The sequence below is a fragment of the Octopus bimaculoides genome, chromosome 1 (assembly GCF_046866305.1).
Source record: "Octopus bimaculoides isolate indiv1 chromosome 1, ASM4686630v1, whole genome shotgun sequence".
Taxonomy (NCBI): domain Eukaryota; kingdom Metazoa; phylum Mollusca; class Cephalopoda; order Octopoda; family Octopodidae; genus Octopus; species Octopus bimaculoides.
The window spans coordinates 4,357,672-4,429,760 of record NC_142928.1 but is presented as its reverse complement, the minus strand read 5'-3'; the positions used below and the strand labels follow the sequence as shown (position 1 = coordinate 4,429,760).

At 39.1% G+C, this 72,089-nt stretch overlaps 3 protein-coding genes across 6 annotated transcripts in view; 2 read left to right on the top strand and 1 right to left on the bottom strand.

Annotated features, from left to right (window-relative positions):
* LOC106870635 (rab GDP dissociation inhibitor alpha) overlaps positions 1-5,596 on the top strand; it is a 50,674-nt gene extending 45,078 nt beyond the window's left edge. Inside the window, exons 8-11 of the mRNA XM_014916776.3 lie at positions 632-734; positions 2,393-2,537; positions 2,659-2,713; positions 4,326-5,596. Coding sequence (XP_014772262.1) covers positions 632-734; positions 2,393-2,537; positions 2,659-2,713; positions 4,326-4,466 — 444 coding nt within the window. The 3' untranslated portion in view covers positions 4,467-5,596. The remainder of the gene's footprint in view (positions 1-631; positions 735-2,392; positions 2,538-2,658; positions 2,714-4,325) is intronic.
* A 9,345-nt stretch (positions 5,597-14,941) lies between these two features.
* LOC106870637 (uncharacterized) lies at positions 14,942-27,567 on the bottom strand. 4 transcript variants are annotated; one of them, XM_014916777.3, is made up of 4 exons: positions 27,099-27,547; positions 26,242-26,507; positions 21,741-21,949; positions 14,942-18,234 (listed from the first exon to the last, which is right to left on the bottom strand). In XM_014916777.3, the coding sequence occupies exons 3-4, from the start codon at positions 21,904-21,906 to the stop codon at positions 17,486-17,488; spliced, it is 915 nt and encodes a 304-aa protein (XP_014772263.1). In that variant the 5' UTR covers positions 21,907-21,949; positions 26,242-26,507; positions 27,099-27,547; the 3' UTR covers positions 14,942-17,485. The 4 variants fall into 4 exon arrangements, with proteins under 4 accessions (XP_014772263.1, XP_014772264.1, XP_089204125.1 ...); XM_014916778.3 differs by lacking the exon at positions 26,242-26,507 and having other exon boundaries at positions 27,099-27,567; XM_089347999.1 differs by lacking the exon at positions 27,099-27,547 and having other exon boundaries at positions 26,134-26,254.
* A 17,173-nt stretch (positions 27,568-44,740) lies between these two features.
* On the top strand, positions 44,741-69,089 carry LOC106870634 (uncharacterized). Its single transcript, XM_014916775.3, has 8 exons — positions 44,741-45,062; positions 47,811-47,942; positions 49,912-50,040; positions 51,157-51,235; positions 55,753-55,893; positions 62,398-62,518; positions 65,652-65,764; positions 66,933-69,089. Exons 1-8 carry the CDS (start codon positions 45,013-45,015, stop codon positions 67,020-67,022), a joined length of 855 nt encoding a protein of 284 aa, XP_014772261.1. The 5' UTR covers positions 44,741-45,012; the 3' UTR covers positions 67,023-69,089.
* The last annotated feature ends 3,000 nt before the right edge of the window (positions 69,090-72,089 follow it).

Here is a 72,089-nt window from a genome sequence, read left to right as displayed (position 1 = left end):
TCTCAAAAATTAAGAAAAAAAAAACGGAAAATAATCCAGAATCCTTGTTCAGTACCTGATCGATTCCAAAGGTAGTCATGGAATGTGAAGGTAGCTGTAGAAAATTTAGTAACAGTTATAAATAGTTTATCCTTATCCAAGTCAAAGTTAACAAATTCACCATTCAAAATAGTTAACAGCCTAAAGGGAGACAATTGAGACACTTAAAAGTTAACGTAAGATCGTAATCATGTAAAGTAAAGTAATCGTCATCATCAGGATTAAAGAGAAATTGTTTCTCTTTTTTTAATGTTTTAGTTGAGACTGTCACATATTTTAGAATTATTGAAACAGAATTTCATGCTGGTACCATATAAAGAGTACTTGTGACGGTGCTACATAAAAAGCACCAGTGCTTGTGCCACATAAAAGGCGTTAGGAAGGGCATCCAGCCATAGAAACCAAAACAGACAAATGGAGCCTGGTGTAGATCTATAGCTTGCCAACTCCTATCAAGTTGTCCAACCCATGCCAGCATGGAAAACGGATGTTAAATGATGATGGTGATGATGACGAATTAAGAGAGGGACGGACTATATGTATCCCTGTTTGTTTATATATTACAATGTTGTCTTGTTTTTCTCTTGTCTAGGTTGTCCGAGCAATCTGCATTCTTGATCATTGTATTCCTGATACAGACAATAGTTTATCATGTCAGATAATCATTCCACAATCCCAGGTGAACAGGCAAAATGGTAAATATCTGTGTTTCACACACCCACACTTTGATTTTTCTTTGTTATTGTTTTGGGGGGGTCATATTATGCCAATTTAATAACACATTCACTGGTTCAGTATCAGTACAGTCTCAGTTCAGTGTAATGATCCTCCCAAGTTTTGTTTCAACTCACATCAAGAATCTTACAAACTAAATACAAAATTCATTGTTGTTGTTGTTGTTGAATCTTTGTTCCCAATGAAAATAATGGAACAAACAAATCTGTATTTTTTTCTTTTCTGTAAGCTATTGAAGCACCATATACGATGTAAATAACAACACAAATTAAAGCCTCAAACACCAGTTTAATAATGTTGCCGTATTAGCTTCTTTATTTCATTTAAAATCAATACAAAAGCTATGTATTTCAATTGAAACAAAACAGTTAAATATACAATAATCCCTCAACTATCGCAATGGTTGAAATTCCATGAAGTAGAAACAGTACTGTATATTTTTTCTTATTATTTTTACAATTTATATATATTTATTTTATTACAAATGCCAAACAACACCACACATTCGCCTCCCGAGTTTCATTTTCCATTCAGTATGTGTGATTCTTTGTTTACTCATCTACAATATACTCTTTTCCTTGTCTCAGTCATTTGACTGCGGCCATGCTGGAGCAGCGCCTTTAGTCGAGCAAATCTACCCCAGGACTTATTCTTTGTAAGCCTAGTACTTATTCTATCAGTTTCTTTTGCCAAACTGCTAAGTTACATGGACATAAACACATCAGCATCAGTTGTCAAGCAATGTTGAGGGGACAAACACGCATATATATATATATATATATATATATATATATACATATATACAACAGGCTTCTTTCAATTTCCGTCTACCAAATCCATTCACAAGGCTTTGGTTGGCCCAAGGCTATAGTAGAAAACACTGGCCCAAGGTGCCACACAGTGGGACTAAACCCAGAACCATGTGGTTGGGAAGCAAGCTACTTACCACACAGCCACTCCTGCGCCTATTTTCTTTTAATATATTTTAATTAATGTGTTATACAGTGTGGTACTGTGCTGTATTTTTATTCATTAATTGTAGGTGTGAAAATGCTTAATTTAATACAGAAATAATTAAAATCTAAAAAAATATAAATACCTATTGGCCACAGAATCCCGTAATATAAATTTACTGGCTTGCTTACCAACCACATGGTTCTGGGTTCAGTCCCACTATGTGGCACCTTGGGCTGACCAAAACCTTGTGAGTGGATTTGGTAGTTGGAAACTGAAAAGAAGCCCATTGTGTCTATATATATATATATATATATATATATATGTCTGCATTTATCCCCCTGCCGTTGCTTGACAACAGATGTTGGTGTGTTCAGGTCCCCGTAACTTAGCGGTTTGGCAAAAGAGACCGATAGAACAAGTACTAGGCTTACAAAGAATGTCCTAGAAGTTAATTTTCTCAACTAAAAGCGGTGCTCCAGCATGGCCGCAGTCAAATGACTGAAACAAGTAAAAGAATATATTAGCCAGGAAAATATTCAGTACAGTGAGTGATTACTGTATCTTTAAATTAAAGAATGGAATAAAATGTATTTTCTTTAACATCATTTTACTGCTTTGTCTTATAGTTTTTTTCTTTTTTTCTTTTCCTTTCCTTAAACAGATATTTATGTTTGTTGTGTCTCTTATGCACATAATGTCGCAGCGAAAAATTTCTATTTGGCCATTGTGAGCACCACTGCAGAGACTGACAATCCTGAAAATGAACTTAGTGCAGGTCTGAACCTCCTCGGCCCCATCAAACAAAAGTGAGTAGCATTTGTTTTCTCCTCTCACGTGTGTGAAAAAGATGGTCTTTAATTCCCACTTTGTCAGATGAAAATTCCTTAAACAGCATCCTCTATAATGAATTTCCTTTTCTTCACCTAGGTTTGTATCAATCAGTGATCTTTTAGAACCAATAGATGATGGTACAGACAGTCGGGTAAGCAAGACATTAATTTACCTTTTTTAATTTTTTGGCCAATGCCGTTGCCGTGTGACTGGCACGTAGAAAGCACCATTCATGCGTCGGGCCTCATGGAAGCAGTGACAGGTGGCCAAGAATTTTGGCAATATACTGTGCTTGTGTAGACTTGTCAAGCCAAGTGAGACCATAGTCATGGCCAATACTGGTGTCAGGTCTTTCGCACCTGTGCCAGTGGTGGCACATAAAAAACACCCGTTTGACTCTCAGAGAGGTTGGCATTAGGAAGGGCATCCAGCCGTAGAAACCTTGCCAAATCAGATTGGAACCTGGTGCAGCTCCCTGGTTTATCAGTTTTCAGTCAAACCATCCAACCCATGCCAGCATGGAAAGTGGATGTTAAATGAAATGATGATGGACAAGCTCCGAATACATCATCATTATCATCATTGTTTAACGTCCGCTTTCCATGCTGGCATGGGTTTGATTGAATATGATTGTGTGTGTTTGTATCGTTCATTTCTAATCTTCCATGGCTCTACGGATTATTGCCTTGTTTAGAAACAGTTGAAGGTTGGTGACAGGAAAAGCACCTGGAGGAATGATGATAATGATATTGAAAGTGTTTCCAATGCCATTAGTATTGTCTTACAGAGTTTATAGAATTTTGAGCATTTGATTGATCTGTATTCTAGCCATGACCATTCCATCAACAGTCATATTCAATATTGCTTTATCCTGTTTATTTAAGCATTTCTTTCTTTAAGATGGCAGGTTAGTACTTGAGGGTCATTTGGCTGCAGTTTCTTGCAGATAGATACATGATCACATTGAAACATTTGCAGAGATAACGTGATGTAGCGTATGTGTTGGTGTATGTATGTGCCCATCGTCATCATCCTTTATGCTGGCACAGGTTAAAAGAGAGAGAGAGAGGGGTACACTGTGAACCAGTCCTGATAGATAAACTCTCAGGACTGATAAATTGTGATATCATGTCACCTAGTGTATTATATTCCTAAAATATCTTCCCCCTTCATCTGCCCACACTGATATTTACATTGACCACACCTTCACCTTTATTCTCTCTCTTCACTTCTACCCTCATCTCTAACCATCTTTCCCTCTTCTTCAATACTTTAATGAACTTACCCACACCCTTTTTCCAATTCTTTGTCCAATAACTCAATGCTGTGACACTAGCATCTTCTTCCCACCCACCCTTATGTAGTGTGGGGTAGCCATGTATCTCCTCTACAGCAAGACACCTGTGCCTGTCCTATTATACTTTAGCCTTTCAACACTTATTATAAAACCACCTCCCCTTGTCTTGCGTGGTTGAGGGGCTGGGTCTTTTTCTTTGTTTCATGAGGTACGGGGTGATCTTATTTGTGCCAATGTCTCAGAAGAAGTGCACCCAGTATACACTGCAAAGTGGTTGGTATTAGGAAGGGCATCCAACCAAGACCACCATGTCAAAGCATACATTGAAGATTAAAGCAGTGCTTTTGCTCACTGGATTCCATCAAATCTACATACATATAGGTGTGTGTTATGTGTATATATGTATGTACATGTATTAATTGTGAAATATGGATGCTTATTGGGTTTTTTTGTTTGTTTTTTCCAGCTCTTTATCTCCAAGAATTATGATGCCACCACTCACTTTGAAACTACATGTAACGATGTTTTGGATATTTTCAAACGAGCCACTGGGGAAGATTTTGACTTTTCGAAAGTCACACATGCTGGAATGGAAGATAATTGCTGAGGCTGTATTTCACATAACTGGATTAATGTTGCTCCTGGCAAGATTCAGATGTTTCCCCTTTTAACACCAACATCTGCTCTGGATGCAAACATTCTCTTCCTGCTTTTCTCTCAGCAGCACACTATTACATCCCAACAGCTTCGAAGCTAGTTTGGATCATTAGGCTTTTGACATGCTTATTCATACTGATAGCTCGACTAGTCATTTCTGTGATGTTCTATTAATAATGTAGTTCACATTTGTCACAGATATCTAATGTCTAGACTACTTTTAGGCTTTGGCTCATTGGCATGAGACAAAAATTGTTCCATTGTTTTTTTTTTTCTTTTTGTTTTTTCTTTCTTTTCCTGATGAGTTCATAAATTTTGCAGAGCAGAGACAATCTTTTTCTCTTAGCTATGAAACAGTTACTACAATAAAATAAAATTCATATTTAGTAATCAATCCTGTATTTTTTAATTTTAATTTCTTGTTACATATTACTTCTTTTTATTAAATTATGGTATTCTTGTCAATGGAAATTATTAAATTTCTACATTATACATATATTTTCCTTTTTTTTTTTTCTGCTTATTTTCTTAGTTTCTTCTCACATAAAATAATATGAATTAGCTTATTTGTATCTTATCATTAATTTGTTACAATAATAACCCTGAAACCAAGAATTAACTGTTCAACTAATATAATAATAACGATGATGATGATGATGATAACAATAACAGCCTAGACTTCTCTGCACACTTGATTTCCCCCCTGTAGTAGTTAATCCGTTAATGTAAAATCTCTTCAAATAAGCCTTCATTAAAATTTTAGCTTTGTCTCAACATTTCTTCTTCAATCTATTCGATGTTTAGGTATTTAATGTGTTATCATCTTTTACCTTTTTTTTCTTTTCAAGTTTTCCATTACATTTTGAGTATTTTTTTTTTTTTTCTTTTGGAAAAAAATATGTAAAACTTTCTTATGCACCATTTTTTCTTTTCAATATTGTCATGTTTTGATTGACCAAAAAACAATTAGGAAAAAAAAATATTTTAAAAAAAAAGGCTTGATTGAAATTTTAAAAAAATACAATGGTATAAGTTCTTAAAATTAATTAAAAAAAAAAAATAAAAGCAATCTAATGATCATTGGCTAGTTCTGTGTTTTTCTGTTTTTTTTTGATTATCGAAGTGCCATCATTGCTCTCAATAATAATAATAATAATAATAATAATAAACTGTCTGTATCCACATCAATCAGATAATGTATGATAATGTCATGTCTTCAGTTTGAACAATAAATGTAGAGCACTTCTCTGTGTCTGTTGGTCTACTGCTCTCTTTCTCTCTCTCTCTTTCTCTCTCTCTCTCTCTCTCTCTCTCTCTCTCTCTTTCTATCTATCTATCTATCTATCTCTCTGTGTGTGTTTTATTGCCCATTTCATGCTTAGATACTAATGCTAACTTCTGGTTTCTCTTCCATAATAAATGATTAAAGATTATTTATCTTTCGATATTTTATTCAATAACTTCTTTCCTTTCCTTCTTTCTTTTCTTTAATTTCCTTTTCAAGTTTGTCTTAACCCTGTTTTTTTTTTCTGTTTTTGATTTTTTTTAAAATTCACATTTAGACAATAAATGTGAATCACTTTTAGTATGCCATCATATATACATATGTATACATACATATGTGTATGTATGTGTGTGTATATATATGTACATATATATGTATATATATGTATGTGTGTATATATATATATATATATATATATATATGTATGTGTATATATATATATATATATATATATATATATGTGTGATATGTATATGTACAGATAGATCTTGGCAATGAAAACAAATTGTTTGAAAGATGACAAATCAACTCCACTACATTGACTTGTGATTTTGTTTATCCTCTTTTAGGAAATTTCACCTCATTCCACCTGAGATGTATAAAAAAAAAACAGAACCAGTTATTATAAACGTAGCCTGGTTATGTTACATATTTGTGTACATTTAATTGTATGTATGCATGAATATAATTATGTGAAAATGCTAATCTTCTCAACATGGGCAAATAAAATTCATGTGGATATAATTGTTTTGTTTTTTTATTAAAAGCGTTTACTTAACCATTTTCTACCAAGAATAGGTTGTCATTGTCCCCACTTCTCCCTCCCTCCCTCCCTCCCTCTCTTCCTCCCCCACCTCTCTCCTATACTATAGGTTTTTGCCTGTTTCTTTATTTTTCAAGTGGAGAGCCTTCCTACTATGAACCAATCGTGAAATTTGCTTGCTATTATTAGCAAGCAGTTACTAAGACTACCAGTTATATTCTGAGTTCATTTATTTCATCACCCTCATCATCCATCTTTCATTTTGGATGGTTTGACAGGAGCTGGCATGGCTGGAGAGCTGCACCAGGCCCCAATTGTCTGTTTTGGCATGGTTTCTATGGCTTGATACTCTTCCTAACACTAACCAATTGACAGTGTACTGGGTGCTTTTTATGTGGCACCGGCACCAGTGGAGCTGACAAAGACCCTGCAGCTGAGAGAGGGAGATGGTTTTTGTGCCACTTGAGAGGTTAAAGTATAATAAAGGGAGAGAAATAGGTGTCTTACTATAGAGGAGATAACTTGGCAAACCCAGGAGAAAAGCAGACAGACAGAGACTGAGAGACAATGTTAAATACTTACTTTTTAGGATAAAAGCATCCAGCCATAGAAACCTTGCCAAATTAGACTGGAGTCTGGTGCAGCCCCTTGTCTTACCAGTCCAGGTCAAACCATCCAACCTATGCCAGCATGGACAATGGATGCTGAACGAAGTGCTTTCCAGTGCAGAAATAAGGCGCCCTCAATTGTACCCTTTTTCGCTGGTTATAATTAACAGGTATTTTTAAAAATACCCCTTTTCACTAGTTATGAACAAATGTTTTCCTATACAAAAATAAGGCATTCTTAATCATTCCCCCTTTTCACTAGGGTCTAAGAAACCCTAGATTCTGAATCCTTTTACTCGCCTTGCTGTAAAGTTCATAAGACATAAGTTATGATTTTGTTTCTTAGATGCAAGTCTTCGTCTTCAATGTATCTCAAAGAAAATTCACCTGTAAATGATACTTTACAATACATGAGTTTAAGTAAGGTGGCCAACTGGCAGAAACATTAACACATCGAGCAAAATGCTTAGTGATATTTCATGTCCATGTTCTGAGTTCAAATTCCGCTAAGGTCGACTTTGCCTTTCATCCTTTCAGGGGTCGATAAATTAAGTACCAGTTGCGTACTGAGGTCGATGAAATCGATTGCTCCCCCTCCCCTCTCCAAAATTTTCAGTCCTTGCGATTAGAGTAAAAAAGAATTATGTTTGGATAGCAAAACAGCCGAGAGCTGCCCATGGAGTTTAAACTCCGCATCTTCTGTTCCCTCAGATTAAATGAGTTAATCTTCATCTTACTAATGAGAACATCTCTTTATATTTATCACACAAATGTAGAAACATTGAGAAATATTTAAATAAGTCTTTATTAATGATGTATCTCGATTAAAGTTCAGCTATGAATAATGAGTTATATCACATTGGATGAAAAAATCCTTTGGATAGAAGGGCAAAAAGCTTCCTAAAGGACTTCTGTAACTCCATCAGATGTGCTACAAATTATAGAAAGTAATTTTTTCTGAATATCATCCATTCAGACTTTTTTGTTGGTACCAGCCCATCTGACACTGCCCTTGGTCCTGTGATAAAAATTTCTTACCTTAAATATATTCTAAATTAAAACCTTTCGCTATAATGTTTCAGACACCAGCTTAATAATTGGTTGTTTTACGAAACGGTTTATTTTCAAAGTTAATTGAAACAAAGGCCGTGTATTTCAACAGACATGGTAAAAAAAAGAGTTAAGGGGAGATAATTTGGATGGAAGATGAGTAATTGGTAGCATTTTCGTCTGAGTTACAAATGATAAATGGTTCAAATTCTTGTTAGCAGCTTTCTGTTGGGTTTTTTTTTTTCTTTTTTTTTTTTTACCATTAAAAGTGTTAATCCAAAGCATTATAAGCTATTATGTATAGTTGAATTAGCATCGAAATATATGATTATCATTTTATCATTCTTTTCCATGCTTGCATGTGAGTAGCTTTTTAGTTGATGGAAACTTGAGAGAAGCCTATAGATCTGGCCACTGAACCTTTGTTTTTTCTTCTCTCACAACCACATTTTCTCATTCATTCTTCTGATAAAGGACAGCCATCTGAAACATCAAAATTCTCTTCCTTCTTTTTAAGGATTACCCTTTAGTGTTCAGACCAGCCGAAAATAATTCCCCTTTATTTGTTTGAACCGGCCATATTTGATTCCTTTAAGAAATTGCTTAACAAATAAATCCCATTATTGAATTCTTGTAGCTTTTAGGTAAAACCTTTCCTGCCTTTATTCAAGTAAAAATACCGTGAAATTTTTGAGCCTTCTTGGTTTTTTCCAACATTTCAAGAGAAGTGTACATTCTTAGCTTTTAACAATATGGCGTTGGCAAGCATCGATTCCGACTCTGATGGTTTTACTCTTGATGATGTACAAAATATAAACAAAAAAAGAACAGTGATTTGTCTTCGGACAAATCCGAGATTGATATTTATGAATCTTCACCAGACAAAGATTTTGATAATGAAAGTAACGAAAATGATAATGAAAACATCACGGCAACATGGTCGAAGGTTACTACATCAACCACAATTCCTGATTTCATAGAAAAGACTGGTTCACAACACAGTCTACCTCCCGATGCTCAACCATTGGATTATTTATTTTCATTTTTACCAAAAAGGTTTTTTTGAAACTGTCGCAGACAAAACAAATACATATGTTCAACGCATGATTTCTATTTGTGGAAGACTCAATCCACTAAAGCAGCCGACTGATGCTGCGGAAATGTGAGCTTTATGTTTGGTATCAAGCAGCTTCCACAACTGTGGAACTACTGGAGTCCTGATATGAGGTATGCTGATCCATATGTCTCCAGCATTATGTCTAACTATAGTTAATTCAGATATTGTTTATGCTAAAAGCCACAAGGTAACTCTGCCACTGAAGAATTAAGACCATTCGAAATTTCAGGTTGACATCGCATTTCGATTATGTGAGGGCTTTTCTTCCAGAAAGCACAGAACTGGGAGAAAAGCAAAATTAACTGAGGTGGGTGTCAACAGAGAAAATATTGACTGCCATAAAGTGGAAAAAATAAATGGAAGGAAAAAAGTTTGCTGCGAAAGGATATCAGGTCGAGACCTCGTATATGTTTTCATTTTGCAAAGTGCCTCTGTGTAAAGGGTGCTTTGGACAGTTTCATGATAGAAATATGACATAACTATATTTTGTGGTTTGATAGTAATACTATCATATATTCCTCTCATTTTATTACAAATAATGTGAAAGTGAGAGATATTAATTTTCAGTATATTACACACCTGTATTCACCTTTGTCTCACCTGTTAATGAGCTTTTTTATTAGATGCATTTTGTTATGTAAATGTATTCATTAAATTGTATAAGAGTGCATAGCCAATCGTATATTGACTAATAAAAGAGTTTTGTACTTTATTTTGAATGAAATATAGAGAAAGAATAAAATCTTGTACTAATTATACCTGTATTTTAATTAATTCAAATTAATTTCCCTCATCTTGAAAAGTGGTAAAATTATTGGTAGTTGACATCTGGGATAGTTTTAGTAACAAATCAAACAGGTAAGATGCATTAAGAATTTCAATTTTAGTGTTAATCCATAATGTTATTGCTTTTACACCTGTTAATTAAATTTTCCTATCCATAAAAGGTAAATTTAATCAGAAAGGTCAGCTAAAATTACATAACTATAAACCACTGGTATATAAGCACCCACTGACAAAATTTCAAATCTGTATGTAAAAAATTAAAGTTACAAGCAAATATTGTGGACACCACTCTTGAATCTGAATAATTCAAAATAATTTGAACAAATAAGCATTACATTTGACAGATTAATCTGAACACTAACGGGTTAAACTAATATAAGTTTGTTAAAAAACCTATCTTTCTGTGTTGTTTTATTCTTTTTGTGTTCATTGCCTTCCTAATAGTGGCACTCTGTCAGTTACGACAACAAGGGTTCCAGTTGATCCGATCAACGGAACAGCCTGCTCGTAGAATTAGCATATATGCACTCTGCAGACACGTGTGCCCTTAACGTAGTTCTCGGGGAGATTCAGCATGACACAGAGTGTGATAAGGCTGGCCCCTTTGAAATACAGGTACAACAGAAACAGGAAGAAAGAGTGAGAGAAAGTTGTGGTGAAAGAGTACAGCAGGGTTCGCCACCATCCCCTGCCAGAGCCTCGTGGAGCTTTAGGTCTTTTTGCTCAATAAACACTCACAATGCCCGGTCTGGGAATTGAAACTGTGAGTCTGTTACCCTGACCACTGGACCATTGCACCTCCACACCTTCCTAATATATACATATATATATATACAAATGTATACTATTTCTAGCATGGAAAATGGACATTAAATGATGAGGCTATATGCATGTATATGTATCATCCTCATTATCCTTCAATGTCTGTTGTCCATGCTGTCATGGGTTGGACGGTTTGACCAGAGCTGGAGGACTGCACCATACTCCACTCTGATTTGGCCTGGTTTCTACAGTTGGATGCCCTTCCTAATGCCAACCACTTTACAGAGTGTACTGGGTGCTTTTACATGGCACCACCACAAGTGCTTTACACCATACATGTATGTATATATACATATATGGCTGTGTGGTAAGAAGCTTGCTTCCCAACCACATGGTTGCGGGTTCAGTCCCACTGCGTGGCACCTTGGGCAAGTGTCTTCTACTATAGCCTCAGGCCGACCAAAACCTTATGAGTGGATTTGGTGGACAGAAACTGAAACAAGCCCATCATGTATATATATATGTATGTGTGTATGTATGTGTATATATTTGCGTGTGTTTGTTCCCCCACCCCTGCCCCTGCCATCACCTGACAACTGATATTGGTGTGTTTACATCCCTGTAACTTAGCAGTTCGGCAAAAGAGTCCAGTAGACTATGTACAAGGCTTACAAAGAATAAGTCCTGGTGTCGATTTGTTCAACTGCATGGCTGCAGTCGAATGACTGAAACAAGTAAAAGAATATATACATATATATATATATATATATATATATATATATATGGACACGTGTCTGTTGCTATCTCCTTGTCTTGCCCCTGCATGGTTGTTGCAAATGGATATCGCCATCGTACAAGGAGTTGTCCTTCATTTGCAATCTTCCATGAAAACATGTGTCTGGGCATGGAGGAAATATCGCCTTGCTTGGCAACATGTGAAGGTTGTTGACAAGGACAAGTGTTTAGCTATAGAAAATCACCTTCAACGAATTCCGTCCGACCCATGCAAGCATGAAAAAGCGGATGTTAAAATGGTGACGTTGATGTTGATGATTATGATGAATCCAATAATAATTAAATTTTTTTTTAATTAATTCAAGGTGGTGAGCTGGCAGAAACGTGAAATGCTTAGTGGTATTTCATCTGTCTTTACGTTCTGAGTTCAAATTCCGCTGAAGTCGACTTTGCCTTTCATCCTTTCAGGGTCAATATATTAAGTACCAGTTACGTACTGGGGTCGATCTAATCGACTGGCTCCCTCCCCTAAATTTTTGGGCCTTGTACATAGAGTAGAAAGGAATACTTTTTTAAGTTTCAATTCTGTCATCTATCAGATTCTCCCACACCCCACTGCAGGCCCCTCCACTCTCCACTCTCCCTCATTTTCCACATACCAACCATACCCATCCTAACATCACTTGCTATTTCTAAACATCTCCCCCCCACACTCTTATGGAACACCCCACTCTGTCCCTCCTGTACTACTCATACAACCCCACATTGTTCCCTGGGGCCAGGCCCTCTCTCTCTCTCACTCCAACTCTCTCCCATCTTCCTCTGTTTCCTTGTCCTACTGAGGTAGCCAAGGTATCTTCTCAATAGTAAAAGGGCTACTTCTGTCCCTCTATCATGCTGTAATCTCTTGCTTCCACCCCTTGTCTTGTGAGCTCACAGGTGCTGATCCCACATAAGAAGCACTCAATACACGGTGAAGTGGTTGGCATTAAGAAAGGCATCCAGCCATAAAAGCCAGGCCAAAACAGACAATTAGAGCCTTACCAGCTTCTGTCAAACTGTCCAACCCATGATAGCATGGAAGATGGATGTTAAACAATGATGGTGAAATTTCTTTTTCTCCTATCATAGAGTTGATATTATTGTATAGACCGAAAAAGCATTCCCTTTTCAATAACTATGGGGAGGCAGAGCAAAGTCTGTGCAGACAGACTTTGCTCTTTTATCTGTTATCTTAGGAATCGGTTTTAAAATCTAGAATATCAGTCTGCCAAATGAATAAAAATGAATGTCAGTGCAGGTATGGCCATGTGGGTAAAGAAGAAGCTTGCTTTGCAACCACGTGGTTTCAGATTGTGCCACACCATGGGCAAATGTCTTCTTCCATAGTCCTGAGTCAACCAATGCTTTCCATGTGGATTTGATAGGTGGAAACTGTGGGGAAGCCCATTATGTATTTATCTATCTATATCTGTATGTATATATGTATTTATGCGTGTTGTTTTACTAGATCCTTCAAGACAGAAACCCCAGCATGGTCTTGGTCCAATAATTGAAACTAATAAAAGAACAAAAAAATGATATATGATAATTGGTATAAACATCATGTTCCAGCGACCTGATGAGCTAGCTTTCTTAATCTGCATCGGTTAATAAATACACAATTGTATTGTACAATGTGTGGCATTACATGTCACACATTGGTGCAGAGATGTAAAATAATATATTATACATTGAAATCATCATTACATGAAGTAGGCAGCAAAACGGCTGTTTATCCTAAATATGTCAAGTGGTTAAATAATATCTTCATGTCTCATCCCTGCTGACTTTTTATGGTTTATATATACATCATGCAATAATTTCAATGACTGGATCTCCAGGATTTCAGCTGCATTACACTATGGTTACTTTGTGGTCTGATAGCCATGTCTGTTGGAGGAGCTTTCTGTGATAACCCCGATTCTATGAATCCATACATTATACTACAAATACATAAGAAGCTTGCTTCCCAACTGCATGCTTCTGGGTTCAATCCCACTGCATGGCACCTTGGGCAAGTGTGTTCCACAATAGCCCTTGGTTGACCAAAGCCTTGTGAGTATATTTGGAGATGGAAACTGAAAGAAGCGCAACATATATATATATATCATCATCATTTAATGTCCGTTTTTCCATGCTGGCATGGGTTGGACGGTTAGACTGAGGTCTTGGAAGCCAGGAGGCTGCACCAGGCTCCAGTCTGATCTGGCAGTGTTTCTACAGCTGGATGCCCTTCCTAACACCAACCACTCCGAGAGTGTACTGGGTGCTTTTTACTTGCCACTGGCACAGGGGCGAGAGGAGGCTGGCAATGACCACATTCAGTTGGTGCTTTTTACATGCCACTGGTACGGAAGCCAGTCAAGTCGGCACTGGCATTAGTCACGTTCGGATGGTGCTTTTTACGTGCCATATATATAATATATATATATATATATATATATATATATATATGATGTACTTCTTTCATATATATATAAAAAGCACCATCTGAGCGTGGTCGATGCTAGTGCTGCCTGAATGGCTCCTGTGCCAGTGGCATGTAAAAAGCACTAACTACACTCTGTAAAGCGGTTGGCGTTAGGAAGGGCATCCAGCTGTAGAAATCTTGCCAAATCAGATTGGAGCCTAGTGCAGCCTTCTGGCTTGCCAGTCCTCAGACCATCCAACCCATGCCAGCATGGAAAGTGGACGTTAAATGATAATGATGATAATTCTGTCCAAATATTGGATTTCCATACACAAAATTGTACATTGTACTTACATGCAAAGAATTGTGTATTTTTCTCTTACACACACACATACATTTATTCTTCCATTGAACTGCAGAAAAAAAAAATTTAAAAAAAAAACAACACAAAAACTCAAATATCGTTGTGGATGTGGGTACAGGAGTGACTGTGTGGTAAGAAGGTTGCTTCCAACCACATGGTTCCAGGTTCAATTCCACTGTGTGGAACCTTGGGCAAGATTCTTCTATTATAGCCTTGGGCCAACCAAAACCTCATGAGTGGATTTGGCAGACGGAAACTGAAAGAAGCCCATTGTGTATTTATGCATGTGTGTATGTCTTTATATATGTGTTTATCCCTGCCACTGCTTGACACCTGGTGTTGGTGTGTTTACGTCCCTGTAACTTAGCAGTTTGGCAAGAGAGACTGATAGAATAAGTGCCAGGCTTAAAAATTTGACCAAAGTTCCTCAAGATGGTGCCCCAGCATGGCCACAGTCTAATGACTAAAATGATAAAAAAAGAAATAAAAATAAACCAAATATATTTCATTCAGAAATATTTTATATTTTCAGAAAATATAAGAAAGCAACATTTTTAAGACATGGCAGAGTTTTTTTTTTTTTTTTTTTTTTTTTTTCCCCCACAAACATTTTTAGTAATATTGTTTTTATTATAAAAATACACAAAATACTGAAGAAATTTAGCATCTCAAAAGTCACAGCAACATTTTGAGTCAAGCAATGATGTTTACAAAAATATCTCAAAATGAAATAGCTTTTGGATTGGTTTAATGGTTGTAGAAACTGGAAAACAATTTTCAAGCAAATAATATAAAAAACAAAAATATTGAGACAGAAAGTTTGGTTAAAAGGACACAATGGCAGTGAGTTGCTGCATTATGAAGTAAAGTGGGAACCATAAGTTAGATATAGTGAGTCAAAATATTTGGATTAACCTTAGTGGTAAGATCAAGGCATTATTGAAATGACTTATGGTCTAGAAAAGGAAGGAGAGACAACCTAGAATCTATGAATACGCTAAGGCCAAATGTGTGACACTGTCATGTAGTCAGTTGAAGGGAGAGATGGAAAGAGAGAAAAGAATGTTAGTGGTGAGAGCTAGGAGAAAGGGATTGCTATGTGTGTGTTTACTGAAGGGAGCACGAGTGGAAAACGATGCAACTGTCAACATACATCATGATACATCAGCTTATTTCAAATAACATGTCTGTACACTGACATGATTTAAAACATTCTAGAAAAGACTATTGTGACAGAAAATAAAACTAAAAGTTTGTTGTTAGAGGTTTTAATAGTCTAACATTTAAAAATCAAATGCTTCAGAAAAAAATACAATTCTATTTTACAATTTCACGTAAACTATGGAATTCCCATCGTTACAGCTAATAGTTAAATTATTTAAAAAGAATAGCCAAGGGCTTATATTTGAAGACTTCATAGAATTAAATATCGTTTAATGTCTGTCTTCCATACTAGCATAAGTTTGACAGGATCTGATGGGTCCAAGGACTACATCAAGCTTCACTGCCTATTTGGGGATGGTTTCTAAGGCTGCATGTTTTACAGGTGGGTGCTTTTTCTCATGTCACTAGCACGAGTGAGGTCATCATGTAGCCTGAAAGACTATGAACCTTGAGAGAGGCAGCTTCATGCGAGGAGAATAGGGGTTAAAGTATGAGAAATGGGGGTCAGAGTAGAACAGGTTTCTTGCTGTAGAAGGGGCCACATGACAGTTCCCAGTTTAGAAGAGAAGACTTTGTTGAAGAGAATTTTATTAAATTCTGAGAAAAATATATTTATTGTGAAAATTCTGAAGGGTTTCAGCCAGTCAAGTATGCAGATGTTTGCACAGCCAGAGGTAAGATTTGCAGATGTGTATGCAAGTGTCCCCTCTTCATATCCCAACTTGGGCTTATACAGACTGGCATCAATGTCATCACAGTTGTTACTGTCAGAACACAAAGAGTTGCAACAGATATTTCCAGGTATCTTTTCTAACCCTTTAACAAATCTGTTAATCCATTGCTCAAGAATGGTACTTTTTAATCCATAAATGACCTTGGCAGGATCTGAACTCAAAGTATAGCAAATTGGAACAAATACTGCAAGGCATTCTATCCAACATTCTAATTACTCTGCTAATTAACACCTTATTGTGAAAGTATAATTATAAATATTAAAATAAAAATATACAAAAATGTAAATTGATCTTTAAACCATTAGTTACCTCATTCATTGAAATATGCTTCCCTTCTTCCAACTAATTTTTAAAATATCATATCTGATGGTATATAAGATGCCTGTTTTCCCCGCCACCAAATTGTTTTTAAAAAAATCACCCAGGGTCCTATATGTGAAGTTAGGCCACCCAGAAGCTTTAATGCATAGAAATATTTTCCCCCTAAATATGTGTTGCTGAAATAGGGGTTAATCTATTATGGCAGTGTCTTTTATGTCATCCACTACGGCAATGAAGAATTGATTAAAATATCTTTGTCGTAATTAATTGGGAAAATAAATTAACATGGAATTTTGATGGAAAGTTTTAATTTACATCACTTTAAACAGGAAGTCGGAATCAAAGAAGGAAGGACAGTCACAGACTGGTTGGTATCAAAAGAGGTAATGAGTTTTAAAGAATATCAGAATAAATATAAAAATATAATCAACAAAAATACACTTGTTTCATGCATGCAAACACAGATTTAACACTTCCTGTAAAAGGTTACTCTTAAATGTCTCAAAAGTCACAGTTCCTAACCATGAAATAGAACATGAAATATCTCGGAACGAATACAATAACTCAATTTATGAAATCAGGTTCCAAAGAAGGATCCACCATTTTGTGTCAACATTAGCAAAATTGTTATCACAGAGAAACCAGTCATAGTTTCTTTGTTTTTGTTGTATTTTGCAGTAACTTTTCCATGGTATTTTTTGTTTTGTTTGTCTTTGATTTTTCCCTATATTTTAGTGGAGCAAGTGTTTCTGTACAGGAAATGCTTCTTTCTGAGACAAACGCAAATCCTGTAACAGACTTTGGCCTTATATATATGCAGGCATTCATTTAAGCCCGTTCTTCAAGAGCAGTACCCTCAGCAGCAGTTTCGGAAGCAGCTTTGGCAGATGCTTTTTCCAACCTTTCCAGTTGTTTTTTCTCATAAATATCATAAAATGTAACAAAGATTGAAAGGAAATTCTTAATCAGGAATATAGACATATTGTGCCCATAGAAATGGATCAAGCGTAAACGAATAACCAAATATGGAACATTGATAATCACTATCATTAAAATGCGGTAAAGGTTCATGAAAGAGTCTCTTAATTTGATTTTACCATAATGCGAGTGACTAACAAGAAATAGAGGAATTAAAGGCATAAATATATTAATCAAAGAGAAACCTAAGATGGTTTTAGTCATTGCAAATGTCAGAAGTACTTTGGACTGTTTAACAAAGAGGATGTCCAAAATGTCAACTGTGTCAAAAATGTCAAAGGTAACACCTGATGTTAATCTGTCAATATATCTCCTATTCTCATTGTTTGGAGTGGTGCTGATCTGACACAGCAAATAAATTAGAAAGAGCGGAGCAGAAAGTGCAAGCGTTAATTTTAGGGTATTTGGACCCCAATAATCCTGTATGCTTAGTTTGGCAGCAAAGTTCTCGAAGCAAAATAAAACTTTTAGAAAAAGTACAATGGAATAAACTCCCCAAGCAATATAAATAAGAGGAAGCTTTCCTGCTTTTGAAATTACTTGGAAGGAATGTGGTTCAAAGTTTTCTCTGTGACTGGAAATGTATGAAAAAACCAACACTGGAAAATAAAAGATAACACATTTAGAAGTAAAGCGAAATCTGTTTTATAAACGATACATTCTAAATGAAGGATTAATAGAAACACTAATACAAGAGATAAAGTAGTTTATTTGTGATGAGACTAATGAATATTGGCTAAAGATAGAACTAGCAACACTGCAATAAAGTCGGTATAAGTTATGGAATCTTTTATCATTGGTTTCAGATTTTTGGCATCACAAGGCCAGCAGTTTTGGGGAAAGGATCAAGACAATTACTTCAACCCCAGGGCTCAATGGGCACTTATTTTCTTGACCACAAAAGGATGAAAGACAAAGCCAACTCCAGCAGAATTTGAACTCAGAATGTAAAGATGAGCAAAATGCCACTAAGCATTTTGCTCACTGTACACAATTCAGCCAACTTGCCACCTCATGGAACCATTTAATGTTGCTTTTGGTCTTCCACGAGAGTAAATTATTTGAAATACAAAAAAGAAAGTTCTGGAGAAACTTTCTGCTGATCTTATGATATATTTATAAGGCATAGTTAAAGTCAATGTTAGCAGACAGTGTTCTTGTTAACCAGGAATGTTAACATACTGAGTTCACTCTGATCACAGAAGTGAATGTTAACAGACTGTGTTCACCGCAACAAAAAAGTATGGAACCTTGCAAGGGACATATTAAATGGAAAATAGCAAGATCTGTCTTAGAATTTTTAAAGTTAATTAACATTTCACATATTCATCATCATCATCATCATCCTTTAACATCCATTGTCCATGCTGGTATGGGTTGGACGGTTTGACCGGAGCTGGCCAGCTGGGGAGCTGCACCAGGCTCCAGTCTGGTTTGGTATGGTTGCTACAGCTGGATGCCCTTCCTAACACCAACCACTTTACAGTGTATCAGGTGCTTTTTGCGGGTAACCATCACCAGTGGCTTTAAATGTGGAACCATTATCAGTGCATTTTACATGGCATCTGCTCTGGTGCTTTTTATGTGGCACCAGCACTGACAGGGTTACCAAGTACCTTGCAAGACAAAAACCCTTTCATCATTATAATTTCAATGTCAACTTTTCCATGCTTACATGGGTCAGACAGCGTTTATCTATAGATGGATGCTCTTCCTGTTGCCTACCTACACCTGTTTCCAATCAAGGTAATATTTACACAAGGCCAGACATGTTTTTGTAGAATATTGGAAAGGAATGACACTCATTTACAACACTCACACAATGTTTAGACAAGGGGACACAAACACCCTCACATATGTACACACACATACATATATATATATATATATATATATATATATATATATATATATATATATATATATATATATATACACACACATATACAATGGGCTTCTTTCAGTTTCCATATTTCTGTTGAGATGCTCTGTGTTTCTTTCAATCAATTTTAAATATAACAAAGAATTTAGTAAAATAACTTAGTTATCATTAAGCTAGTGTTAGGAACATAAATTGTGACCAAAGTTTGGTGGAAGATTTTAATTTAGAACTTACGAAAACAAGATATTTGTACTCAGAACCAGAGCTAGTTTCATTCAGCCAGGTTGATATCGAAAGGGTTAAAGTGCAAATGGCCGAGCGCTCTAAAGACATGTGTACCCTTAATATAGTTCTTAGGAAGATTCAGCATGGCACACAGAATGTGACAAGGCTGACCCTTTGAAATACAGGTGCTACTCATTTTTGCCAGCTGAGTGGACTGGAGTAACATGAAATAAGTGTCTTGCTTAAGGATACAATGCTCTGCCAGGTATTAACTTATGATCACATGATCATAAGTCAAATACCCTACCCACTAAGCTATGTATCATCACACATGGATCCATATATATATTGGGTTGATGCATAATTATTGAGGCTTTTTTTCAACAAGTTTTATTCAACAAAAACAATAACAACATATAACAAAAACATCTTTCAATGATTATTCTGGGACATATTCACCATCTTCTTCAATAACTGCTTCCCATTTGCTTGGCAGACGGTCAGACCATCATTTAAAGATGTTTTGTTAAATATTGTTATTGTTTTTGTTGAATAAAATTTCTTGGAAAAAAGCTGTAATAATTATGCACCAACCCAATATTAGGAATAATTGAAGAGCATTTTTTTTTCAAATTTAAAAATGCCCACAGAAATAAAATGCATTGACAAAATGTTTTATTAGAAAATTACTATGTTTAAGTCTCACAACGAGAGATATTCAGCAACAGTACTTTGGAGTAAAGATTATTTGCCAACATAACATGGCAGTCCTGGTTTACAGCAGGATTCATCCTAAACTAGGACTGCCATGTTATGTTGATAAACAATATTTACTCCAAAATGTTTTATGTTATTTGAAAGAGAATTTTTTGCTCTACAAGACAGTGTGCTTTGATTTTTTAAAATTTTATTGATTTTTGTATATTTTCAGATTATTAAAATGGAATGTCAAGCAGACAAAACTGAGCGTTTTTGACACCATTTGCTTTTTGCATTTAATCAAGGTGTTAAAGATTACTGAAACTGCTCATGAGATTTGTGCTGTGTTATTTCTTTACTACCCACAAGGGGCTACACACAGAGGGGACAAACAAGGACAGACAAACGGATTAAGTCGATTATATCGACCCCAGTGCATAACTGGTACTTATTTAATCAACCCCGAAAGGATGAAAGGCAAAGTTGACCTCGGTGGAATTCGAACTCAGAACGTAGCGGCAGACGAGATACGGTTAGGTATTTCGCCCGGCGTGCTAACGTTTCTGCCAGCTCACCGCCTTATGTGCTGTGTATGGAGAAAGAGCAATGCCTCATAGTACTGTCTGTGCCATTGGTTTCCATGCTTCAAAAATGAGAATTTTGGCCTCAAGGCCAGATCACACACCAGTCAATCAATTGAGTTCAATGAACGTTGCCCATAGAGTGAAGGTGGTTCACCATAGTTTTTTGATCACAATCTATCTACTCCACCAATTCTCTGATCATTTGATGTGGATTTTTGTGAAGAAGTTGATTCAATGGCTCTTCATTGAACTCAATTGGCTGACCAGTGTGTGATCCATCCTTGAGGTCAAAATTCCCATCTTTGAAGCACGAAAACCAACAGCAGGCAGTACTTTGAGGTATTGCTCCTTCTCCATACACAGCACAAATCTCATGACCAACTTTGGCAGACTTAACACCTTGATTAAATGTGAAAAGAAAATGATGTCAAAAATGCTCAGTTTTGTCCACTTGACATTCTATTTTAACGATCTGAAAAAAAAAAAAAGCAAAATTCAAAATATGCTTTCTTGCAGAGCAAAACATTCTTTCAAATAACATAAAACATTTTGCCAATGCGTTGTATTTCTGCATGCATTTTTAAATTTGAGAAAAAAAACGCTCATGAATTATTCTTCAATACACATTTTTTATATGAAGCAGGATTAAAAAGATACGCAGCAATTTCAATGAAAAGAAATATAGTTTATTTAAAGCCACAAGAAGAATACAAACCTGTAATAAATAACACCACTGTAACAACGTCAGCGATAATCCATATCAACCATAGTTTGTTGATGTATGTAGACAAATAAACGTCTAGAAATCCCATTTGAATAATCAGCAAAATGACACACACAATACGCAATGGTATGGTGAAGAGTTTCTCACACAAACCCATCTTTGGAGGAGTGTTGTTGAATTTTCAATCGAGGAAATACAAACTGAAAACAAATGATATTAAGTGTAATTAAGCAATTGAATGAATATATTGTACATTTCTATAGTGAACATGTTTCATGATTGGATAAACACTACAAACTTGTTTAAATATTCAAAAGGAATACAGCAAGACACTAAGCATAAGAGGAAGAAAACCTAGTTTGAAACGGTGCAAGCTCAAGTGGTGATCTTTGTGGCCAACCGATAAGAATACCCAAAGTTTCTGAGTTTGGCATGCCTCCACAACTGTACCCCCACTGACTTGGTTTCCTCATAACCTCCAGAAAAATGAATTTCTTTTAATGAAATTTTCTACATATACCCTTCAGATGGTGTAGATTACTGTTAGATTTGAATTTGTTGTGTAAACTTTTTCTGGAAGTTATGAGGAAACAAAGTCAAGGGTGGGTACAGTTGTGTAGGTAAACTGAATTTCCATTAACAGATATCCATTTTCCTGAAAGTTATGAGGAAAAAAAGTTGGGTCAGATGAAGTTTCAGAAACTCCTTTCCCTGTTAAAAAGTAACCATGTTTTTGAAAATTATGATGGAAAAAATTTGGAGTGGGAAGATCACTTCTATAAGAAAGCCATGTATATATATATATATATATATATATATATATTATACATACACGCACGCAAACCTATCTATCTATGTGTGTGTGTATGGTGATCTTTTGGAGAAAGTATATGGAAAGTGAAAGTATTCAACAATTTACGTAAAAATTCTTAGGCAATCCAGTAGGATTTCAATTTAAAAAATTCAGACTGTACATATTCTAAACTCTGAGTAAGAAAAAATTCAAAAGAAAGTACAACTTTTAGGATTTATTGGGGGGAGGGGGGGCGTAAGAATTAAAAAAAATTTTTTTTTTCATAATCATATGAATTCCCGTGTATAGAACACAAGTTCGCAAAATCTTCTGAACATTCCAAAAAATAAAAAAAGTTATGAGGTCCTTAAACCAGAATTCAACTCAGTTTTTATATATATTACTTACATATGTAGATTTATTATTGCTTTTGTGTGTGTGTGTGTGTGTGTGTGTGTGTGTGTGTGTGTGTGTGTGTGTGTGTGTGTGTGTGTGTGTGTGTGTGGAGGCGCAATGGCCCAGTTTAGGGCAGCGGACTCGCGGTCATAGGATCGCAGTTTTGATTCCCAGACCGGGCGTTGTGAGTGTTTATTGAGCGAAAACACCTAAAGCTCCACCAGGCTCCGGCAGGGGGTGGTGGCGAACCCTGTTGTACTCTCTCACCACAACTTTCTCTCGCTCTTACTTCCTGTTTCTGTTGTGCCTGTAATTCAAAGGGTCAGCCTTGTCACACTGTGTCACGCTGAATATCCCCGAGAACTACATTAAGGGTACATGTGTCTGTGGAGTGCTCAGCCACTTGCACGTTAATTTCACGAGCAAGCTGTTCTGTTGATCAGATCAACTGGAACCCACGACGTCATAAGCGACGGAGTGCCAACAACAACAACACACACACATATATATATATATATGTATATATATATATATATAAGCAATAATAAATCTCTGAATGAGAAGTAAACAGTAGCAGCACCACCATTGTTTCCTGCATAAATGTCAGCTTGGAGATATTCATCAGGATGTAAACATTTACAAGGAAATTTAACTTTCAGTTTCAGTTTTATATAAACTCTCACTTAATGTCACATACATGGCTCTATACACACCCGCATTTTTAATATACAGGCACACATACATGCATCCACTGGTCCATTCATCCATCCATCTCAGTTTCACATGATTGACCAGACTATAGGATATTGTTATACATCACTGGTCACAATGCGCTTTGCATTGTTTTTTAACTTTCAAATGATGCCTCCACCCACCCCCACCGGAGGAGACCCCCTTCGGCTGACCCTTTGAAATACAGGTACAAAAGAAACAGGAAGAAAGAGTGAGAGAAAGTTGTGGTGAATGAGTACAGCAGGGTTCACCACCACCTACTTTCAAAGCATCGTGGAAATTTAGGTGTTTTCACTCAATAAACACTCATAACGCTTGGTCTGGGAATCGAAACCGCGATCCCATAACTGCGAGTCCGCTTCCCTAACCACTGGGCCATTGCGTCTCCACACACAGACACATGCATCGTATAAATTTCTGAAATAAAATTTAAATGTAATTGCAACGTGGAAGGGTGTTTATAAGCCATTAAAAAAAACACGCGAAGAATCTTTAAATTCACTTCAACATTTAAATTTAATTTGTGTCAAAATAATTTCGTCGCTTTGAAACCGCGACTTGTTCATTGACAAAATTTCGTGCTGCATCAGTGAAATTTTCAAAGCGACAAAAATATTTTGGCACAAAACTAAATTTAAATGTTGAAGTGAATCTAACGGTTCTTTGTGTTTTTTTAATGGCTTATAAACACTGAAATTGTTTTTGTTTCAGAACACGATCTCAGATCAAGTCACTTGCTATGCAAGTACATTTCCATATTTTAAAAGTATAGTTCACTAAAAATTTCTCGTTTTAAAAGCAATATTTTTTTTTCTGTCATTACTTTTTCATAAGTTTAAAGACATGAAAATACTTAACGAAATCAATAAAGACCTATAAAAATTCAGTCAAATTGGTAATATAGTCCGAATACGAAATATGTAGTAATATTAATCGCTGCTTCTATATTTAGCAGAAAAGCGGTGAGTTTTTAGCCTGAAATTACCGCGGATTTTTAGTTTCACTTCGCTTATAATTCAGTACCCTTAATGCTCAAAATCATTTCAGGTGTTAAATGACCCCCTTAAGGGATAGCCACATAGACCTGGCAAGAGTCGACATGGACTATTTTGCCAATCCGATGTTTAGAAGTACACAGTGAATATTTTTTTATGTATCAGAGATTGAACATCCACTACAGACATCTCACATTCAAGACTGCACTGAAAAAATAAAATTTAAATTGCCTGAATGGCATAAATTCGTCTATCGAAACTATGTCTTTTATGCCTTAAAAAAAAGGCTTTGGTTGACAAACCTTTGTTGAATAAATATAAAGCAAGGAGCAGAGCATCACCATTTCAAAGGTTACAGTTGTAAATGAGGAAGCTATTATACAATTTACTCACACATCTTTCGTCTCGCACTAGATTTACATCTCGTCATTATGTCACGATTTTCTAAAACCATCGCACCAACAACACTGCTTACATGACTCCACTAACCATTCACTTGTGAGATACACCACAAGATGCAAAGAAATTCACAAATAATTATATTTTTTAGTTACAATTTTCATGTTTCGTGCAAACAAATAATTTTAAGTCCACATCACATACACAATTCTCTGGTAATATCTTACGCACGGTATATAATCCCTCGTAATTCTTTTAATTTTTGCGAATTTGTATTCTACACACAGGAACTCATACGAGTATGCAAAAACAAATTGCTGATTTAAGGGGTATTTAGCTGTTATTTTTAGCACGTCTCACTACCTCCTCATATCGTCCTCGTTTGTCACTGTGACATCGATGTTTTTCAATATCTTTCTCCTTATTGCTAGGATTTAGGCAGGAAAATCGGACTGTCCGTATTTTAAACTGTGATTTTAAAAAATTCGAAAAATTAAAATATAAAATTAAGAACTCAACTTTCGCCTGGCAAACTAACTTTGGTTTGTGGATTCTGTTATAACTAATTAAAGAAACCCCCGATTTGTGGACCAGTTAACCCCTTTTATATCGCACTTTAATTGTTCATTTCTGCTATAATTAATTGTTTATAAATGAATGTTTAGTTAATTAATGTGTAACGGGTCGTGTCGGGGTTCCAGTTTCGAAATAGCTATTTGTAAACTGTCCGATTGACAAATTCCATCTTAATATATATGAAACTTGTAATTAAGCAAAGGATGCTAATTAAGTTTGGTATATTTTTATCATAGTATCTGTCTCCAAACTGTGATCGGCAGACTTTCAGAATATCTGTCACTACTTTATGACGAAGGAATTTCCTGTCCAAAAAATATTATCTTTTACTTTTTTATCGCCGATTTCGTGCCCTTTCCCGGTTAAATTACTAATTAGATCCACCTCATGAGACTGGTGTAAGTTCTAAGCGCGATGGAGAGAGTTTAAGCTGTTCATTTTAAAGCAATTATGTTGTTTTCAGTTTGTAAATGAAATGAGCAAGTATATTTACCTAAGATTAAACTACGTCAGTTGTTCATGTTTATAACAAAAGGACAAGTTACTACGTTTATGGTAGTGGAACAATGAAGTATTTTAACGAATATTAAGGACTACGTACCTCTTTACAATATAAACAATGGTAGTTGAGTGGCGAGGTGTTTTATATAAAACATTCAGTGTATTTGTAACACACGCAGTCAATGGCTGGTATTGGCAGTTTTTGATTAATAGCAAAACTTGTAGGAGGAAATCATGAAAGGCAAATACGAGCTTTGATGGGTGGAGTCGAGAAAGAACTACATTAGAATCGGAGGAAGCAGGGCTTGTTCAGATTTGGTTATAGACTCGAATGTTCTGTGAAGACTTATGTTTTACCCGGAATTGCTAGGTAACAAAAGAATTCGATGTGTAATCGATCATACGGGTTTATACAGACAAGAATTACGAACGTTGTAAGTACACAACACACCATAAAAACAACCATAAAACAGAATTTGTCTTTAAAAAAAAGGGAGGGGGATAAACCTCTAAACAAAATAACAAACTGCACAGAGCCTAAAAACAGACAGGAAGCTGCACACACCCCAAAAACAAAGGAGCAAATTGCACTTATTCTAAATCAAGACAGCAAAGTGCACAGATTAATAAAATAAAGTGTAGAAACATCAAAACTAACAGAAGTCTGAAAAGAACTAAAGAAAATGCTTGAAATATTGGCACTACTTAAATACAGACGTCCCGATGCATCTATGTAACGATATGAAGGGGAGGGTTAGTTTTTCGGGTTAAGGTTAGGGCCAGTTTTAGGGTTGGTTAGGGTTAAGGCCTACACAGCGCACATTTAAAATGCTTTGTATGTAACACCTGTATTTAAGTAGTACCGTTAAGGGACCTCTGTATTTAAATAATAGCAAGATATTTATATTTTGAAATATTATTTCGTTGCATTTTGTACAAAAATATTAAAATGCTTACTTTTTTTTTTAATGAATTTGTGTTGTAAGATTCCTGTTGCGAAACCGTGTGCTGAAACAGATATTGTTGTATTTCGGGATGGTTACTTTTTTTGCCAAATAAACACACGCCCTACATATTCGTTCTTCCCTCGTTTATTACTGTTCTTATTCTAACTCATGTCCATTGTCCAGAAATCTTTCGTCACACATCTGGGCACTGTAATGAACGAGTGAAGAACGAATGAAAAGTGCGTGTGTTTATTTGGCAAAAAAAAAACACCGTCCCGAAATACAACAATATTTTTTGAATATTTGTGATACTCCCGCCCAACTTAGTTCATGTCTATGAAAATATTGGTTTCAAATTTTGGCACAAGGCCAGCAATTTCGGGGGAGAAGCTAAATCGATTACATTGATCCCAGTGCTAAACGGCTACTTATTTTATCAAATCCAAAAAGACGAAAGGCAAAGTCAACCTCGCCCCACCGATCCACCCCAAAAAGAAAGAAAGAAGACGCTACATTGGATCGCAGATTCTATCAAACAACTTATTTGACTGACCGAATCATACACACGCACACGCATGCGCCTTTGATAATCTTTTTGTAAGATAAACTTATCGGTTAAACTTATCAAGTTCATAGATAATCGCACTTTGTTATTTTATGTTCATTATCATTGTTTAGTCAAAGGAAAACAGATTCCTCACATGGTTATTGTCTGAGGCTCCAAAACTGGTAGGAGACAGGTTGGAATTTTTCTGTAACTGGAGAATTGGCCTAAATATTTACTACTTGATCAGTTAAGTGGATTAAGTATATGAACAGATTACAAACATGACTCTCACATGACAAATAACATTGATAGAAAACTTTTGCCTTTCTGAGTAATATCAGGAAACCTGGCAGACATGCAACGGTTTAAATTCTATCAAATTCTTTTGTGCTCATTTCTAAATGGTGAAATCACTCCAAGAGTATAATCGGTGCTTTTATATGACACCAGCATAGATGCCATCTAAAGAGTGCTCCTAAAGTTTTGTCACCCACTACCGAAAAATAAGAATAAGAGCACTCAGAGAGCGCAAATCTCTGCCAAGGCAACACCAATGTCCTCTCAACGATTAGACAGAGATGATTTTTAAAATGTGAATTGCTGAAATCAACTCAACTGCTCTCACAAATGAGAATACTAAAAATGAGCCTGACTGCTCTCAAAAATTAAGTAAAAAAAGCAGGAAGAATAATCCGCTACTGGATTGATCCCAAAATCTAATCAGTTGATGCCAATCATGAGGTCAAACATCCCTGAAAGTTTCATCCAAATCCATCCAGCAGTTCTTGAGATATCTTGTCTATGGACAAACAAACAAACTAACAAACGCAATTGAAAACAATACTTTGCTAATGCTTTCTGAATACAAGGAATAGTTTTATTCATCAAAGCATGCACCCATATTGTCAATACACTTTTGCCATTTCAGCAGCAGCTTGTCCAGCCGAGAACTGTAGAAGCCTGGCAATCTGGAGTCAATAAAATCTTGGAAGACCTGTTTTACAGCATCATCGGAATTAAATTTTTTCCTATCAAAAAGTTATCCAAATTCTGGAAGTAGTAGTAGTAGTCAGTGGAGACAACATCAGATGAGGGAGAACTTTCAACTCCAACTCCAGTAGTTTCACCATTGTCATTTTTGTGATGTGTGGTCTGGCATTGTCTTGCAATAAAATAGGAATGAATCTGTTGACTAATCTAAGCTGTTTTTAGTAAGTTTCTGCATCATTCGGTCCAGTTGGCTGCAGTTGGTCAGGCACCCATGGCTCTATGGGTTTTCCCACAAGTAACCTTTAAAGCGCTCCCCCCCCCCCCTATTGGGGGATTTTTACTTGTTACATTGTTTTTTTATTGTTATCAAATGTTTACATGGATGTCTTTCTTTTTTCCAAAACCCTTTGTCTATCGTCTTGTGATGTCCTTTAATGCTTTGATTTATATTAGCCCTTGTGGACAATAAAAGACTTATCATTATTATTATTATTATTGACTTCTTCAAGTTTCACTTGCAAAGGAAATTGAGAGTGGAGAGGAAAGTGCTGTCCTCGAGTGAGTTTATTGAAAGGTGGATGAAAGTTGCGAAAATGGCAAGAGTGGATGGTACGTCTCTAAGTGTAGACCTGTGAGTTGGAGAGAAGGAATTGGAGAGGGCACTTGCTCCTAGGGTTTCAGGGAAATCTCGGACATTGGGGTTCCTCGATTATCCCCAGAGGTGTTCCTGTGTCAGAAGGGCCACATCTCTATCATCCTCCCTACCATTTTTTTTTTACCTATGTAGCTATGCATATGTCCCTTCTTTTTTGGTGTATACTTTCTTTCCTTCTTTCATTTCATTATTATATGGAAACCCCCACACTTTATGTCTCTTCGGATTGTCCCCCTCATCCTTCGCCCTTGCGGCAAATAAATGAAATCATAATCATCATCATCATCATCATCATCATCATTATTATTATTATTATTATTATTGAGTGAGAGAGCAGTGCATGCCATCAAAGTGACATTGGGGTAAAATATACGAAGCCCAATATACCCATCATGACTCCCCGTCTGATAAGGGTACACCAGGCACATGCATCACAACCATATATGTGCAATATGGTGATCTCATATCAAGATAAACAGTGCATGACCTCGCAGGTGGGGCCCAGTTAGAATTTTCTTCAGGTCGATTAGCCCACACCACTCAAAAGGTCTCCGAAAAATATTTGTTTAAGGATGTTGAGCAAAACACCCATGTTTCCAAAGGTGAATTATTCAAACCCCAAAGAATTCCTCTTAACACATGGCTATGATGCTCCCCCACTACTTCTGCTCATGATCAGAAATGCACATATCGTCAACCACCAAGGGACATGCTCAACTTGTTAGGGTCAAACAACTGACAAGCGAATCTGTGGTATTGAGCAGAATATTTGCTGTAGGCCATCTTTTATACCAAGACAGAACAATGTACATGATAACACTTCCAATCAATTAAGATCAGAAGCCATGGGAGCCACTGCCTGGTACTGCATCCGGGCATTTATTATTATTATTATTATTATTATTATTATTATTATTATTATTATGGCCAGGTTGCAACGCAGGCCACAACAAAGTCCACCCGTCACACTTCTCAGCCCATCATCCATGCCTTGAGGTCTTGGATTCATTCCAAGCCAGTGTCTGCAATCAAGTTGTCGATAAATGATGACTATTTCTTCTTCTTACATCACCATAAAGTGAGTTCCACAAGACTAATTTGGATACTTCCAGTTCAGGGTGGCACATACAGTGACCAGATAGTTGCAACCATCTTTGCCTGATCTTCTCGCTAACTTTTGGCAGGGCAGCTTGTCACAAACTGAAGAAGGTCTGGAATTCCAAATTGTCCAGGCAAACTAAAATTAAGCTGTTTATTGCAACTGTCGAACCAATGCTATTATATGTCTGCTAGCTGTCTGTGTTTATGTGAGAGCCAGCTAGGTCACGTCTATACAGTCTGGCATCATGACAAGAAAGAGGGAGTGCAAGGGCTTAGTGTCTGAACCTTAGCACTGTGTGCGCCCTCTAGTCGCCAGCTAATTTCGGCAGCCACAACAGGGGAGATAACTGCGCCTACAGAAGCATAATAAAAACAAATGAATGGGTTGTCTGATACTGCTACAATTGTGTCATTAAGGGTCTTTATTGTGATGTAAACGCGGTGCAGCCAGGTATGCAAATATGTGCAACATCCATAAAAATATGTTATGTAACTCTCAACTCATCAGGCTTACCAAATATTCAAGTGAGCAGTGACACGCTTATGAGTCAGCAGTTCATCTACAAGTGAAGTTTTGACCACGTTTGGATTGTGCTTTTTATGTACCACCAGCATTGGGAGCCAGTCAGGTGGCATAAATGTTGTGTTTACGTCCCCGTAACTTAGCGGTTCGGCAAAAGAGACCGATAGTATAAGTACTAGGCTTACAAAAGAATAAGTCCTGGGGTCGATTTGCTCGACTAAAGGAAGAGAGTTAAAGAGAAGATAAGGACAAGTCAGAGTGAGTGAGAGAGAGAGAAAGGGCCAGTGGGGGACATAGGGGATGTTTCATAAGTGTGAGGGGAGATAGTTAGAGATAGCAATTGATGGTGAGAGGAACTGGGGTAGCTGTAGGTGGGTATGGTAGATACAGAAAGGCATGGAGAGTGTGCAGATAGGGGGAAAGTGGAGGGGGTCTGCAGCGGCTGATGGGAACGTTGAGAAAATGGTTTTTCCGTCCTTTAGTTGCACCTGGGTCTCCGGTTTGTTGACATAAACCCTCTCTTTCAGGTATCCCCACAAGAAAACATCTGGGTTAGTCAAGTCATGCTTGTACTTGCAAAGTTAAGGATGTTATTAAAAAGTGAAATCCATCAGTGACTTTTGGGACACCCTGTATGTGTGTGTGTGTGTGTGTGTTTATATATATATCACTAGTGCCAAACTGTATCGGCCCCTTTGCCTTTCCCTTGGATAACATCAGTGGCGTGGAAAGGGGAGGTTGGTATACATGCGTTACTGCTGGTCTTTCATAAAAACCTTGCCCGGACTTGTGCCTCGAAGGGTAACTTTCTAGGTGCAATCCCATGGTCATTCATGACTGAAGGGGTCTTTATCCTTTTATATATATGTATATATATATATATATATATATATATATATATATATATATATATAGGTGAGAAAGTTGGTATGTGAAAGCACGTGGTTGGATGTATAAAAGATAAACAAGAGTGAAAAAACTTACAGAAGGCTTGTGTTACATGGTTAAAGTATATATTTAAATTGTTATGTCAGAAAAATGTTATAAAATTTTGGGTATATAAACATTGTATTTGGAGAAATAACCGGTTTCGTGTTGTCTTTTCAAATTTCTCTACTTGTATCGTAACATGTCTTCGCTCTAGTGTGTAAAATAGAGTTCTAGATAGGGGGAGGTAATCAGGGATTTTTTCCGGTATAAGGGAGATAATCGAAATGTAGGAGGTGATAGGTTTTGATTAATTTACCATGGTTTGGTTTAGAAGGAATAGAATGTTAGGTTTTGTTCTATATTTTTTTTCTCTCAGTGAGGTGAATTTCCTTATTTAAAAGTGTTAGCAATGGTTAAGTTTGGGTTTATATTTTTGAATGAAGAAGGTTTCCTAATTTAATCTAATTTGTGTTGGTGTTCCAATGGCACATTGATAGAATGGAAAGATTATAAATTGTGGTAGCATTTGTTTTGCGCGTTATATATATATATATATAATATCATTTTGGTGGTAATCTCAAAACGTGCATTTCAAAGTTCTTAAACAGTTCTTGGCTAGCATATGCCATCATTGAGAGCAGTGCTGTCAAAGTCACTCACTCACTGTTGCTTTTTTTTTTTTTTTTATCGACGCATCATCCAGTCAGGCTGATTGCTTGGGCCAGCCTGACTACCTCTCTCCATCCCTCCTCATCCTCCATTGATGTTTTTAGGTCTTCAGCTTGACATCCAACATCTTCTGCAAGCTGTTGTATATATACATCTTCCGTAGTCTTCCAGTCGCTGTGGTGCCATGACTTGGTGTCCACAGCAACACATTATTCACAAGTTCTTTACTTCTCCAGCAGTGGCCAGCAAACCTCAATCTTCACTCTTGGATGGCTGACAAGAAACATTCCCTTATAACCGTGTGTATGAACGCTGTGAGGCACGAACTTGAAAGGGACGAAGTAGTTCGCGTGTTTGCTTGGCGATAGCCAAGGAAGAAAAGGATTATTGACCGGAAGCATGTGACCGTGCCGGTGTAAGGGGAAGAGAGAGAGTGGTAGAGGGAGAAACAAAGAGAGGAATATGTGTGTATGTGTGTTTGTGTGTCTGTGTTTGTCCTCCCACCATTGCTCGACAACCGATGCTGGTGTGTTTATGTCCCCGTAACTTAGCAGTTCAGCAAAAAAAGACCGATAGAATAAGTACTAGGCTTACTAAGAATAAGTCCCAGGGTTGATTTTCTCGATTAAAGGCAGTGCTCCAGCATGGCTGCAGTCAAATGACTGAAACAAGTAAAAGAGTACATAAAAATATATTTAATTTATTTGTCGACGATGATACATAGAATCAAGACTGTAGAATCTAGTTGAATAAAGTAATCTATGCAAGAAAGTTCAGAGATAGGAAATATAGAAATGACAGCTAAGTGGTGGTTTTCAGTCATGTGGCGTAGAGAAATAGACGGACATAGCAATGACGTAAATAGCTTTAAGTCGAATCAATTAAGAAGCAAAGAGCTGGGTTAGCAAACTGGTTTTATTAATGGAACGCCAGACATTCTAGAAACTTCCAAGAGAAACGCTAAGCTTCTTGAATAATTAAGAATCATGTCTCCACGGATGCTTAAAAAAACTTAGGAAAGTGTGTGTGTGTGTGGGGGGGGGGGTTACTCTATAAACCTTCTTGCAGGAGAGATCATTCGACCGTTTAGCTACAGACTACTACACCTTCGTCAAGATAATATACCAATTTTCACTAGTTTATTTGTCTTTTCACCTTGTGCTGTATTGAATACATGATGTGGTTTTAGAGTCAGGTTTTCACTGCTATTTCAAGCATGGTGGTACCTTTTAGATACCCTTATATATATATATATATATATATATATATAAAATTATGGCACCTGTGTCCAGCGTCGCCTTTCTGGCACTTGTGCCCGTGGCATGTGTAAGGACTTTCGAGCAAGATCGTTGCCAGTGCCCCTGGACTGGCTCTTGTGCGGGTGGCACATAAAATACACCATTTTGAGCGTGGCTGTTGCCAGTACTGCCTGACTGGCCAACGTACCGGTGGCACGTAAAAGCACCCACTACACTCTCTGAGTGGTTGGCATTAGGAAGGGCATCCAGCTGTAGAAACTCTGCCAAATCAGATTGGAGCCTGGTGCAGCCTTCTGGCTTGCCAGTCCTCAGTCAAATCGTCCAACCCATGCTAGCATGGAAAGCGGACGTTAAATGATGATGATGATCTATTCTTCTTTTGTCCTTTTTAATTTTAATTTTTTTTTTTTTTGTCATCAATAAACTGTCCATCACTTAACTTTCGGCACCCTTTTTAGAGTTGCTTTGTACTATTGCTAAAATGAAGAAAGCATTTTCATTAATTCATCACATTTACAACAGGACAATGACATTCAGACATCTTCTCTCCTTTTTGTCCTCTCCCATTCTTTCCCCATTCAGTTTCATTATTTCATTTATAAAGCAGCATCGCCTTTAAAACATTTGACCCAAATGTATATTGGCATTTTTTGTTTTGGCCTTCTGAAGTACTTAAGCATTCAAAAGTAGCTTGTAATTGAAAGTGAAGTGCTAATTGTATACATGTATGTATGTATGTACATACGTCTGTCTGTCTGTCTGTCTGTCTGTCTGTCTGTCTGTATGTATGTATGTATATATGTATGTATGCATGTGTGCATGTATGTCATTATTCAGTTTATTTCAAGATTTCTTGAAAATAGAGAAAGAATTGGTTTCTAACCTAGATCCAAGGCTCCTTCATTGGAATTTCAACATAAACAACAGGGAATTTTTGTTTGTACATGCAGATTTGTATGTTTTATTTATGTATTCACATGCATCCTTATCATCGTTGTCGTTTAACGTCCACTTTCCATGCTGGCATGGGTTGGACGGTTTGACTGAGGGCTGGCAAGCCAGAAGGCTGCACCAGGCTCCAATCCGATCTGGCAAAGTTTCTACAGCTGGGTGCTCTTCCTAACACCAACCATTCAAGAATGTAGTAGGTGCTTTTTACATGCCACTGGCATGCGGGCCAGTCAGGTGGTACTGGCATCCACCATGCTTGAATGGTGCTTTTTACATGCCACCAGCCGAGATGCCAGTCAGGCGGTACTGTCATTGGCCACGATAACAACTTCACTTGCCTCAACAGGTCTTCGCAAGCAGTTTATTGCTCAATGATTGAAGGGTACTCTTAAATTGGCCAGTTATTCTGCCCTGGCATAGGTCACAGTTATGGTCTCACTTGGCTTTTCCAGGTCTTCTCATGCACAGCATATCTTCAAAGGTCTCGGTCACTTGTCATTGCCTCGGTGGGCCCAAATGTTCAAAGGTTATGCTTCACCACCTCATCCCAGGCCTTGCTGGGTCTACCTCTTCCACAGTTGTCCTTGTCCATATGCAACACATGACCATACCAGCACAGTCATCTCTCTTGCACACCACATCTGATGCTTCTTATGTCCAACTTTTCTCTCAGGATACTTACACTCTGTCGTGTATGCACACTGACATCACACATCCAGCAGAGCATACTGGCTTCATTCCTTACAAGCTTATGCATGTCCTCAGCAGTCAGGGCCCATGTTTCACTGCCATGTAGCATGGCTGTTCGTACACATGGCTCATACAGTCTACCTTTTACTCTGTGGGAGAGGCCCTTTGTTAGCAATAGAGGTAGGAGCTCTCTGAACTTTGCCCAAGCTATTCTCATTCTAGCAGCTACACTCTCAGAGCATCCACCCCTGCTACTGACTTGGTCTCACCTAGGTAATGGAAGCTATCAACTACTTGTAGTTTTTCCCCCTGGTATGTGATGGAAACTGTTTTCTGCACATTTTCGGTGTCTATTGCTCCTGAGCATCTGCCACACGCAAAAACTATCTTCCCAGTTAGCCTTCCTTTGATATTGCTGCACCTCTTATGTGTCCATAGCTTGCACTGGGTACATCTTATAGAGTTTCTAACTACGCCTTTTCTACAGATCAAGCAGGACCATATAGTTGCATATCTAGACATGCTCATATATATTTAAATAATAAACTTCTGGAAAGTTTTACAGATTTTTACAGTTCCACTGATGGATTGGATCTGTAGTCTTTGAATTAGCTTTCTCCTTTCTGGTTTTGAGAAACCTAATTTCTCAAGATTGGTATTTAGGCAGTGTGTTGTGTATGTATGTATGTATGTATGTATGTATGTATGTATGTATGTATGTATGTATGTATGCATGTATGTATGCAATCCCTAAGGACTGGAAGGATGCAATTATTCTCCCTCTATATAAAGGAAAAGGAGCCAGAACAATGTGTGGTAACTACAGAGGTGTTGCTCTACTATCAGCTGCTGGCAAGGTTCTGGCAAATATTCTTCTTACTCGTCTGAACGGGTGTCTCGTAAATGATGTCCTATCTGAATCTCAATGTGGCTTCCGATCTGGTAGAGGGACAATGGATATGATCTTCACAGCAAGACAGATGCAGGAGAAGTGCTATGAGCAGAATATGGATCTTGTCCAGGTATTCATTGATTTAACAAAGGCCTTTGATACTGTAAATAGGGCCTTTCTATGGAAAATACTTGGCAGACTTGGATGTCCAGATCACTTTATATCTATAGTTAAATCCTTTCATGATGGGATGGAGGCTTGGGTCAATGTTGGTGGTGGCATGGCGGACCCATTCCTGTAGAGAATAGTGTCAAGCAGAGTGACATCCTTGCCCCAACTCTCTTTTCTTTGTATTTTGCTGCTGCTTTTACTTATGCTTTTGCTAAGCTTAGCTCTCTGGAAATTTATGTCAGATATCGATCTTCTGGCTGCCTCTTTAATCTTCACCGAATTGCTGCCAATTCAAAGGTTCTCCGGTCTATTATTCGTGACCTCCTTTATGCAGATGACTGTGACTTAGTCACTCATACAGTGGATGATATGCAAATACTCATGAATTGCATTTCTGCTTCTTGCAAGGCATTTGGACTTGGCATTAGCCTGGACAAGACTGTTGTAATGTTCCAACCTGCACCAGGAAATCCATATGTGGAACCAGTTATCTTGGTTGAAGGAACAATTCTGAAAGTGGTAGACAAGTTTATCTACCTGGGCAGCACACCCAGCCATTCTTGCTCCCTGGATGAGGAAATATATTTCAGGTTGCAGAGAGCAACTAATTCCTTCCGGTCTCTTCAGTCTCGTGTCTGGTCCCAGAATGGCATAGCAAGGCAAACAAAAGTTGCTGTGTACCGTGCTTGTGTACTAACGTCGCTCCTCTACTCGTGTGAAACATGGACTCTGTACAAACGTCAGGTAAGGGTCCTTGAACGCTTTCATCAGAGATGTCTCAGGCACATTCTCAATGTCGGCTGGACCTCAAGGATTCCAGACACACAGATCCTAAGGACAGCTGATATCTTGAGTATTGAGGCGATGGTGCACAAGCACCGGTTACGTTAGACTGGACACATTATTAGAATGAAGGATAGCAGAATTCCTAAGCAGAAGCTCTATGGAGAACTTGTGAATGGAAGGAGACTCCGGCAGAAACCAAGGCTGCGCTTTAAGGATGTGTCAAGTCCTCATTAAAGGCCTGTGATATGCAGGACACTGACTGGGAGAATAATGCCTGTCATCGCCACAGATGGAGGCAGCAGGTTAAGGAGGGGATCAACACTTTTGAGAGAGCACGTATACAGCATGAAGAATTTAAGCGAGCTGTGCAAAAGTGTACGGCTCGTATAGTGAATGGGGAAAGCTTAATCTGCAATGTTTGCAGTTGTGTATGCTTATCAAGAGCAGGGTTCATTAGCCACCAAAGGAGCTGTAAATGCAAAATGTAAGTTAGTCCCAGAGCGCAGAATGTTCCTGAAGGTCGGCAATGGTCTTCCTCGGTCACGAGTGGATGGCCATCATGTATGTATGTATGTATGTATGTATGTATGTATGTATGTATGTATGTATGTTTGTATGTATGTATGTATGTGTGTATGTATGTACGAATGTATGTATGTATGCATGTGTGTATGTGTGTGTATGCATGTATGTGTATATGTATGTATGTATGTGCATATGTATGTGCATATGTATGTATGTGTGTGTATGTGTGTGTATGTGTGTGTGAGTGTATATATGTGAATGGATGTGTGTATGTATGCATGTGTGTGTATGCATGTATGTATGCATGTGTATATGTATGTGCATGTGTATGTGCATATGTATGTATGTGCATATATATGAGTGTATATATGTGTGTGTGTATGTATGTCAGGTCCATCTTCAATGCCATTGGTCTCTCTCTCCAGCGCTACAGGTAACATGTAATCCAGTACAACCTGTAACGTGGTTGGATCATCGGTGACTAAACTGACAACCCCATAAGTTTGACTGGTGAGGAGGGTGAGTATTGGACTCCTTGCAGGGTGGAAAATATGACCCGTCAAAAATATGACCTGTCAAAAATATGACCCGTCAAAGGGCAGAGGAACTAATGAGTAGTCAACAGTCATTCAGTAATGTGTGTGTGAGTGTGTGTATTCTTTTATTCTTTTATTTGTTTCAGCCATTTGACTGCAGCCATTCTGGAGCACTGCTTTTAGTCGAGCAAATCGATCCCAAGACTTATTTTTTGTAAGCCTAGTACCTATTCTATCAGCCCCTTTTGCCGAACCGCTAAGTTACGAGGACATAAGCACACCATCACCAATTGTTAAGCGATGTTGCAGGGGACAAACAGACTTACAAAAATATACATACATACATACATACATATATACATGACGGGCTTCTTTCAGTTTCCAGCTACCAAATCCACTCACAAGGCTTTGGTCCTGAAAAAGCTAGACTGCCCTGAAAAATTTGTGAGAATGCTTAGGCAATTTCAGGACAAGATGGAAGTGAGAGTTAATGCTGGAAGTATCTTCTTAGATCCAGTTTCTGTAGAAAATGGTGTAAAACCAGGTGATAGTCCTGCTTTTACATTCTTTGCTCTATATTTTGAAATTGTCTTTCAAATAGCTTTCGAAGATTGTGCTGGAGGGGTCTGCATAAGATATAGGCCAGTGGGAAAACTTTTCAATCACAAAAGACTTTGTACCAAAATGAAGTTCTTCATTCTCTCATCACTGAGTTCTTGTATGCAAATGATTGTGACCTGTTTGCACATTCCCAGGAAGATATGCAACACAGGATGAATGCGATTTCTGCAGCATGTACAGCATTAAGCCTTATAATCAACTTGAAGAAAATCTGTTCTAATGTACCAGCCTGTCCCTTCTAAGCTTTATGTAGAATGTTCTATAACTGTGAATGGTCAAAGGCTGGAAGTTGTTACTAAATCCATTTATTCAGGAAGTACTTTGAGCACTGCAGGTCTTGATGATGAAATTTCATAGAGACTCAGCAAGGCTGGTGGAGCCTTTTGCATGCTTGACAAGTGCCTCTGGTTATGCCATAGCATATCTTTCCAAATTAAAATTAGGGTTTATAACACATGCGTCCTGCCATCTTTGCTATTTGGAAGTGAGACCTGGGTTGTTTATTCTAAGCATTTAAGGCATTTAGAATGTTATCATTGATATTGCCTTAGGAAAATTCTTGGAATAAATTGGAAAATGGCCATCGGTGATGCGGAGGTGGTTGAGAGAAGTTGTAGTAGAAGTGTGGAATCAATGATTCTGCAAAGTCATTTGAGGTGGACGTCTGGTAGGGGTGGACGTCTGGTAGGGGTGGACCTCTGGTAAGAATCAATGGTGGAAGACTTCCCAAGCAACTTCTGTATTGTGAGCTGGAAGATGGTAGGAGACCAGCAGATAAGCTCAAAATGAGGTTCAAGTCCTGCCTTAGAATTGCTCTGACACAGACAGGAATTTCAATTGTTGATTGGGAGAGAGAGGCACAAGACTGAGGTGGATGGAGGACGAGAGTGCACAGTGGTTGCTCGAGGTTTGAAAGCGAGAAAGTGAAGCACAAGAAGATTAGGAGAAGGTTAATTTTTAACCTTTTAATAAAGTTTCAGTTACTAACCTTTATGTATGCATGTATGTGTGTATATGTTTGTGTATGTATGTGTGTGTATGTATGTGTGTGTATGTATGTATGTATGGGTGTACATGTGTATGTACGTGTGTGTGTATGTATGTGTGTGTATGTGTGTGTATGTATGTATGTATGTATGTACGTATGTAGGTATGCGTATAAACTGATGTTGTATGTATAAGCACACCTCACAAACAGTCATAAACTGAACCACACCAACCAACCAGCCAACCAACCAACCAACCAATGACTACATACATCATAATTGTTTCGTCCTCATTGATACTTTTAAAACCACATCTCATTGCGTGATAGACCAGGATGTGTGTGTTCAACAAAAGCCATTATTACCCTGTGCACGTAAGCGAAAGCAGGGTATTGTAATCACTTGTCTTCATCCATTTGTCTGTGTTTGCAAATTTACTGGAATATCGCTGAAAGAATTTCTTTTACCAAATTTGGCAGAAATACTCATTGGGTGACTGACTTGAAATGACGAACATTTGGTTTGATTATCTTTAAGGTAAAAAAAAAAATTTTTAACCGAACTTACAAATTTCCGGATAAGCAAGTGGTCATATTATTTTGTTCATTTTCTTTTTCATATGAATTGGCCCTCATCCGTGTGTGTATAGATCATGATGTACCTATGCAAGTAGACATGTGTGTACAAACATACATACACAGATATGCAACTGTTTGTGTGTGTGTGTGTGTGTGTGTGTGCATGTGTACACTGATGGATTTGAGGGTTTTGTTTATTTACAAATCGATTTCTTAATTTCACTGGAGTATCTATATATATTAAAATGAGTATCTATATATATTAAAATGAGAAGGTGTGTTTGTCTGTGTGTGTGAATCCCTAAAACTCGAGAACTACGTAACCAATTTCATTCAAATTTTACACATGCCTTACTTGGGATTCCAGTTGTGTTTTAGTCAAAAAAAATTTTTAACTTCTCGCAGAGTTCGAGCACACGGCAACATAATATCTCTCCCACTATTTAAGTATTACGTGTCAAAAGTGAAACAAAAACACTCATGTCAAATACTTTCACTTTAAAAATGAAACTATTCCACTAGCTGAAACAATCACATTTCGATACTGTAATGACAGATACTTTCACAGAGAGAGAAAGAGAGAGATAGAAAGAGAGAGACAGAAAGAGAGAGAGAGAGATGTATATGTATACATATACATATATATGTACACCATTTCGATACTGTAATGACAGATACTTTCAGAAAGAGAGAGAAAGAGAGAAAGAGAGAGAGAAAAAGAGAGAGAGAGAAAGAGAGCGAGATGTATATGTATACATATAGATGTATATGTACACCATTTCGACATTGTAATGACAGATACTTTCAAAGAGAGAGAAAGGGAGAGAGAGAGAGAGATCTGTTACAAAAATTAATCAACACCTGATGCATTCTCTTCCCGTCAATCTTCAAACTTACAAGTCTGTTGATACAGTTCCAGATACAAATGAAGTGGTGAACTATCCTCCTGAATTTCTCAATTCGTTGGAGCCTCCAGGACTACCTCCCCACATATTATCATTTAAAGTTGGAATGCCTGTAATGCTGCTCAGCAATCTGGAACCACCAAGACTTTGCAATGGAACACGACTCGTGATAAAGAAAATGATGTCACACGTTATCGAGGCTACCATTCTTTCTGGATGTGCAAAAGGGGATGACGTCTTTATTCCAAGAATTCCTCTTACTCCATCAGGAGCAGACATTCCTTTTACATTCAGAAGACTACAATTCCCCCTTCGTGTGACTTTTGCCATGTCCATAAACAAATATCAGGGTCAAACACTGTCTGTAGCTGGTCTTCTCTTGGAAGAGCCATGCTTCTCACATGGACAACTGTATGTTGGCTGCTCAAGAGTGGGCAGCAAAAAAAAACCTATTTGTATATGCTCCACAAGGGAAAACAAGGAACATTGTTTACAACATCATCATCATCATCATCGTTTAACGTCCGCCTTCCATGCTAGCATGGGTTGGACGATTTGACTGAGGACTGGTGAAACCGGATGGCAACACCAGGCTCCAATCTGATTTGGCAGAGTTTCTACAGCTGGATGCCCTTCCTAAAGCCAACCACTCAGAGAGTGTAGTGGGTGCTTTTACGTGACTTTGCCTTTCCTCCTTTTGGGAGTCGATAAATTAAGTACCAGTGAAACACTGGAGTCAGTGTAATCAACTAGTCCCCTCCCCACAAATTTGAGGCCTTGTGCCTCCAGTAGAAAGGATCACCCACCTCCTCCTCCTCCTCCTCCTCCTCCTCCTCCTCCTCCTCCACTTCCTCCTCTTCCTCTTCCTCCTCCACTTCCTCCTCTTCCTCTTCCTCCTCCTCTTCCTCCTCCTCTTCCTCCTCCTCCCCATCGTCCTCCTCCTTTTCTTCCTCCCCCTCCTTTTCCTCCTCCTCTTCCTCCTCCTTTTCTTCCTCTCCTCCTCTTCCTCCTCCTTTTCTTCCTCCTCCTTTTCTTCCTCCCCTCCTCTTCCTCCTCCATTTCTTCCTCCCCTCCTCTTCCTCCTCCTTTTCTTCCTCCCCTCCTCTTCCTCCTCCTTTTCTTCCTCCCCTCCTCTTCCTCCTCCTTTTCTTCCTCCCCTCCTCCTCCTCCCCTCCTCCTCCTCCTTTTCTCCCCCTCCTCTTCCTCCTCCTTTTCTCCCCCTCCTCTTCCTCCTCCTTTTCTCCCCTCCTCTTCCGCCTCCTTTTCTCCCCCTCCTCTTCCTCCTCCTTTTCTCCCCCTCCTCTTCCTCCTTTTCTTCCTCCTTTTCTCCCCCCTCCCCATCCTCCTGTGGAATTTTTGCCCACTTTTCCCGCAACAATCGAAACAATTCATCTTTAGATTTAGGTTTCTGTCAAGTTTTTCGTATAGCTCTATCTAGTATGCTCAAAAGATTTTCAATCGTGTTCATGTCAGGAGATTGGTTCGGCCAAGGAAGCTTTTTGATCCCATTTTCAGTCAGCCATTGTTGATTCCTTTTCACTGTGTGGCATGGAGCCCCATCTTCCATGAATAAAACCTTATTTTTCGTAATGTTATCATGTGAATACATCGGAAGTAATCCTTGCTTAAGTATTTTGATGTATTTTTCAGAGTTTAATGGTTCCAAAACATTCAATCAGCTCAGAATGACCATTGCTGGTGACAGCTCCCCATACCATTACAGAGATACCACCATGTTTCACAGTTGGTTGGAGTTGTTTCAAATCAAATTCTTGATTGGGAAGCCTCCAGACCCAAACACGTCCACTGTCTGAAAATAATGCAAATCTAGATTCATCTGAGAAAATCACTAGTGAAACAAGCGAACACACTCACAATATTACCATGGACGATAGAAGGGCTAAGGCGTTGGAACAGCCAAATATCCTCATGGGTTTCATTTGTCACCTCAGTAAGGTGAGCTGCCAATGTTAACGAGAACTCTGCTGTTAACAGCCTAGCCCCTCCAAATGTCCCCAATGCCACAGGCTGGAAGAGATGGCTCACTGACAGGTCCTGGTACTTAAGGATTTTATTCCATTCAGCTATGGAAGCAGTGATCCTCCCATTTACTGCAGCATCCAGGATGTGGGATGGAGCAAAGGAGTCACAGACTGTGGTATCCCAGATGAAGCATCTACCTGTTATCCAGGGACAGAAGGTAAGATCATCTGGTCTCTTCCCATCACTTCTGGATAATCCCACTGGCTCCAGAACTGAGGGGATGTTAATCTGAGCCAACACCTACTTAATAATGAAGTTTAGCTCAGTGTGACAAATGAAACAACCAACATTTAGACGGCAAGACAAGCCATGAAGGCCTGTGGAGTTGAGCGGCCTACCACAGCAGCATCTCAATCCTCCACAAATGTTGGTTCCTACTCTGAGTGCAATGGAGATGTGGAGCTCATCCAGACTCAACAGACCACCAATGTTGGCCACAGGCAGGACATCAATCCAGTCCCCTGAGAATATCACACTTGTAGAAAGTAGGCGACACCTTGAAAATTGATCTGATTGATCAAAGAGAGAGAGTTGAAAGTAGCACCTGAGTGTGGATTGTCTCACACTCTCTGCTTTCATCTATCCTTAGCTGTATCGGGAACTGACAAACCCAGCTCTCTCCACTGCTATAGAGCTTCATCCATCTCCCTGTTGGAACTAGTCCATGTTGGAAAGGAGAGGATTCGATCCCAGTACTTATTTTTAAAAATCTGATACTTATTCTATTGGTCACTTTTGTCAAGCAGCTAAGTTATAGGGATGTAACGAAACCAACACCTATTGTTAAGTGGTGACAGGGACAAACATAATCTCTCTCTCTCTCTCTCACACACACACACACACCTGATAGATTTTCCCACAGTTTCCATCAAACAAATTCACTCATAAGGCATTGGTTAATCCCAGGTTATGGTAGAAGATACTTAACCAAGGTGCCACGCAGTGGGACTGAACTCGAAAGCCCGTGGGTGCAAAACAAGCTTCTTAACTAGAAGCGAAATTATTCTTTTCTACTCTAGGTACAAGGCCCGAAATTTTGGGGGAGGGGACCAGTCGATTAGATCGACCCCAGTACATAATTGGCACTTAATTTATCGACTCCGAAAGGATGAAAGACAAAGTCGACCTCGGCGGAATTTGAACTCAGAACGTAAAGACGAAATACCTCTAAGCATTTCGCGCTGCGTGCTAACGTTTCTGCCAGCTCTCTGGCTTCAGAAGCGAAAATATTATAATTCGGAAATAACGGTGAGTAAAAGTTACCTCCCATCAAAACTCCGTTGCCTAGCAACGTAGTTTAAAGAATTATTTAACAGTGAGTCTAAGGCGACTTGTTATGATCCTGAAGGTAAAATATTTTTTTGGTCTTCATAGGAATGTCATATCAAGGTACACGGAACACCTCAATATCCTTAACAAATCTCGTATCGTATCCTAACAACTTGGTAGAACCCAAGTTTAGTGTTCTACATAGACAAACACCTTATGCCCGTCTCGAATCCTCGACACACAAGTTTGTTGTCCAATATTTCACCATTTTGTCCAGTTCACCTGTGCTTGTGTTAGATGGCAGATTACAAAACGGAAGAGGAAATATGGAACAGCAATCGACGAAAGTAATCTATCCTTTAATTATATTTATCCTTTAATTACGTTCTATGAAACAAAGGTAAAATAAGGAAAATAATAATAATAACCATCGGATTCTGTCTCCGTTTTAAGCAGCAGAAGATAGTGGTGGTGGGGAATAATGGGTTGTATATCTTAGAACAAATGCCGCGCCTCGTGGACAAAACTGCAAAGGCGTTGTCGCGGAGAATGGCCATCACCATCGCACGGTACTCATTTTTCAAACGGCCCGCAGCTATCCCGATTTTGCGGAGGAAATTAGCAGTGAAGGGGCCAAGAATGTCTGAGGTCTCGACGGTGACAGGCACAAATTGAAATTTATTCATGAGGTTCCATGTATAGATATTTCGTTATAGCATTTGGTTTACATATTTCTTGATGTGAAAACGTGTGTTGAAACAAATTTAGTTGTATCTCAAGAGCGTCATTATGCCAATAAGGAACACACTTGTTATTTATTAGTCAACGAATTAATTAATCATTTATTTAACCAATTAAATTATCAATTGTTTGATTAATCATTCAGTCCAATCAATCATTCAATCAGCTAGGTTGATCAAAGCCCTGTCGTCGCCAGGGCGTGTCATTGATGAAGTTGAGAGTGGCGACGAAAGGACTTTGATGAATAAAGAAAGCTAATTGATTGATTGACTGAACTATTCATCGAACAGGAACCTTGAGGGACAGTATCAGAAAGTATCCTAAGAAATATCAAAGAAATGGAGGCATTTGAGTCAGGGTTAGACAGGGGCACATAACTGATATGGATCTCAAAGCCTGTGAGAATGGGTGGAGGAGCTGCAACGAGAGAGGGGCAGCTGGTACGTCATTTTGAGACGCAGAGAGCCAAAGAAAAGCCTGTCAATATCTGATAGAGCTCTTTCATCATCGTCATCATCGTTTAACGACCGCTTTCCATGCTGGCATGGGTTGGACGGTTTGACTGAGGACTGGCAAGCCAGAAGGCTGCACCAGCCTCCAATCTGATCTGGCAAGGTTTCTACAGCTGGATGCCTTTCCTAGCGTCAACCACTCTGAGAGTGTAGTGGGTGCTTTTTATGTACCACCTGCATGAGAGCCAGTCAGGCGGCACAGGCATCAACCACACTCGAATGATGCTTTTTACATGCCATTAGCATGGGAACCACTCTGGCAGCACTGGCAGAAAGAAAAATAATAACCATCTTTGAGTTTTAAAAGTAAATCCATCCCCCAAACGATGGGTCCTGAAATCAGCTTTGATTCCCTTCCTCCCCCAAAAGAAAATATGAATTAATGAACCTCATGACTTGTACTTCACTTGATCGATTACCCCTCAACCTCAGCATCCACCAGGGTTTGATCACTCCTGAAAGAAGAACCCCCTCCCTAGACTCATTCTACGACTATCTGTCTCTGGCTAGCCGTGGCCATGTAAGTCCCAGCTAGCAGATGAGATCGTCTTGCCATCTTCTCTTTGTTCAGCCTCTTGATCTTTCTTGTCCATTGCCATGATGTCCATTCATTTATCCGGATTATCCATCTGTTGTCCTTCAGTCGTGGCCACCCCATCTATATTTACTCTCCTTGATGGTTCTTATGATGTTGACTCTTGTGAGTCAACGAGAGTCAATCCACCCCCCACTCCAAGCTATTAAAGACAATGGTGTTATTAATAACCATTCCTACCATTGGTACAAAAGTAAACTTTTCTTTGTGTGGTCTCCTTTGGTTACAGGGGTTGCTTTTGGTCCTTCGTCTTGCAAATTACAAGGCAATTTTAACCAGTGTTGGTGGCACAGAAAAGAAAAACCATCCTGCCCTCTCTGTAAAGTGGTTGGTGTTAGGAAGGGCATCCCCAGCTGAAGCAGACAAATTGGGTTTGGTGCTGTCCTCCAACTGGTCAGGTTCTATTGCACCATCTAACCATGTCAGCGTGGAAGATGGACATTAAATGGTGATGATGATGATGATGATGACAATGATGATGATGATGATGATGAGGGGAATGAGAACATTGCTAATAACATTTCTTTAATTATAGTGACCCAGGCAAAGGATTAATGTCAATAATTGTCAATCATCATGACACCAACGCTACAGGGATTGTGTCACTCATCACTCATGGTACCAATACTACAGAGGTTGTGTCACTCACCATTCATAGTGCCAAGAGAGGTTGTATCACTCACCATTTATCGTGCCAAGAGAGGCTGTGTCACTCATCATTCATAGCACCAACACTAGAGAGGTTGTGTCACTCATTATTCAGCAAAAGCTCATTAGTGGTAGTACAGGGGATGGAGGGGAGTGTGTCTTGTACTTAGTCAATGTAGAGAGCACTCAATGACATAAGATGTATAGACCCAGGAGGGGAATAGGAGAGAGTGAGTAATGACAGCAGATAGGTGGGGGTATATACTTTTTGAATAAGAATATATTTTAATTTCATTTTTGTATTTGCTTTGCAAGATTCTCGATGTGAATTTTTGTGCCAAAACACATCTTGTTGTGTCTGGGGAGGATCATTAAACGACGAAAGGACTTTGACAAACGAACAACCAATTGGTTGTTTAATCAGCACATTAAACAAACGATTGATTAATTAACTGGTTAGATGTTTAACCAATTGACTAACAATAAAGAAGTAATATTGAGCCAATGTGTGTGTGTCTATCATTGTTGGTGTTATGACTGTCTCAAGACACAACAAGATATGTTTTAAGAATCAAAATTTTTCCCTTCTTTTTCTGAAGATTAAGTAATTATCTGGAGAAGAAGAATGGCCGAGGAAGAAGCTGTGCAAGTGATGAAGGAAGCAGAAACCCACTCAGCCATCCCCGTTTTGGTAAATACAGACCAAACAGGACTCTGTCTCATCCTCCTTTGTAAGTTTCAGGGTTTGTCTTTTATTTTTTATTTGTTTTAGTCATTAGACTACGACGATGCTGGAGTAGCCCCTTGAAGAATTTTTTTAGCTGAGTGAATCGACCTTGGGAATTTTGTCTCTTTTTTTAACCCTGGTACTTATTCTGTTGGCCTCTTTTGCCAAACTACTAAGTTATGGGGATGTAAACACACCAACACCAGTTGCCAAGTGGTAGTGGGGGGGGACAAAAGCACACACACGCACATTATTCTTTGACAGTGACTTCAAATTTTGGCCAGCTAAGTCATTGTTGAACTGGCCGAAACTTCGAAGTCACTATCAACAACATTCTTGTTTAAGAACAATAAATTTGTACACGACAAAAGTATAGAAAGACCCATCAGATTAATGTAAAATTGTTTTTATTATAACTGAACATAAAAAATAAACATTAACAATAAATATATATGCAGGGGTTGGACAAAATAATGGAAACACCTAGCATCATGGCATCATAATTTTGAAATATCTATAAAACCGTCAAAAGCTTGTTTATTTTCATGTTTTTTGATTTATTATTAGTGTTGCTTAATATGTTTTGCTAAAATTGCTGTTTCTTTCCAGATATCATCAGAAAAAGGTAATTAAAATTCATTAAAATGACAGATCTATTGAACTTTCAAAGAGGTCAAATTGTTGGTGCTCATATGGCAGGCGATAGCGTAATGAAAACAGCTGAAATGTTTGGTGTACCAAGAAGTACTGTCTCGAAAGTAATGACAGTCTTTGAGAAAGAGGGAAAAACCTCCTTGTCAAAACAAAACTCCAGAAGAAAACCAAAATTTTCAGATAGGGACCATTGAACTCTTATGTGAATTGTTAGAAAAGATCACAAAAGTACAGCTCCCAAAATTACTGCAGAGCTTAATGACCACCCCCGAGAACCCAGTTTCCACAAAAACTGTTCTCCAGGAGCTGCACAAAGCTGGATTTCACAGAAGGGCTACAATCTGAAAACCACTACTTTCAAAAACAAACATTGCAAAGTGTTTAGTAAAAACCTACAGAATTGGTCCCTAGATTAGTGGAAGAATGTTATCTTCTCGAACAAGTCATCCTTTACCTTATTTCCGACCACCGGCCAACTATATGTGGACACAGCCAAAAGAAGCATTTGACCTAGATTGCTTTCTTCCAACTGTTAAACATGGAGGAGGATCTGTGATGATCGGGGTGGGGGTGGGGGTGGGGGGCTATATCTTGGAAATCTGCCGGCCCAATGGTTTCCCTTCATGGCAGAATTAATAGTCAAGACTATTTAAGCATTTTATCTGATCAAATTCATCCTATGGTTGCGGAACTGAGAGGCAAACGCAATCTTTCAGGATGATAATGCACCAATTCACACAGCTAAAGTTGTTACTGAATGGCACGAGGAACATTCTAGTGAAGTTGAACATCTTATCTGGCCACCACAGTCCCCAGATCTCAATATTATTGAACATTTATGGTATATTTTAGAAAAACAAGTAAGGAGTCGATATCCTCCACCATCATCACTACAAGAACTGGAGACTGTTCAGACTTTGTACAAGTCCATACTTCATAGAATTCAAATTATAATTACTGCGAAAGGCAGTCCTACCCCATATTAAAATAAATTTGTTTGAAATTTTAAGGTGTTTCCATTATTTTGTCCAACCCCTGTATATATATATATATATATATATAAAACGATGGGCTTCTTCCATATACCAAATCCATTCACAAGACTTTGATTGACTTGAGGCTATAGTAGACACTTGCCCAAGGTGTCACACAGTGGGACTGAATCAAGAACCATGTGGTTGGGAAGCAAGCATCTTACCACACAATCATGTCTGTACTTATAATTGTTTATATTAGAAAAAAGAAAGCAAAAAAAAAAATAAAATAAACTGATTATGTCTGTATTGAATCGGATGATAGATATTTAATGTTGTTTGCAGGGGTCACACATTTCCCAGTGTAAATTGTTTGAATAAGGAGCCTTCTAAATACAGCCATCAGCACACACAGCACCGGAACTCTACATGGCCTTATGGATATAAAGTTCTTCCATCGCCACAAACAACCAGGTAAGTCCTTTTGCTGCTTGAGGTAAAGGTGCAATGATTGTCATGCTGATGATGCCTACTGAGGCAGAAACATATATTCTCTTGTGCCCCAGACAATAAGCTTGTCTTACTCCTGGCATATCTATCCAAGGACCCACCCTCCGTGTAAATTGTGATTATATCAGAATTTAATATGCAAAAAAAAATATAAAAATAAACTACATCCATACTAACTCAAATCTCATAATCTACAAAATGAAAGTTGGAAGTTTGAAAAAATTCTGATGTGTATGTGTGTGTGTGTGTGTGTGCTCACCATTTCTCTTTTCACATCAAATTCTGATATTTTCTTTTATTTGTTTTGGTCATTTGACTGTGGCCATGCTGGAGCACCGCCTTTAGTTGAGCAAATCGACCCCAGGACTTATTTTTTGTAAGCCTGGTACTTATTCTATTGGGTCCTTTTGCCGAACCGCTAAGTTACGGGGACGTAAACACACCAGCATCGGTTGTCAAGCGATGGTGAGGGTGACAAGCACACACACATACACATATATATATGTATATATATATACGACGGGCTTCTTTCAGTTTCTGTCTATCAAATCCACTCACAAGGCTTTGGTTGGCCTGAGGCTATTATAGTAGAAGACACTTACCCAAGGTGCCACACAGTGGAACTGAACCCGGAACTATGTGATTGGTAAGTAAGCTACTTACCATACAGCTACTCCTGCGCAATTTACAAATGTACCCACTCTGAAATATATTTGTAGAAAATTTCATTTAAAAATACCCATTTTTCTGAAAGTTATGAGGAAACAAAGCCAACTCCTGTGAATTTTATGAAACTCTTCTCCCCAACTCTTCTCATGTTGCTGATGGTGATGGTAGTGTTAATAGTGGCACCAATGCAGATGATGATGAGGAGAAAAGGAGAAGAGGAGGAGGCTGTCAATCTTTCCTTCTGTTTCAAATCTGCATGATTTATAACGATTACTTTTGCCGGAGATCAAAGTTTGCTATTGAACCTCCTGATTGGCAATTTAGTAATATCTTAAATGAAGTTGTAGATGAGATGATAACCCAACTTGTGAAAGACCTGCTCAGGTACCAGACCTATATTTAATATTGTAGAGAAGAAGAAGAAGAAGAAGAAGAAGAAGAACTGACTCATCATAAAACCGATAAAGGAACCTTCCAAAAGAAGAATGAAGTAAGTATGATTAAAGGAAAATTAAAAGAGTTTTTTATGGAGATGTACTTGCATAGCAAGTGACCTGATTTGAGATCCTGTGCTGGAACGAAAACAGTTGCAGCGTGGAAGGTGTTTATAAGCCATTTAAGAAACACAAAAACCGTTAAATTCACTTCAACATTTAAATTTAATTTGCCAAAATATTTTCATCGCTTTGAGACTGTAACCTCATCATCATCATCATCCTCATCGTTTAACGTCCGCTTTCCATGCTAGCATGGGTTGGACTCACTGATAAAATTCCGTTCTGCATCAGAATTTAGTCTGAATGATAATCTCCTTTCTACTAAAGGCCGAGGGCCTGAAATTTGTAAGGAGGGTACTAGTTGATTACATCGACCTCCGTACACAACTGGTACTTATTTCATTGACGACTTCCCCCCACTCCAAAAGGATGAAAGGGCAAAGTCGACCTCGCTGAAATTTGGACTCAGAACGTAGCGACAGATGAAATGCTGCCAAGTATTTCACCCAGCGTGCTAACAATTCTGCCAGCTCACCACCTTAAGTCTGAATAATAATAATAATAATAATAATAATAATAATAGTATGCAATAAGGAAGAAAGAAAAGTCGAGAGATATGACAGGTTAGTTTGGGAGGTTAAGCAGTTGTGGTTGATGAAAAAGGTGGTAGTAATGTCAATAATTGTCAGAGCCCTGGGAACAGTGAGCTAAAATCTTGAGAAGTATGTGGAACAAATATGCAATAAGGGTGGAGCACTTGCAGAAAACAGCACTGCTTGGAACTGCTCGAATTCTCTGGAAGGTGTTCGAAAAATAAGAGGTGTTACTTTAGTTCACTGGTAGCGAACAGCTGACATCACAGTACATCTCCAGAGTTAGAACTTGTGCAAAGGCAATAATAATAATAATAATAATCATTCTTTCTATTATAAACACAAAAAATTTTTGGTTGAGAGAAGAAGTTAATTACATTGAGCCAAGTGCTCAACTCATGCTTGTTTTATCAATCTGGGAAGGAGGAAAATATTGACTCTGGTGGAATTTGAACACAGAATGTTAAGAGCCAGAAGAAATACCTCCAAGCAATTTTTCTGATGTGCTAACAATTCTGCCAGCTTGATGCCTTAAGGATGATGATGATGATGATGACGGCAATGATGATGATGGCAATGATGATGATGATGATGATGATGACGGCAATGATGATGATGATGATGATCCTCCTCCTCCTCCTTTCTAGTATAGACACAAGGCTTGAAATTTTGGGTGAGTGGTGTTTAGTCAATTACATCAACACCAGTGTGCAACTGGTATTTGCTTCATTGACCTCAAAAAAATGAAAGGCAAAGTTGAACTCAGAACATAAAAAGCTGGAACAAATGCCATTAAACATTTAGTCCTGACAATTCTTCTAACTTTCTTAATAGTGACAGTAACGAGCTTAACCTTTTCGTTACCAACCCAGCTGAAACCAGTTCTGGCTCTGAGTACTAATGTCTTGTTTTCATGAGTTTTAAATTAAAATCTTCCACCAAACCTTAGTCACAATTTATGTTCCTAACACTAGCTGAATGATAACTAAGTTATTTGACTAAATTCTTTGTTATATTTAAAAGTAATTGAAAGAAACACAGAACATCTCAACAGAAATATGGTAACAAAAGGGTTAAGATATATAATAGAGAAACAATTCTTAACCCTTTTGATACCAACCTGGCTGAAACCAGTTCTGGCTCTGAGTACAAATATCTTGTTTTCATAAGTTTTGAATTAAAATCTTCCACCAAACCTTAGTCACAATTTATGTCCCTAACACTAGCTTAATGATAACCAAGTTATTTTACTAAATTCTTTGTTATATTTACAATTAATTGAAAGAAACACAGAACATCTCAACAGAAATACAGTAATGAAAGGGTTAATGTCTACAGTGGCCAGGTGCACTACAACCTGTCAGGAGACAGAAAGCAGACATATTACTACATAAAGACAGTAATGGAAGCCAGAAGTACATTACACAATACAAAGAATAACTGGCATCTGTCAGTTGTGATAATGAGGGTTCTATTTAATCTGATCAATGGAATAATTTCTTGTGAAATTAGCATGCAAGTGGCTGAGCACTCCACAGACATGTGTACTCTTAATGTTGTTCTCAGGGAGATGAAGCATCTCGCGTCAGCCCATCTGTATTTCAGATACGACTCGTATATAGATGAGGGCAGCTGCATAAAGAAGTGCCGAGCTCTAATTGTGGAGGGAACCTCTGGAAGGGGTAGACTCAGATGTGGGACAAAGTAGTGAGAAAGGTACATTGGACACTGGGCCCCATTTAGGAAATGACAAGGGACTGGGAGATGTGGCAATTTGCTGTACTTGATAAGACCTGTCAAGCTAAGTAAAATGGCCATTTTCCACATATACTGGCTTCTCCTTTCAGGTGTCGGTGCCACTTTAAAAGCACCCATGCTGGTGCAGCATTAATGCACCCATGCGCCAATGCTGTGTGAATGCACACACAATGCCGGTACTGCATTAACGCACCCATGCTGGAGCTGCATAAACATACCCATACCGGATGGTATGTAAAAAGCACCCAGCACATTCTTGTTAAGTGGTTGGCATTAGGAAAGGCATCCAGCCATAGAAACCATGCTTCAATAGAGAGCTGGAGCCTGGACAGCTCCCCTGCTAGCCAGCTGCATGCCAAACCTTCCAACCCATACCAGCATGGAAAGTGGACGCTAAATGACGATGATGATGATGATGATGAACTCATTTTTGCCAGCTGAGTGGACTGAAGCAACATGAATTAAGTGTCTTGCTCAAGGACACAACTCATTGCTGGGGATTGAACTCATGACCTTACGATTGTGAGCTGAATACCCTAATCACTAAGTGATGCACCCCCATAGCACACAGAATAAAAGTGAACATTAAAAAGAGTGTTAAGAGAAGAAAGGGTGGATAGGCATGGCAGGTGAATTTTGGGAAATAGGGAATTTTTGAAGGATGTCATGTCAGACAAATTAACAACTGATGTGGTTAGTTTATTCCATGATTTTACAGTTCTGAGTGTTTCTGGAATGTTTCTGGAAGTCATGGATGCTGAACAGAGTAACACCAGAAATGTAACTTGATTATTACAAACCTGCTGTTGTTTTTTATTTATTATTTTATTGTTACCTTTCGCATCATTCGAGTCATCAAATCTTGTTCTCCGCGTTTCTCACAAGGGAGGTAAGGTAATATAGTTACTTCCCTTGGAGCTTATAGAAGTTACCTCCCTTATCTATTAGATTTCCGTCCATATAATTAGAAATTATTAACAAGTACGTTTATTGAAAGGCAGGCAGAGAGAGAGAGACAGAGACAGAATGGACATCACATGGAATAGGATGGAAGGGTGAGCAACAAACTAATTGCAGGAAAAGCCAGGCTCCCTAATATGAAAGATCAAAACCGTTGCTGGTTGGATCATGTCCGATGACTGAACGGAATTCGATTGCTAAGACAAATACTTTATTGTTGTCTGGTGGTAAAAGGATATCAAAGTAGACCACAACAACGATTCCTTTCCCCCGACAACACCATCTCGACACTGTTACCAATACTATGCCTTCATAACGGCCACAACTGTTACCACCACCACCACCACCACTGTCCATCACTATCTTTAGCATCACTGACACCTCTGCCACTGCCTACTCTATGTCCATTCTACCATCACCACTACTACCACCAGGATCACCACTACCGCCCACCACTGCCATCGCTGCTGCCACCACCATCACCTCTGCTACTGCTACCTCCACCAGCTGTCCTTTGAATTAGAATTTATCATACAGGCTTCTGTACAGTTTCCATTCATTCAAATTCACTCACAATGTTTGGATCAATCCAGTCTTTAATCTGTTATATTTTACTTGCTTCAATCATTATATTGCGACCATGCTGGAGCACCACCTTGAAGAAGTTTAGTCAAACAAATTGACCCTGTTATTTTTTTTTAAGCTTGGTGCTTATTCTATCTGTCTCTTTTGCTGAACTGCTAAGTTATGTGGATGTAAACAAACCAACACCGGTTATCAAACATTGGTGGGGAGCAAGCACAGCCCCACACACACACACACACACACACATATGATGGGCTTCTTTCAGTTTCCATCTACCAAGGCTCTGGGAATCTTGGGTCTATAGTAGAAGACGTGCCCAGGGTGCCATGCAGTGGTCAGGAAGTAACTTCTTACCACACAGACATGGCTGCACCAAAGGCTATAAAAAAACGATACTTGTCCAATATGCCATACAGTAAGATTGAACTTGTGACCCCATGGTTATGAAGTGAAATTCTTAACCATTCATCTATACTGTGCCTGTACTTAAAACACTACCAACAGGAAGTCCTTGTTTGTGGTTTGTTAATAAATGAACCAGTCCCCATAATTGACAATTTAATGATGTCACAATTTAAACTCTTATGTTAATGGAGGTTTACATATTTTTGTAGGAACAGATTAATAGAATTATCTGCAAAGAGATTTTATATGAAGACATCCTGCATCCAGTCATTTCAGACGTATTATATGAGACTGCTCACTGGACATTCCAGTTCTATGCTCAGAAATTCTACAAGAGAGACTTAGATGAGGTTTGTAAGCTCAGTAACCTTTTACTAAATATGTAAAGTCACATGTGCCATCATTTACCATATTGCTTCTGTCTAATAATTTCTGATTTTCTTCAGCCAGCATTTACTGTTTGTTAGTTAATATTGGTTTCAAATTTTGGCACAAGGCCAGCAATTTCTGGAGGGTGGGGGCCGAAATGTGGATACATGTGGATGGAAAGGGTCGCTGAAGGGATCACAGATGTGTAACAAAAGATTTCCAGACATTGGACATAAGAGAAATTAAGAACAATAATAAACGAGTAAAAAATAACTATGTAATGCATATATTTATTTGAAAACATAGAAAATGACCATTCCAAAATATATGGCAATATATATATATATCATCATCATCATCATCTATATATATATATATATATATATATAGAAAGAGAGAGAGAGAGAGAAAGAGAGAGAGAGAGAGAGAGAGAGAGAGAGAGAGAGAGAGAGAGAGAGAGAGAGAGAGTAGTCTGTTTTATATAAATAAACAAACTGTACATTCACAAAATTATATTTGACAAGTTTGAGAAATGAATGAAAGCATTAATAATAACGAGGAAATAAAAACTTTATTTCCAAAATCCTGATGACTTTTTTCTCAATATATATATATATATATATATATATATATATATATATGTATATATATGTATATATATATATATATATCATCATCATCATCATCTTCATCATTTAGTATCTATTTTTCATGCTGGCATGGATTGGAGGTTTGACTGGAACTGGTAAGCTGGAGAGCTATATATATATATCTCAGGTAGATGGCCCTGCTCAATCTGTAGAAAAGGTATAGGTAGAAACTCCATAAGATGTACCCAATGTAAGCTTTGGACACACAAAAGGTGCAGCAACATCAAAGGAAGGTTAACAGAGAAACTATTCTTTGTATATGGAAGGTGCACAGGCATAATAAATGCTGAACATGTGTGGAAAATTGACTCCATCAATTGCCAGAGGGGGCATGCTAGACTAGAGGTAGTAGATAGCTTCTGGTATCCAGGTGACCAGGTTAGTAGTGGAGGTGGATGTTCTGAGAGCATAGCTGTAAGAATAAGATTAGGTTGGGCAAAGTTCAGAGAGCTCCTACCCCTGCTAGCAACAAAGGGCCTCTCTCAGAGTGACAGGCAGATTGTTTGATGCCTGTGTGTGAACAGCTATGCTACATGGCAGTGAAACATGGGCTGAGAACATGCGTAGGCTTGAGAGAAATGAAGCCAGTATGCTTCGCTGGATGTGCAATATCAGTGTGCATGTTTGACTGAGTGTAAGCATCTTGAGAGTAAAGTTAGGCATAAGAGGAACCAGATGTGATGTGCAAGAGAGGTGACTGCACTGGTATGGCCATGTGATACATACAGACAAGGACAGCTGTGTAAAGAAGTGCTGATCTGTGGAGGGAATCTGTGGTAGAGGTAGACCCAGGAAGACTTGGGACCAGGTGATGAAGCATGATCTTTGAACTTTGAACCTCACAGGCAATGAGTAGCGATCGAGAACTTTGGCAAAGTGCTCTGCTTAAGAGGACTCATCAAACCAAGAGCACCCATGCTGGTGGCACATAAGAAAATCAACCTTGAATGTTGAGCCTCATGGGAGCAAAGTAGCTGAATTCTTTTTGAGCGTTAGGTTTCATGGATGCAAGTAGCTGAGTTCCTTTTGAGCATTGGGCCTCATGGAGGCAAGGTGGCTGAGTTCCTTTGAGTGTTGGGCCTCATGGAGGCAAATGGCTGAGTTCCTTCAAGTGTTGGGACTTACGGAGGTAATGACTCAGACCTTTGGCATTATGTTGTGTTCAAGAAGAAGACCCATCAAGCTGAGCAAAATCGCAGTCATGGCAGATACTGGTGTCATGCAAATGGCACCTGTGCCAGCAGCACATAAAAGCACCCATTATACTCTCAGAGTGGTTAGTGTTAGGAAGGGCATCAAGACACAGAAAACCATGCCAAATCAGGTTGGAGTCTGGTGCAGCCTTCCAGCTTACCAGCCCTGGTCAAACCGTCCAACCCATGCCAGCATGGACAACGAACGTTAAATGATGAAGATGATGATGATGATATATATGTGTGATATATATACATATATAGTTGGAATTTACAGAAAAACAAAAGACAAAGACAGGTGTATAAACGCTCGGGAGGTGAGAAAGTCTTTTACATTTCAAGCCTACGCTCTTCAACAGAAAAGAATAAGAGAAAAAATAAACAGAGAGAGAATAAAAAAAGCTTTAGGGACTAGCGGTCAATGTATATATGTGTGTGTATACTTGATCTGATCGATAAGTATCCGGACTGTTGCCATAGTAATGAAGCTAAAGCACGCAGAGTAAAGCTGCTTGGCACAGTTTGACTTTAAACTCTGCTCTGCAGGCACACTAAGTTTTAACATTCTAACTCACTTCTGCTGCTTACAGCAGTGCTTGGAAGGAAGGTGTGTAGTGTGTGATCGTCACATTGACCATGACAGAGAGAAATGAGCAGAAAATCTGCATCAGATTTTACCAAAAGCTTGGCAATGCCTGCTCAGAGGCCTACGCAAAGCTTTTGAAAAGTTTTCATCGTTCTCGACACAATCAAGGAGATCTTGTGAAACTGAAACCCAAGTGTCTTTTTGGTCAGCTGAAAGCAGGTTTGGCACAAACTTGGCAGACATGTGTCTCATACCCAAATCTTCAGTGATAATGGACTGAACTGAACCGTAGCTAATCTGCACATCCTCTGATAACTCATGGATTTCCCCTCACAGCTGCATGCACACCTGCGGCGTTTTTCTTAGTTCTGCTGGTTGCAGGACATTTTTTCGACCTCTTGGAAACATCTGAACCACCCATACACTTGTGTGCGGTTCATACACTCCTCTCCATACATTTTCTGCAACTTTGCGTAGGGCTTTGAACAGCTATCGCCATGACAACTTTCTCTATCATGGTCAATGTGACAATCACACACTACACACCTTCCTTCCAAGCACTGCTGTAAACAGCAGAAATCAGCTGGAATGTTAAAATTTAGTGCACAAACACAGCAGAATTCAAGGTCAATCTGTGCCGTGCGACTTCACTCTGTGTGCCTTAGCTTCATTACTATGGCAACAGTCCGAAAACTTATTGATCAAACCTAGTATATATATATATATATATATATATATATATATATATATATATATATATATCATTATCGTCGGCGTCGGCGTTTAGTGTCTGCTTTCCATGCTGGCATGGGTTGGACAGTTTGACTGAGGGCTGGCAAGCCAGAAGACTGCACCAGGTTCCAATCTGATCTGACAAAGTTTCTACAGCTGGATGCCCTTTCTAATGCCAACCACTCAGAGAATGTAGTGGGTGATTTTTTTTGTGCTACTGCCACAGGAGCCAGTCTGGTGGCACTGGCAACGACCATGCTTGAATGATGCTTTTTACGTGTCAACGGCACAGGACCAGTCAGGCGGCACTGGCATCGACCATGCTTGAATGGTGCTTTTTGTGTCCCACCAGCACAGGTGCCAATCAGGCAGTACTATCATTGACCATGACAACGACTTCACTTGCCTCAACAGGTCTTCGCAAGCGCAGTTTATTGCCCAATGATTGAAGGGTACCCTTAAATGGGCTGGTTATGCTGCACTGGTATAGGTCACGGTTATGGCCTCACTTGGTTTGCCGGGTCTTCTCAAGCACAGCACATCTCCAAAGGTCTCGGTCACTTGTCATCGCCTCTGTGAGGGTTAACATTTGAACACCATCCCATTTCCATTGCACACACACACACACACACATTAACATGACTCCCTTTTACATGCACACACACACACACACACACAAAGTTGAAACGCTGTTTGATTTTTTTTTCAATGTAGAACTTCCATCATCCCACTGCCAAGTTTGCCATCACCCCCTTCCTTCTTTATTCATCTATCACCCCTTCCTTCTTTATTCATCTATCACCCCTTCCTTCTTTATTCATCTATCACCCCTTCCTTCTTTATTCATCTATCACCCCTTCCTTCCTTATTCACCTTTCATCCCTTCCTTTCTCATTCGTATGTTGTGACGGAAAAATGCACAAGAGTATTATTATAGTTGATGGTTGATAATCTAGAACAGTGTCTGGGGCTGAGTGAAACAATAGAAGTTGTAGTTATTTTGTCATGAATGCGTAACATATTGGACTGGTTAAGATGTGTGTGTGTGGAGCAGTGTGACCTTTTCAGTGATAATCCAACTATGATAATGGAACTGATATCTAGTTCTAGACAGACAGACAAGTAATTTAAAATGTTTGTCTAAAAACTTCAGACTGTTTTTATACATGAATACACATCTTAAACTAACAGTTCTCAGTTGCAATTATAAAGATATTTAAGTGTTCAAATATTTATTTCATAATCAAACAGTATTGTTCTTAAGCTAAGGAGAAAACAAGTTCGATCAGAATATTAATTGGTTTATGTTATGTCATAATGGAACCTTACAAATAATAATAATAGATGCAGTACCAAGTAGTGACTCTCATGTCTTCTGATCTTAATTGATTGGAAGTGTTGTCATGTACATTGTTTTGTCTTGGTATAAAAGATGGGCTACAGCAAATATTCTGCCCAATACCACAGATTTGCTTGTCAATTGTTTGACCTTAACCAGTTGAGCATGTCCCTTGGTGGCTGTGTATCTCTGATCACAAGTAGAAGTAGTTGGGGAGCATCATAGTCATGTGTTGAGAGGAATACTTTGGGGTTTGGATAATTCATCTCTGGAAACAGGTATTTTGCTCAACATTCTTAAACAACCAGGGTTATGGTTAGGGTTAGAGTTAAAGACATTTTGAGCGGTATGAGCTACTTGACCTGAAAAAAATTCTCACTGGGTTCCACCTGCAAGGTCATGTGTTGTTTATCTTGATATGAGATCACTGTCTCATGCACAAATGGTTGTGATGCATGTGCCTGGTGTACCCTTATCTGATGGATTGTCATGATGGGTATATTGGGCTTCGTATATTTTACCCCAGTGTCACTTTGATGGCATGCACTGCTCTCTCACTCAATTGTAATAATAATAATAATAATAATAATAATAATAATCATAATAATAATAATAATAATAACCTTGGCAGAATTTGAACTCAGAATGTAAAGACGGATGAAATGCCGCTAAGCATTTTGTCCATCATGCTAACAATTCTAATGGTTCGCCACCTTCATAATGATAATAATAATGTAGAATATTGTGTAGAATTATCAATCCCTGGTGTAACCCTTTTGTTACCATATTTCTGTTACCTTATAACACTGCTTTTGTTTCAATGAAGAATTTACCAAGATAACTTTGTCGTTTTTAAACTGGTGTTTGGAACATAAATTAACAAAAGAATTTGATGGAAAGTTTGACTGTAAAATGAGAAGTTTGTGTCATAGACATTGAGTAGTCTTGGGGTGGGTTCATATTGAAAGGGTTAACCATTTACTGTGGAAATCAGATATAATCCATTCCAGATTTCATTACTCTTAATTCATGAATGGCAGCTTTAAATACGAATCTATCTTTTGTTAAGGAATGTCATGTTTGGAATTATCTTCTGCTGAGGTATGTTAAGTTTACTGAATGAATGTGACTTGCAGAAAATACCAATTCTGTTTTTTTGGTTGATATTTAACATCATTACTAGAAAAACGATTAAATTTAAGGATTAAATCTGTGGTTCTAAACTGGGGTTCATATGATCCTTGGGGGCACATATAAGATTTTGTTGTTAAAATTAACAATTGATCTTGGTTATTGGAACTGCCTTAAAATATCCAAACTTTATTCTCTCCACCGCTATCATGAGCACTACATCATTTGCATTGCCCAAACGTCCTTAACATTAGTCAGAATCTATTCAGGGCTGGGACCATGTGCCATATGCTCCCCTACACAATTCAGGTTCACAATACATAAATTCACTCCAACGCAATTTCTTTTTCTCAACGTGCCCTGTTTTATTTAACATTATCCCAAAACAAACCAAAGAAGAAAAAGATCCCTTCACCCTCAAATGAAACCTGGACACATTTCTTCAAGGGAGACCAAATACATCTCAGTGGACAGCAACTCCCTACTTGAATTGGCCAGGATACCACAAAATTTGACTTTAAAATGAATTCACAGATCCTCTTAGGTGGTGCCATTAAGTTAGACATGGCCTGGGCCAATTTTGGGCCAAAACATGTACTCAAAATATTTTTACAATTTTTTTATACAGTTTCTAATAATATTTAATTACAAAAATATAAATAGGATTTTTTAAACATCGGATGGCTGTGAGGGTCCACTCGAGTAAAGTAGGCATCAAAGGGTCCATAGATAAAAAAAAATGGTTGAGAACCCCTGGGCGGGAACCATTAAACTGTTTCAAATTTTAACTTTATAAATTCCTCAAAGTTTATTTAATACTCAGAATACTGTTTATATTTTGGTGGCACTTTCAGCTCCTCAGTGTGGCTAATCTCAAGTTGGTTGATTCAATGGTTTTCGAACAACTTCTGTACCATGAGGCCCAACCAAAGAAACTCTGGACAGATTCTGAAGTAGCTGAGAAAGCTCTTGATGGTAAGATACAAACTGGATTAACATCCTTAGAGGCTCAAAGCACTTTAAAAAATTTTGGGGCTTCCTGCTTATGTATGTAATTCAAAATCTAAACAATAATAAACCATAAAATAAATTTCTATTTTTCAAAATGAAACAAAACTAACAGCAAAATGGAAGATAATGTTTATTTTTGTAATACTTCCACCTTTTTTATTATATTTGAAAAGTTTTCTCCTCCTACTTTTTTCAAGTGCAAAGTTTTTGATCAGGTTCTAACTATGACACCATGAACACATTGAAATTATATTTCTGCTCATATAAACCATTTTGAATATTATTTTAGCAAGTTTAACTCTTTTGTTTCTGGATTTATTTTGAAATGCTCTGTGTTTCTTTCAATTAATTTTAAATATAACAAAGAACTTAGTAAAACAACTTAGTTATCATTAAGCTAGTGTTAAGAACATAAATTGTGACTAAGGTTTGGTGGAAGATTTTAATTCAGAACTTATGTAAACAAGACATTTGTACTACAGAGCCAGATCCGGTTTCAGCCGGGTTGGTATCGAAAGGGTTAAAGTGATTTTTTTTGTGCCATAAACCATTTATTATTTCTAGTGGTGCCCCCTCCTTCCCTTGATTCCCTAAGCACATGGCCTATTTTGTTTAATGGTCAATACAGCACTGGTAAGATAGAAGTAAAAACAGCACTCCTCTATCCTGGGGCACATATTTGAACCTAAAAATATTGGGTCTCATTGAAGTGTTGCTGCTTAGCAACATGAAATCTAACCCCTGCAGTGGGTAGGGAGAAAATTGTTGGGAAAATACAAACAGTTCCGGAGAATGGCGGCGGCAGCGGTGGTGGTGGTGGTGGCGGTAGAAAAGGAGGAGGAGACTGAAACAGCAGAACTAAATGTGTGTGTCACCCTTAAATCAGTGTGGCTGTTTGAATTTAAATCTTTTATCTTTTACTTGTTTCAGTCTTAGGACTGTGGTCATGCTGGGGCACTGCCTTAAAAAGTATTTAGTCAAACAAATCAACCCCAGCACTTCTCTTTCAAGCCTGGTGCTTTACCAAATCTTTTGCTGAGCTGCTGAGGTTCAGGGATGTAAACAAACCAATACCAGTTGTCAAGCTGTGGTGGGGGACAAACAAATAGACATAAAGACAAGACACACACACACACGTGTGCATGCACTCACACACACACTCACACACACACACACACACACACAACACACACCACACTTCCATAACAGGCTTCTTTCGGTTTCCATCTATCATATCCACTCACAAGGCTTTGGTCAGTCCAAGGCTATAGTAGAAGACACTTGTTCAAAATGCCACACAGTGGGATTGAACCCAGGACCACGTGGTTGGGAAGCAAGCTTCTTACCACAGTCATGCCTGTACATAAATCTGTGTGTTTGAACAGAATCTGGGTTGAATTAAATTTGGGTGTGTAGAATTTAATAAGTGTGTTACACTAGATATTTGTGTGCGTGTGTGCATGTGTTGTGTGTGTGTGCATGTGTTGTGTGTGTGTGCATGTGTTGTGTGTGTGCGTGTGTGTGTGTTGTGTGTGTGTTTGTGTGTGTGTGTGTATTTGTGTGTGTTGAGTGTTGTGTGTATGCGTGTGTGTATGTGCTATGAGTGTGCATGTGTGTGTACATATTTGTGTGTGTGTATGTTGTGTGTGTGTAATTGCGTGTGTGTGTGTTGTGAGTGTGTTGTATGTGTGTGCGTGTGTGTTGTGTGTGCATCTGTGCACGTATGTGTGTGTGCATGTTGTGTGTATATGTATGTATGTGTGCATGCATGTGTGTGTGTTGTGTGTGCATGTGTTGTGCGTGTGTGTGTGTTTGTGTGTGTGTTGTGTGTGCGTGTTGTATGTGTATTTGTGTGTGCATGTGTATTTGTGCATGTGTGTTGTGTGTGTGTGCGTGTATGTTGTGTGTGTGCGTGTGTATGTGTTTGTGTGTGTTGTGAGTGTATTTGTGTGTGTGTGTGTTGTGTGTGTGCGGGTGTGTGTTGTGTGTGTGTATTTGCACGTGTGTATTTGCGCGTGTGTATGTGCATGTTGTGTGTGTGTGTTGTGTGTGCATCTGTGCACGTGTGTGTGTGTTGTGTGTATATGTGTGTGTGCGTGCATGTGTGCGTGTGCATTGACCTAAATATGAGTGTGTAATACTGTACATGTTGTTCAACTGAAACCAAGTGTGTTTCAGCTAAATCTGTTTTGTGTGTTCCATGAAATGTGTGAGTTGACCTAAATATTTGTTAACTTACAAATCTGTTGCAGTAAACCAGGGCACACTGACCTAAATACATCTGTGTTGACCCAAATACATCTGTGTTGTCCTGAAAATGTGTGAAGGACATGAAACACGTCTCTGATGAATTAAATTATCAACTGTAGGGAGAGGAGGAGAGAGAGAGAGAGAGAGACAGAGGGAGAGAGGTGGGAGGGAGAGAGAGGGAGAGGGTGAGCGAGGAGGAGAGAGAGGAGGGAGAAAGAGAGGGAGAGAGAGAAATGAGGGAGAGAGAGAGAGAGAGAGACGAGGGAGAGAGAGTGAGGCGGGAGAGAGGGAGAGAGAGCGGTAGAGAGACAGAGAAGGGAGAGAGGGAGAGAGAGAGGATGGAGGGGAGAGAGAGGGAGAGGGTGAGCGAGGAGGAGAGAGAGGAGGGAGAAAGAGAGGGAGAGAGAGTGAGGCGGGAGAGAGGGAGAGAGAGAGGTAGAGAGACAGAGAAGGGAGAGAGGGAGAGAGAGAGAGTGGGAGAGAGTGTGTTGACATTATTGTAAGAGTTTAAATGCAATCAAACTGTGTGGGCAATACAGCCATGGTTGATTGTGTTCTTGAGCCAGTATTCATGTTGCCCCAGTCCACTCAGCCGTAAATGGGTCACCCTGTGATGGACAGGTGCCCCATTCAGAGGCAGTGTTGTGATCTCAGTCAGTTATACAGCCTGGGAACCGGGTAACCAGGCCTATGGTAACCCACCACTTGGAAGCCATAATGTCCAGGCAACCTACACATGCATATATGTGCATTCACACATACACACACATGCACACACACACATGCATGCACACAACACACACCACTATACTTTGGTTGATTTCTTATTGAGCTTTCATAACTGCAGCAATGATCCTGAATGCTGTTTTGGACCATCAGTGCCACATGTTTACCACATGTGCAGTGACACAGGAATGCCAGATGTTGCAGAATGTTCAGCTGAATGCAGTAACAGACATTGTAAGTAGACCTTTGAGTTTTGTATCAATTGGATATATATTGCACGGGGACTTGTGACTGAGGTCCATATGGCCCTTAAGGAATCCACACAAGATTTTGTTGTTAAAATTTATGAGCACTAAATTAGTTAAAGACCCCCTTCAATCGTGAATGACCATAGGATGGCACTTAGAAAGTTATCTGCCAAGGCAAGGTTGTTTTATGGAAGACCAGTAGTCACCCATGCGTACCAGCCACCCCTCTCCATGCCACCAATGTTTTCCAAGGGAAAGGCAAAGGGGCCGATACTGTTTGGCACCAGTGACGTCACAAGTCATTTCTACAGCTGAATGAATTGGAACAATGTGAAATAAAGTGTCTGGCTCAAGAACATGATACACAGCCCAGTCTGGGATTTGAACTCACTACCTCATGATTGTGAATCTGATGCTCTAACCACTGAGCCATACACCTTCACATAATAAACTGGTTATATTTCTACAGTACACAAAATATTTGAGCAATCTTTTATACAATTCCTAATAATATTTAGTAGTAAAAATTCAATAGGGTTCTTTCATCATCATCATCATCATCATCATCATCATCGTTTAACGTCTGCTTTCCATGTTGGTATGGGTTGGATGATTTGACTGAGGACTGGTGCAACCAGATGGCTGCACCAGGCTCCAATCTGATTTGGCAGAGTTTTTACAGCTGGATGCCCTTCCTAACGCCAACCACTCCGAGAGTGTAGTGGGTACTTTTACGTGCCACCAGCACGAAGGCCAGTCAGGCGGAACTGGCAACGGCCACGCTCAAGATGGTGTATTTTATGTGCCACCTGCACAGGAGCCAGTCCAGTGGGGGAGCCAGTCCAGAGGGTCCAGTAGAATAAAACAGGAACCAAAGGGGTCCATAACTAAAAAAATAGTTGAGAACCCTGGATTTATACATATTTCACAACCCTAACCCTAACCCTAACCCCCACCTCCATTCTCGTATATACATCACTAATTAAGACATGGTTTGACTGCCCCCACCCCCACCCACCAGTTGGTATGCCTTTGATCATAGATCTGCTTTAGCTGGGTCAGCCCAGGGTTAAACAACATCTGAGTAGGAAATGGAGAAAATTGAAAAATTGAAGAAGGAATATATTCCTAAATGTTATTTATTCTATTTGCAGGCTTTGGATGTTTTAATGGAACAACTTGTGGCCTCGTTGAGTGAAGATCTCAAAGACCTGGATGATTATCAGACTGGATCCATGCTATGAATTCCAGCAGCTCATGAGATGTATATATTAGACAATGAAATCCATTTATTAACCCTCTGCCTCTCCTGTGTATCACATGTGGTACAAAGGATATATTTCCCTGGCATCCAAGCAGCATCATATGAAACACATTTCCAATTATTTTTTTCTTTTTCAACCTCCGTAGTAACTTTGGGCTTACGAAAGGAAAGCTTTGTATTACGCACAGCATTTCAAATAGGCCTACCTACCAAAACTCTGAAAACGAGCATGGACGTTTAAGATGAAATTTGCTTGGACAGGCAAATGGTTCAATCAAGAACCTGTTTATCTATTTGTCTGTCTGTCTATCTATCTGTCTATCTATCTATCTATCTATCTATCTATCTGTTCGTCTGTCTATTTGTCTGTCTATCTATCTGTCTATCTATCTATCTATCTATCTATCTATCTATCTGTCTGTCTGTCTGTCTGTCTATCAATCTATATATCTATCTATCTATCTATCTATCTATCTATCTATCTATCTATCTATCTATCTATCTATCTATCTATCTATCTATCTGTCTATCTATCTATCTATCTATCTATCTAGTATAACAACTTGTAGACTCTCTGGTGCAAGTTTTTTGCGACGGAAATCTGCCCTGTGTGGCACATTTCCAGGATATAAAAACCAATTTCGGCTTTCTAGCCATTTTTTTTTTGAGACGATGGCGTCTTGTAGCCATGAAAATCTTTGTGACACGAACGCTGCATTTTGCAGTGTTTCGTTCGAAAAAGAATTTCCTAGTCTTCCTTCCTCACAGTTAAACGAGAGAATGGAGAAAAAGAAAAAAGAATTTACACACACAAATTCAAGTGTTAGCACCGCCACCACCACCACCAACAACAACAAAAACAAAACTGTAACCAAGGTTATAAAACAGAACATAGACAATATTTCCAAAGAATGTGACGTCAGCACCAATTCTGGTGACGACATCATTACCACCACCACCACCACCAACAACGACAACAACAACAACAGCAGCAGCAGCAACATTTCAACTCAACCTTTGCTCCCTTCACCAGCAGCAAGCGAAAGAGAGGAAGGAAAAAGCCACAACACCACTGAAACAAATACCACATCTACTACCAATACCAGTACCAGCACTAGCAACAACAATAACAACAATAACACAAACAAAAACTTTGCTGAAGCTTTGAAGCAAAGTGAAACTGTTGTGTCCTACACAACAAAAGAAATAATAGAGATGAGAAAATTAATCACCAAAGAAAGCGGTGAAATACGCTTAAACGTACCACAACACATATTAGACGAAGCAAATAGGAAAACAATAATTTATAAAATAATAAACACAGAAAGTAAAAGGCCGGAACAAGCCAGTATAGACAAGATCGAAAGATGCTTGAGATCTATTTGGGACAAAAAATCCTATATCACGTATTATAGGTTTGCACAAGTTCAGGTGATTTTTCGAAATGAAGAGTTGGCGAAGACGTATTCAACGCTAACTCTTCACACACCTGAAATAACAATGTTACCCAGTTACCTTGGCCAAAAGGTAACAAAGGTAACAATAAAGCACGCACCTTCAACAATCGACACACTATGGTTGATATCGGCCATATGTATTGATATGGACAACATTAACATACTGAAAATAAACGTTGGAGAGAGCAATTGGACCGGAAAAAGCATACAAATCTTGTTCCACACAAACGAACAAGAAATCAAAAAAATCCCACCATACATCCGTTTGGCAACAAACCAAAAGTTGCATATAGTAGTAGAGGGCAGGCGGCCTCGCTGTTACTTATGCGACAGCGAGGCACACCTTAAAAAGGAGTGTCCGACTGCCCGAAAAACACAACAACAACAACAAGAACTAACTAAACACACAAAAAAAGCCTTGCTGCCCACACCGCCATCCACACAAAAAACAATAAAAGCAACATCAACAACATCAACGAAAGAAAATACAACAAAAACTACAAAATTAACAAACAAAGAAGACGAAAAAAGAGAAGACAATACAAAAACTGATACCCCTTCCCCCACATCACTTACACCACAACCAAAAATTCAACAACCAACAACAACAAAAACAACAATACAACCACTTACACAAGCAAACACAGAAGCATACAACATGCCTCTACCTCCTTCCGATTCCTCAGAGTTTTCATCTGAAGACGAGTCAAGTACTGAGGAATGGAAAATTGCCCAAAAAGGAAGGAGGAAGAGGAGCAAAAAAAGAAAAACGAACAACAACAAAGCAGGGAGATTCACATCTCCCGAAAACACTCCCAACGCCGACACGATAAACACCAATGCTAACACACCAAAAACAATGCTAACAGCAATAGACACTACAAACACAGAGTTGATGAATTACATCAACTCTAAAACAAACATCACAAATAACGACATAAAAACAAACAACCACCCACGCACAACACCGCCAAAACATATTAAAATTTATCATGTAACACCAGCATTACACAACACAATAAAATCCCTCTACCCCAACTCGGTAGGGGGATTCCAGAAATATTTGTGCAAGAAATTGTACAATAGCCTCCTTGGTGAAAAATCCAAGCAGGAAACAAAACTTTCGAACGGTAAGTAACTTTCTGTTCTTTTGTTTTGTGCTTTAAAGCACACGTATAAATAGAATCATGGTGAAGATTGGTTGTGTGAATGTGCGTGGCTTAGGGTCCCCTTGGAAACAAGGGTACTTCTTAAATGACATCAAGTCACACAATTTGGATATCATAGCCATTAGTGAGACCAGACTCCATGAACCGCGGGCCCTAAAGTCCATGTTTGGCGGACAGTTTAACATTTATTTTTCTCCCTGTCTGCCGAGGATGGGCGGTAGTGGCACGGCGGTTCTTTTTCGCAAGAGTCTGGATCTCCAAGTAAAGACGATATTTACGGACCCGGAGGGTAGACTGGTTGTCCTAGATGTGGACGGCAGCGATGGAGGCGCTTTTCGATTGCTGGCAGTTTATGTGCCTCCTTTAACAGGTCGGTCAGACTTCTTTCGACGTCTAGAAGTATTCCTGGGAACGTCTTGTCCCTTACTTTTAGTGGGGGATTGGAATGCTACCTTGGACACGCATCTAGACTACGTGGGGAGTGACAAAACTAGAAGAGGATGCAAAGGCCTCATAGACCTGCTCAGACGCTTCCAGTTGTCTGACAGGTACCGACTCGACCACCCAAATGTGCCAACGTGGACTTGGAGCAACCGCATTGGGTCGTCGAGATCGTATCTAGATAGGATAGTGTGTAGGACAAGAGATAGAGATAGTTTAGGATGTCCACAGTTCCACATAGTCAGCTACACGGATCACAAACTTGTGACGTGTACGCTAGACTTAGATAAGGCACATAGGCAGGGTCCCGGTTACTGGAAACTAAACGCGTCTTTCCCGTCGAGACAGGTTTTCAGAGACCGGATTAGCACTTTAGTAAAGAGGGCTTTGACGGGAGCCATCGTCAACAACAAATGGTGGTTTGCCCTCAAGAGAGCAGTAAGGGCGGAAGCAATAAGGTATAGCAGGGCACTAGCTGTAGAGAGGAACAGAGTAGAGGGGGAGCTAGTGATAAAGTTAGAAGAGGCATTGCGAAGTGGCATCGCATCCAACGTTTTAGCGGCGAGGTTGGCCCTCGACCAACACTTCAATGCTAAACACGAAGGGTGTGCTGTCAGGGCAAGGATGCGTGCTCTGAGGAATGAAGGTGTTGGAGCCGCACGAGAGGCCCGGGTGGCGGAGGCACAGCGGGGTAACAGAGCCGCCATCCGGTCTCTGGTAGACGAACGGGGGCGCGAATTGCTCGAGCCGAGCAAGATGTGCGAGGCGTTTCAGCGGCATTTTTCCCGACTGTTCGGGAGGAGTGGCGAGCGAGAAGGTAGGGTGGACTTTAGTGCCTACCTGCACAGCTTGCCACGACTCTCGGCAAGAGAGGCGGAGTGCTGCGAAGGGGTCATCACGGCGGAGGAGGTGAGGGACGCGATGGCGGGTTACTCGACGGACAAATCTCCGGGTTTGGATGGTCTGCCCTACGAGCTTTACAACTGTATGCCAGACTTGTTTGGAGAAGTCTTGGCGGCCGTGTACTGCAACTGGCAGCAGAACGGGAGCATTCCCGGTTTTGTGAGCCGAGGAGCGGTAACGCTGCTGAAGAAAGATCCAAACAAGGGGGAAGCCATAGATAACTTTAGGCCCATCACTCTGCTCAATGCAGACATGAAAATTTTGGCCAAGGTGTTAGCCAAGCGGTTGGCGCTTGTCATCGAGAAACTGGTCGGCACGGAGCAGACGTGCGCCGTGCCGGGTCGGAGCATCCATGACAACCTCCATCTGATGCGCTACATCATAGAGAGGGTAGTTAAGGAACCTGGCATGGGTGGAGCCCTGATCAATTTGGATCAATCCAAAGCTTTCGATAGGGTAGACCATCGATACTTGGAGGCCGTCCTCGAAGCGGCCGGCTTCGGTCCCGTTTTCCGCGGCTGGATGGCTGCCTTGTACACAGGCATCCGTTCGGTTGTTCGCGTCAATGGACGTCTATCGGGACCTTTCGACATTGCACGTTCGGTTCGTCAGGGATGCCCCCTGTCGCCGCTCCTGTACGTATTGACTCTCGAGCCACTACTGCGGAAGCTGGCGACGCTGAGGGGCATCCCGCGAGAACTGGGGTGCGGGACGAGCGTGTCGGCATACGCGGACGACGTCACCGTCATAGCGTCTAGCCACGAGCACATCGAGCTTGTCGGCGAGACGCTGAAAGACTACGAAGCGGTGACGGGAGCGAAAATCAACCGGGATAAGTCGGTGGGTTTGCTGCTCGGCACCTGGAGAAGCAAGCCCATAGCATCCGGCAGCGCCTCAGTAGTGGGACGCTGGACGGACGGTCCGGTCAAGTTGCTCGGAGTCTGGTTCGGTCCGGACCTGCAAACGGAGAAGAACTGGGACGAGATAACGAGTAGGGTGGCCACTCTCTGCCGGCAATGGTCCGAGAGGAAGCTGTCCCTAAAAGGTCGGGCGGAGGTGGCGAACGCGTACATCGCG

Bases quoted from the DNA above. Each gene is read 5' to 3' on its own strand.
- LOC106870637 (XM_014916778.3), bottom strand. From the start codon at position 21,906: ATGGGTTTGTGTGAGAAACTCTTCACCATACCATTGCGTATTGTGTGT. The intron at 18,235-21,740 runs GTTTGTATTCTT...TTTATTTTCCAG, and splicing joins AGTGGTGTTATTTATTACAG to TGTTGGTTTTTTCATACATT.
- LOC106870634 (XM_014916775.3), top strand. From the start codon at position 45,013: ATGGCAGATTACAAAACGGAAGAGGAAATATGGAACAGCAATCGACGA. The intron at 51,236-55,752 runs GTAAGTATGATT...ATATTTTTGTAG, and splicing joins CCTTCCAAAAGAAGAATGAA to GAACAGATTAATAGAATTAT. The intron at 55,894-62,397 runs GTTTGTAAGCTC...TGGCACTTTCAG, and splicing joins ACAAGAGAGACTTAGATGAG to CTCCTCAGTGTGGCTAATCT.